At 39.4% G+C, this 72,089-nt stretch overlaps 2 protein-coding genes and 1 long non-coding RNA gene across 4 annotated transcripts in view; 1 reads left to right on the top strand and 2 right to left on the bottom strand.

The window, feature by feature from the left end:
- GPR15 (G protein-coupled receptor 15) overlaps positions 1 to 1,635 on the top strand; it is a 20,466-nt gene extending 18,831 nt beyond the window's left edge. Inside the window, exon 2 of one of the 2 annotated variants that reach the window (XM_027585538.2) lies at positions 1,327 to 1,635. In XM_027585538.2, the coding sequence (XP_027441339.2) occupies positions 1,327 to 1,521 (195 nt within the window). In that variant the 3' untranslated portion in view covers positions 1,522 to 1,635. Of the gene's footprint in view, positions 1 to 543; positions 597 to 1,326 lie in introns of those variants that run through there. The other variant, XM_027585539.1, reaches the window with a different exon arrangement.
- A 24,185-nt stretch (positions 1,636 to 25,820) lies between these two features.
- On the bottom strand, positions 25,821 to 40,977 carry CPOX (coproporphyrinogen oxidase). The gene is made up of 7 exons (XM_027585033.2): positions 39,330 to 40,977; positions 37,137 to 37,280; positions 36,768 to 36,878; positions 35,486 to 35,627; positions 33,265 to 33,483; positions 30,012 to 30,116; positions 25,821 to 27,862 (listed from the first exon to the last, which is right to left on the bottom strand). The coding sequence occupies exons 1-7, from the start codon at positions 39,856 to 39,858 to the stop codon at positions 27,775 to 27,777; spliced, it is 1,338 nt and encodes a 445-aa protein (XP_027440834.1). The 5' UTR covers positions 39,859 to 40,977; the 3' UTR covers positions 25,821 to 27,774.
- Positions 40,978 to 48,426: 7,449 nt separating this feature from the next.
- On the bottom strand, positions 48,427 to 60,254 carry LOC113917311. Its single transcript, XR_003518199.2, has 3 exons — positions 60,208 to 60,254; positions 53,420 to 53,489; positions 48,427 to 49,898 (listed from the first exon to the last, which is right to left on the bottom strand). It is a non-coding gene; the product is annotated as an uncharacterized LOC113917311 (long non-coding RNA).
- Between the last annotated feature and the right edge of the window lie 11,835 nt (positions 60,255 to 72,089).

Below are 72,089 nucleotides of genomic sequence, written 5' to 3'. Positions count from 1 at the left end.
CCCCCATGCAGCAGCAAGCTCCTAGACTGACCACCAAAATGCTCATGAGCCAACTTTTGCATCTACATTTCCGAGGAGGGAATCAACTTCAGTCTGCAGTGTCCCTGACATATGGGAACACACATTAATCTCCTTAACTAGGCCCCATGAAGCCACTGGGCTCGGTGTAGGAGGCAGCAACTTTCCCAAGGGTTAAAGGTGGGGGCCCCATAGCACAGCAACCAGTCGTTCCTAAGAAAATCTCACAGAAACCTCTCTGCTCTCTAAAAGGAGCCAAAAATTGTGGACTAGGTCCCCAGACATTATGCTTGTAGAGTCTGCACATGGTGACTTAGCAACTCACTTGGGAATTTAGCATTTATTTTATTTTGATGCCTAGTTGAAATTTCAATTTTACATTCTGTTATATAGGTTTCTTTTCTGGGAAAATTCTCACAACTTTCAATATAGCCTACATTATGAGTCTACACGAAGGGGTGGTAGTTTGCAGTAGTTCCAAATGTGTTTAATTACATAAACTTTTTTTTTTTTTTCTTTTTTCAGGAGATTTGAATAAAATTGGTCTTCCATGGCACAGACTTTGGAATGTATTGCCCTAGAATATTTTTTGTTTGGCAATTAAGAGCAAGATTAAGAGGTCTGTGTCCAGATTTGAATTCCGGCTCTGCCACTTAGTGTGTAACTTTAGGCTCTGTGCCTCAGTTTCTTTAATTAGAGAATGGTATCTACCACACTGAGTTGATGTGGAAGTAAAATTAGTCAAAACATGGCCAAGCACTTGGAACAGTGCCTGGCACAGAACATGTGCTCAATAAACATCAGCTGCTATTAGTAGTAATAGTGTCGGTGGCAGTCAAAGTAGGAGTAGTGGGGCTGCTTAGGTGATCGTTATGAAATGGCAGAGTCTTAAATGCTTTGAGACGCTGTGTCAGTTTGCAAATCCACCTGTTTCTACTTTTACAGATCTGAAAAAGCAAATATTTCCATGCATTGGAATATGGCTAAGTGAATCAAAATGCCCCAAGAGTCCTTTAAATAATACTGTTAATTTTTTAATCCTCTCGTGTGTAAAAATACAAAACTTCTTTGAAATGTTGGACCTCATTTTCACAGAGCTAGAAGATTATATAATTAGGAATTACCCTTACTGTTATCATTAGGTAATTTTTAGAGAAAGAGAGAGAACTTCATCTCAAAGAAAAAAAAAAACATCCTTAGCCACTTTGGGTAAGAATAATAACTGCAAAACACAGAGTGGTCTAGTTCATAACCAAATTTCTAAAAACGTGCAACCATTCCTGCCATGTGATTTTTCATCGCTTGCAGCTCTGCCTGAAGCCCCCATGCCCTGACCGAGAGGACCAGCCAAGCACACCGCTGTCCTTGCTTTTCGAGCAGTGTCTCCCTCACATGCGAAACTCAGCAAGGGCAGAGGGAAAACACCAGAAACACCAAGCCCAGCCAGCACACGCCCCAAGACCACTCGCTGGAGAGACACGGTTGTGTCCTAACTTGCGGTAAACAACACACGCCAAGCTGGAGATGCCGGTGAGAAGTCGCTATCAGGCCGTCAGGTTCTGAGTAGCACAGAAAGCTTGAGTAGCTATGTAGCTATTTCATTCCCAGTTTTGACAGACTGGACTGTTTTGGGATGAAGTGCCAAATAAAACAAGGGTGTGTTGAAGTCCTAACTGCTAGCCCCTTAGAATGTGACCTTATTTGAAGACAGGGATTTCCCAGAGGTAATCAAGTTAAAATGAGGTCTTTAGAGTGGGGTCTCTCCCAATAGGACTGATGTTCTTATCCAATGGGGACATTTGGACACAGGTTGCCACTTTTAAAAAGAAAACATTAGTGTTAGAGGCCAGCCAAGTTACACTAAGAATACAGGCATGCCCCAGAAATACTGCCGGTTTGGTTCCAAACCACTGAAATAAGAGCATGGATCGCAATAGAGTCAAATGTATTTCTGGTTTCCCAGTGCATATACAAGTCATGTTTACATTCTACTGTAGTTTATTAAGTGTGCCACAGCATTATGTCTAAAAAAAAAACAATGTACATACCAGAATTAGAAAATACTTCATTACTAAAAAATGCGAACCAACATCTAAGCTCTCAGCGAGTCATAATCACCAATCACAACTCATAATAACCAATACAATAGTAATGAAAAACTTTGACATGTTGCAAAAATTACCAAGATGTGACACAAAGACACGAAGTGAACAAATGCTGTTGGAAAAAAGGCGCTAGGAGACTTGCTCGCCACAGAGTTGTCACAAACCTCCAATTTGTAAAAAGGACATGTGGAGCACAATACCATGGCACATGATGAAATGAAGTGTGCCTGTAAATTTTTAATCTTAATGGATAAACCCTGGGATCCAACCAGTGATAGAAAAGCTGCAGCATTTACTGGCTCTACTCCATTCCCCGTAACTAGCAGGTGGAAGCTTGAGCCCAGCTCAGCCCTGTGCCAACCAGCCTCTGAGCCACCCCGGCGCCCTCGTTTACCAGGCACGACTGAAACAAAACAGGGGGAGGAAGTGGGCTGCTTTCATGGGCTACCTGCCTCATGCATGCCCTGTCCCCTATTTGCTGAAAATGTCCTCTCTCTAAAAAAAAAAAAAAAAAAAAAAAAAAATGACAGAAATTTTTGGTGGCTGGATCACCGTAAGATTCCTGGTAAAGCACGTTCCTCAAAAGCATACCTTGGAAAACTCTCACAGGAGTTAAAAATACTTTCCCTTTTTTCTTTTGTTCTCTTCTCTTCATCCTTCCTGCAAAGCACCCTATGGAGGCCTTTACTCCTCAGGCCTCTAATCTGAGTAGTGGCACATGTCAAGTCCAAAGTCTCTGGACAGAAAGATTAGACCAAAGAAAATAGGGCTATAAATTTCATGGGATCGGACACTCCCAATAAACACTAGCTATGGGGCTTGGCATGAGGACCTTCACCATCTGGTTATAGAGACCTCAGTTTCCTCTGTATGAAGGGAGAAAATTGTCCTACATAGTTTCAAACGACCCTGGCAACATGAAAATCCCATGACTTTGATTCTCTATTCACAAGAGAGGAGGGTATGGATCCTGTAATGATCTCACATTTTAGGTTAATTTTAGAAAGAACCAAAAGAAGAAGCCTCACTGAAAAGATGGAGACATTCCCAAAGGAGAGTAGAGGGGTTTTGTGGTAGATTCCTATGGCAAATGTTACAGTGTTAAATGAGCCTATGTGGAAATAGAGAAGTAAGACTTGCAACTGCAAGAGACCAAGCTTTTCCCAGGCAGTGGGTCCCACCGCGCAAGCTGAGACCTTGGTGTCTCTCTCCCTCTCTGGCCCCCTTTCTGCACTTCACAAATCCACCAGTTCTGAGTCCAAAGCCCTATTACAATTAGTGGAAGATCTCTGTCTCTCTCTTTGTCTCTCTCTCACTCTCAGATTATACAAACTCTTACTTCACATGGAAGATACCTCTTATATTCTCTCATTATATTAGGCGATGTGCCAGGCTCCCAGGAGGAAAAAGATGGCTTGCCAAAATTACAATAATTCAAGGCGGCTTAATAAAGACAGATAATAAAGAATAGCGATGTAGCCTGAGATTGGTAACAACAGAGCTTAAATCTATGTTCAAAAGGAAGCAGACAGGGAGAAAGCAATTGCCACACCTGAAAGAAGAGTCGTGCACCCTCCCCAAACATCACTGGAGGAGGCCGCCAGCCTGAAGCAACCCCATAGACAGGGAGCCAAGGGAATGAATACCCTTGAAGCCAATACAAGGCATATGGAAAACATTTCAATCCTTGCTAGTTGAAGTACTTCCTGAAATAATTCTCACAATGTCCCCAATTTGGTAAAAGTGCATGCTTACTGAGGAAAAAGCCAGAGGTAGAAAATTTTTGTGCCAATGCACTCTCTTAAGCAATGCAGAATTTTTGGTGTGGGATAGATGTAAGTATGCAAATCTAAAATGATTCCTTACTCCCAGAATAAGCTCCTCTACCTGAAAGAAAAAGGTTGTCAAAAAAAAAAAAAGTTCTAAAATTTTGCTACTTGTTATTCTTTGTAATTAAATACCGGAGAGACTGGGTTTTCCTTGCATACACTCAATGTGAATGCAGGGAACCAAATGACCACACTCCTAGATTTAACACAGGGGGAAGTCACTCTCAAGCCCTACCTTAAATGCACAGCATTTGTTTCAGGCTATCAGGATCACACTTCTACAGTCTTAACCATAGAGCTATTTAAATCTGAGAATCTTATACTGTGTCCTGCTTTATCCCGTGTCCCCCCAAGTTGGATCTATTTTAATTACATTCCAACGCCCCAAACCATAAACCAAATTCTCTGCAATGCCTCATCTAGGGTAGCCCATATATTGCAAAGGATTTCCACTTTTCGCTCCCATGCTCACAAGAGATGTGACTAATCAACCGTTTCTCGTTCCTGGAAATTGTGAAATATGGTAGTGTCTCTGTCAACAAATTCTCTGTTAACCAAAGGAATTAGCTTCTGCATCCCTCCTCTTTTAGTCCCTCCAGGCCTTTTAAAATGGTGTTAATATATACTCCGAAAGCCTTGTTAGAGACTATTGAGGTAAGTCATTACCACATAATAATGGCTCACTCCCCTGCAATTAACCTTCTGCTGGCGTTGCTTATAAATCATGCTCCTCTTTCTTATCTGCTCCTGTTGATCTTCTAACATCCCTGGTGTTAAGGTGTAATCATAACTAATTAACATTTGCCCTTCACAGAGGCCATGCTATAAATAATCTGGTCAACAGTTTGTTTTCTTATGAGTTGTCATTTACAACCTAAACCGGAATGCTTCCACTTCTGAATGAAACCGGAATTAACTGAGTCAGGGAGAACATCAATTAGGGGGATATAGCATTCCCTCTCTGTCTTACGCTTTAAGATAAATCAAATGAAATCCTGGAATACCAAAGTTGGGAGGGAAAAAAAAACGTTCTTGATGCTGAAGACAGGCAATTTTTAAGATAAATGCAAGACACTTAAAGAACTTGTCATATCCATTAAGTAATATAAACGAAGATTAGCTTCAAGGGAATGTAGATAATTATAGGATAGTTTACTTTATGGTTCATTCATTTGTTCAACAGATATTAAGCATTACCAAGCCAAACATTTGCCAGTTGTTGGCAACTGGCATTGTTCACAGGCTCTTCCCAAACTTTAGAAGTTGCCTGGAGGGCAGCTACCAGGTCATTCCACCTACTACCCCCTGGGTCAGTCTGAAACAGGTGGGATTAAGGTGGATGGATCATAGATCTGGCCCAATTTGCCCTTTCCTACAATCTTTCAGCATTTTTATTGTAAATATTGATTTACAAAACTGCATAAGAATAATACTACCTAATCCAAACCCTTTGATCTGAGTGATTATAAAGAACATGTATAAATAGACAAAAATAAACATTCCAACTGAAGTCCTATCTGTTCATCTGATTAAAATCCTGTATTTTTAAAAAGACAGATGTTTTGGTCAAATAGTTGACTTTTTCTATCCTGTGTATGGGGCTAAATCAGCTTCTCTAATACCAAAGTTTCCATTCACACCAACTTTATTCACTGTCCTGTTGCCCAGAGTCCTTGTGTCTAATGATACCAGTCTGATAATACACTAAAATCTTGCCAACAAGAAAGAATGCTCATGGAATACAATGATTAGTGACTAAACCATTTTAAAATGCTATTGGTTTGGGGCGCCTGAGTGGCTCCGTCGTTAGGCATCTGCCTTCAGCTCAGGTCATGATCCCAGGGTGCTGGAATCAAGCCCCGCATCGGGCTCCCTGCTTGGCAGGAAGCCTGCTTCTCCCTCTCCCACTCCCCCTGCTTGTGTTCCCTCTCTCGCTGTGTCTCTCTCTGCCGAATAAATAAATGAAATCTTTTTTTTAAAAAAATGCTATTGGTTTGCTTTCTTTTCTAGAGGATATACACACAGGAACAATAATAAAAGTTCAAAGAAGCCAAAATCTTTCTTGCCCCTTTCACCGCATAAATTACCTCCTCCTTTATAAACAAGTGGTTATTTACAAAGCTGGTTAAAAAGTGGTTTAAATTTAGGATTCATTTAGAATTTCTCGGCCCTATATTTTTGTTTTTTCCCTTATTATTTAAGAATTATTTTATTGCATGTATCATTCCAAGTACTTAAACATTGTTGTGATTTTTTAAAATGTAGTTAGAAACACAAGATACTGTTTGAAAACGGTCATTGAAACCAAATTTTCTCAGGAAGAGAAGGAAACCAAGGATGCAGCTTAAGCAAAAAGATTGTCTAGTACTGTACTTGTTGACTCAGAGGTGACTGATCATTAGGAGAATCAACACACCCACCCTTTTCTACTATTCAAAATACTTTCTTTACACAGAAGCAGGCAGAATCTTACCTTAAAGGGGACGATCACAGGCTACTCTATCACTGCTCTTTTATTCCAACTAAAAAATCATACCTTGGTGTTTTTAAAAAATTAAATGAAATCCGGAAAGCCAAATAAGAGACAAATAGAGAAAAAAGAAGGAAACCAGATGTGTGCCTGTATTTCAGGAGGAAGTGTTTCTGAAGGCTTTTTTTGAGACCTCTTTGGTCCAGCTAAGTTTGAGGTTACCCTAAGCATCGCGTGCCATTCTTGAAGGGCCCTGGGGCTGACTCATTTGCCTTATCATTTCTTGTGAAAATGAGAGGTGGGAGCTATCACTGGAGAGCAGAGGGTGACTTGGTGACTGATCTCTTTACTAAAATGAGGAAAGCAATCACACGCAATGTTCAGTCTCCCCGCTCCCAGAGAAACCAGCAGCTTTATAGAAAGGAAGTTATTTCTATCTAAGAAGACAGGTGGCAACTGAAAATACAAATGAAGAAAAGAAGAATCAACATCTTTTTCAGATATGTATCAGCAGTTACAAATAATGAGTATTACTCCAGTTCTCTCCTTAACTGCATTTTGCAAGTTAAAATAGAATCGATCACTGTGTTTGTAAAGTTCTGTCTTTTTAAAGTTGTCTGCCTTTCTAAACGTATCACTTCACTTCTAACCGTCCAAAGAACCCTTTAAAGTTTACTTCCTCTAAAACAGGTGCAATTTTAATAGAACGGTGGGGGCAAAAGCCACACACCCACCCAAAGTGTTGAGGGAGGAGCATGGGAGCTGTGCGCAGAGACGGATAGGAAGTGATAAATGCCTTAAGAGAAGTCATAGGAAGGTCAGACAGCGTTCTGTCCTGGGGCAGGGGTGTTGAACTCAATTGAGCTGAGCTTCCGGGACAGACACTAATGTCTTTCCCTGTGGAATCTGGGAAGGAAACAGCAACAGCAACAACCCTTGTCGAGCACTTAACTTGAGTGGGAGGAGGGAGAGACAGATACTTTTCTAATACTTTACAACATATCTATTTTAATCCTTCAAACAATCTGGAGAAGTAAATATTGTTATCCCAATTTTAGAAATGAGGAAGTTGAGACACCGAGTTTAAGGAGAGTAAAACTGATGAAATCAAGGCAGACTGACCCATTTGCCATTTTGGAGTCTAGATGTTTCTAAAGCAGATCTGCGTTCTATGAGACTAAGCAACATTTTGTATTACTTCAACTACTGAAGCACATTTCTCTTAAATTATCTCAATTTATCTTCATGAAAGCACTGACGAGGTGCATGGTGGCCCAGTTGGTTAAGTGACCGACGACTCTTGCTTTCAGCTCAGGTTGTGAACTCAGGGCTGTGAAATCCAGCCCCGCTTTGGGCTCCGCACTCAGCAGGGAGTCTGCTTAAGACACTCTCTCTCTCTCTCTCTCTCTCCCTCTGCCCCTCCCCCCACACACACACACCACGCTTACTCTCTCTAAAATAAATAAATAAGTCTTAAAAAAAAAAAAAAGCAGTGATAGGATGCTTTTGTTAAGCTTGTTGGTCAGGTGAGGAAAATGAGTCTTGGGATCACTCATCCAGGAAATGATAAAGCCTCAACCAGAACACAAATCCTGTGCATTCAATTCTTCTGCTCTTTCAGTTTTGCCTCCTGCCTTTCATCTCTGCTCCCCTCCTTTCCTTATGATTCATGGGAAGGCTGTGATGTCTGTAAATTCTCACAACCACCTGCAGCCAGAACTGAAGTGGTAGTCCATCAGCTTTACAGCTTTGTTCCCTGTTAAAAACACAGAAGCCCTTAGGAGAAGGGGCACTTCGATCTTTCATTTGCACTTCAGTATCACAAAGGGTCTGAGATCAGGTTTTCTTAAATAAACTTGACTTTTTAGAGCAGTTTTGGGTTAATCAAAAAATTGAAGGGAAGGTACAGAGATTTCCCACACACCCCTGCCCCCACACATGCATAGCCTCCCCATCATCAACATCCCCTGCTAGAGCCATACATTCATTACAACTGATGAATGTACAGTAATGCATCATTATCACCCAAAATTCATAGTTTACATTAGGAATCACTCTTGGTGTTGCATATTTTTGGGGCTTGGATGAATGCATAATGACATGTGTCCACTATTACTTTATCACACAGAGTAGTTTCACTGCCCTAAAACTCCTTTATGTTCTGCCTATTCATCCCTCCCTCTACCGTAACTCCTGGCAACCATTGATCTTTTGATTTATGTTTCTAAAATCAGTTTTTGATGAGAGTAGATGAACATTAGAACAACAAACAAACAAAAAACATAGAAGATGAGGGCATTTAGTTCCTAAGATATACGGGGTGATGTGGGTTGGGGAATTGAATATCTGAAGATAAGCTCTAGCAACTTTACAAGTGAGTTAAGAGATGCACCTCTCTGCCCCACCCATCTCCACAGCTTGCTGAAGGCTCAGCTTGTGGATTTCAAACATTTTTTAACAGTGAAAACCTATGTTGAAATACAAGCTTACAGGGACGCCTGGATGGCTCAGTCAGTTAAGCTTCTGCCTTCAGCTCAAGTCATGATCCCGGGATCCTGGGATGGAGCCCCGCATTGGGCTCCCTGCTTAGTGGGGAGCCTGCTTCTCCCTCTCCCCCTGCTCGTGGTCTCTCTCTCTGACAAATAAATAAACAAAATCTTTTTTTATAAAAAAAGAAATAAAAGCTTACATTTATATACAGAATATACTAACTAAAATTGTAATTGTTAAAAATTTATGTTAGAATGAAAGTTTAGTTATTTTAATGAAAGTTATAGTCTTATACATACCTCAGCATTTACTTCTGTGGGCAGCCTCCAATCTATTCTCTCAAAATTTTTATTTAGTTGTATGGCATTGAAAAAAATCTAATTCATAATAATAAATATCTGCAAACAGTTCTTCAAAAGAACTCACCTTGTAGTCTTGGACTATTTCCATTAAACTGATTCAGAACTTCTGAAGGGCACTACTTTCTTTCATTCTCTAGTATAAATATAAAAGTCTGACACATATCTAAAAATTAAAGTTAGCATTAACACTATCTATATAAAAATATCAAAATATGACCAAGTTATGTTCAAAACTGCTTTTATCTGAGTGTTGATGCATGACAAAAACATTCACCAAAAGGTATCCCTGGGTCTTGCCTAGAACACGATCACGTAAGCATTATCACGGTATACTTTTAGTGGTGTACATTTATAGGCTTAAATTTTGCAAGAGTCAAGCTATAAACCTTTCTAAGTCAATCACATATCTGTAAGAGCAATTTATGAACAGAGCCAGGGTAAACTCCAGAAGAGACTATTGAAGAGGACTAGCCTTGCCAGATACTCTAAGATATTATAAAACTCCAGTAATTAAACTATTTGTGTGTTGGAATAGATAATCAATGAAAGAGAACAGGGTACAGAAATAGACCCTTATATATATAAGACATATGAATATGATAAAGTTGAGCACTTCAGTATAAAAAAAGTGAATTTACCATTTTTGGGGGGGGAAAAAGCCATATGGAAAACAACAAAAAAAGAACCTGGATCTCTCTCATCCCTTATGTCAAAATACATTTCTGGTGCAGTGATGTGCTAGACCTGCCATATACCAGCTAGTAGGAGCCAATTGTGTGCATCTTTTCCTAGCTGACTCTGTGTTCAGTTCACACTGATAGCTTATAACTGGGCACAGGTGGGACTGTTTACACTTCAGTAATTGGCGAATACTACAAATCAGGGTTCTTGTTTTTTGAGACCCAATTTTCCAGTCGCCACTGCTGGTAGAAAAAAACATACAAGATATGAACCAGAAGGTGGTATGATGATTTTTCTTTTAGTAATTTTAGGGGTGGTAGAGAAGTTTTTATAAAAATCCAAAATATTTTTTAAAGATACCCTACAAAAAGTAAAAATCTTCTACTCTGAAAAGACTCTATAAGTAATGTTAAAATTAAAATGTCAAAATGGGGGAAAATATGTACACATATAAAAAAGGGCTAATTTTCTTATACAAAGAGCTCTAACAAATTAATGAGAAGAAGCTGAGCAATTTAATATAAAGGTGAGTAAAAGACAGCAATTGACAGTTACAGAAATATAAATATAACAGGCTAATAAATCTATGAAAAACACACTCAACCTCATGCATAACTAAGAAATCCAAATTGGAAAAAAAAGAAATCTATAAAATGGCAAAAACCTAGTGTAGGCTGTGATGTTGGGGTAGATGTCAGGAAATCCATTCATTCATTGCCATTGTAGGACAATGTTAAATTTAACATTATTAAGTGAAATTTACAACTCACATACTTCCCACCTCAGTAATTTTACATCTAGGAATTTGTTTTATAAGCTTTCATAGTCTCACAAAAAGGAGCAGACAAGGATGATTGTTACGGCACTGTTTGTGTTGTAGTTATCTATGACTGTGTAAGAAATTACCCCATGACTTAAAAGCTTAAAGTCATAATAAACATTATTATCTTATACGGTTTGTGTGTCTCGGGAGAGGAGCTTAGGCAAGACTGTAGGCGAGGTGTGGGTGGAGGCACCTGAAGTGCTGACTGGGGCTGGGAGATCAGGTTCCAATGTGACTCACTCATATGGCTGACAAGCTGAAGGAGGCCTCAGTTCCTCACCCCACAGACTTCTCAGTTAGCAGAAGGCGGGAGTGTCCCCATGGCATGGTAACTGGCTTCCACCAGACTGAGGGACCCAAGAGGGAGCAAGGCAGGAGTCCCACTGCTTTTTACGACCTAGTTCTGGAAGTTATACGTCACCATATCCATAATATCTTCTTGTCACACAGGTCAGCCCCATTCAGTGAGGGGTGGGGATACACAAGGGCATGAATGCCAGCAGATGAGGCTCACTGGAGGCCATCTTTTGAGGCTCGTTACCACAGTCTAAAGTAACAACAACAACAAAAGGAATCTCAGTATCCATTAATGAGGTGCTGGTTAAATAAATTTCTTAAATGAAATGCTGTAGAGCCTTTGCAAAGAAGGAAGCAGGAGCGTCCTGTATGTGCTGCTACAGAAAAAAAATGCCCCAAATTGGGAGCATACATTTATATGTTTACAGTAAGAATCCCTGAGTATTCTCATAAAAGCAGGTGTATATGCTTAATTGCCTAATGAAATACAGAAGAGTATACAATTTCTGCAACAATTTATAAGGAGTTTTATTAGTGGGTGAAATTAGAGGTGATAGTGGTTGGAAATATGTAACTTTCTGTTTTATGCTGTATACTTATACTGGTAATGTTTGGAAAAAAATGTTACCATGCACATATATTACATTTATAATTTTTAAAACTAGTTTAAAAATATGCTTCACAGATATTTACAGGACAGATAAAGAAAGGGGGATATCATTTTCGCCAAGCTCAGGCAGACTTCCTCCTTACTCTAGCTCCTGTTCAGAGTTGCTAAGGGGGAAGCAGGAGAAACACAAGAGGATTTTCTGAATTGGAGGACTGAGTGCTATGAAGTCTCCCTAATCTCCAGGTCTCCAGACTCTGCAAACCTGGATTAATATGAGACGGGAATTATCCCAAAGTAAAAAGCCGCTGCGGTGGATTTCTCCCTCTTCTGAGGCCATGGAGTCCTGTGGAGGGTCTGGCAGCTGAGACTGAGTAGGAATGGCAGGATTCACATTGGGTAGTGTTTACACAGGGTCACTCAACCACGGAAAGCCTCTCAACACCTCAGTGTGGGTGAAACTCAGCTCCCCTGGATTTCCAAAGCATCCACTACCAGGAAAACAGGGAATGTGAACATCGGTCCTGGAAGATCCTCAGGGACTGCAAGAGTCATCACCTATGATGGATTATCGGGATGGGGATGTGGACCCAGCTTAGTTTATTACAAGGGCAAGTTTGTATGACAAACTTGTAGTACAAGGTCAAGAAGACCTCCACTGGGTTGAAGAAAAGGACAGTTGAGGACTGTCTGCAGCAAGCACGAGCAAGGTGAGTTACAGGTTTTGAAGGAACCCTCCTAAGAGTTCATATCAAAATGCAAAAAATACAATGATAATAATTATAAAGATGCAGCTGACATTTATTGAATGCTTATTATTCATTTACTAATTATGCCCATTTTACAGATTAATATGGGGAGAATAGGAGAAGCTAAGCAATCTTCCCAGGGATATTCCATAACTTTTTTTTTTTGGAATTTCAGTTTTAACAAATAATTCAAAAATGTATTTAAAAAAAATAAAATTTGAATCAAACATTTTAAAAACTCCCAAAGCACTTCTGCCCAAGAAATCAGAAAACCACTGCTTGGCTGATTCAACATTTGAACTGGTGAGTAGAATTTACAGAAAGATAAATTTCTGTTCAGTATAAAGTATAAACATACTCATAATTAAACTGACAATCATGGAAGGACATTGTCTGACATAGTAAGCTTCCCATCACTGGAAATGTTCAGGCAGAATTGCAACTGCCACCTGTTAGGTATATGCTAAAGAAGTGTGAGCAGCGTACCCTTGGGTTCCTTTCATATCTAATCTCTGATGTTTCTATGAGAATAGAGGCTTCTCTTTTGTTATCCTTCAGGTTGAACTGAGTTGAAGCGGCTGATGGCAGAAGGCGTGATTACGTATATGTCCTAAGATTGTGGGGTTTTAGTAGTAATAGTAAACAGATATAAAGTACTTAATTATGTGCCTTGCACTGCTTTAAGTGCGTTACATATATTAACATAAGTAATCCTTTTTACCACCCTAATGAGGCATGTATTAGTTACACAGAATTATCTAAGATCCAAACCTCAATAGCTCGCTACCAAATCAATCCATGCTCTTCCACACTGTGATATTGTAGTGAGATAGTTGTAATTATATGACCCTACCCAAGGAGAAGAGTTTAGCTAAAACACTGCAGATAAATGAATAAACAGACACAGGAAGTGGTTTGTTGCATAATAGGGAGTTTCTGTCCATGTTTCTAGTTATGTCTCCAAAGCACAGGTTGATACTTTGAAAAAATCAGTGCCAGAAAAACCTCCGTACCATTAACACTTCTTGTTTCTGAATTCAGTACAAGTCAGGTTAATCTAAAATTTTTAATTTAATGGAGAAAAAAAAAAGACAAGGAGAAAACCATAAAAATAGCATTAGTAGAGTATAAGTTCCCCAGCCTTTTTTTTTTTATTTTTTCCATAACAATTTGTTATGGATTTGTTTTCACAGAGGAATATCCACACACATTTACAGTCCCTTATTGAATGCAAATCATGGTGAAGTGCTGAGAAGTACCCAGCTGTGAGGCAAAGTCTTGACTCCAAAGGAGCTTTCCTAACTCGGACTACCTGTGGCTGGGAATACTTCACCCCCACCCCCACACCTCAGTTTTATTCATACATGCAATGGGGGATAATGGTACCTGTCTCATAGGAATATTTCTAATAGTGAATAAGTTAACTCATGTAATTTTAGACAGCGCCCACCACGTAGTAAATCCCCAATTAGGGTAGCTACTAATATTAGCCAGTGTGAGGAGAAATAGAACATCTAAGCGTAAATCTAAATTTACAAAGAGATAAATGATACTGCTAAGCAGTGCGTGAGAATAAGATGGGAGTTACAGATACCAAATACTCCTGGGTTCAACGTGGGGTGAGATGGATATGGTGGAAGGACCAGGGCCAACTGTCAGGGAGAGGAGGCTTTTGCAGAGCCAGGAAACAAATTCTTTTGGTCACCTTTGATGTGGCATACTTTCAAATGCTGTCCCCAGTCTGTGATGTACACTTGACCATAAAGGAAGAAAACAGAAAAACAAAAAAGGGAATTCAAAAGTTAAATAGTGGGTGGGAAACAGTGTTAAAAAAAAGAATTAAGATACACAGAGGTAACATGTTATTTCCTTCCCCCAATAAATATATATATTAAAATGTGTTTAATATTTGGATAGATGTGTAAATACCAATCACTGAATTGTTTTCTACTTTTCCAGCTAAGTTTCTCCATTGGATGACTCAAATTTCTTAGCTTTATTTTATTTTTTTAAGATTTATGTATTTGTTTGGGGGGGGCTCACAAGCCGGAGGAGCAGAAGGCAGAGGAAGAAGCAGGCTCCCCGTGGAGCAGGGCTGGATCCCAAACCCCAGGACCCTGGGATCACGACCTGCGCCGAAGGCAGACCCTTAACCGACTGAGCCAACCAGGCGTCCCTCAAATTTCTTAGCTTTTAAAGTAATGATTATTTTTGACATTGACCAGAAAAAGTGAAAAGCAGTTTAATTTCAATTTTTTAATTTAATTTAATTTTTTTTTTCACACCAAAAGGGTTTTTTATTTAAGACCCCATAGCACTGAAGCTCTGGAATTTGTAAGGTCACTTTTGATGGCCACTGCCACCAGACCGGGTGGAAAGCACCTGGCCGGTGGCATAGGTGTTTATGGGTAAGGCGAAAGGATCCAGCTTTCCCTGCACAGCAAAACACACGGTACATTTATAATTCCCACCTGGAGGGGAGCAAGCATAATGCAAATGACTCAACTTTTCTTCCTGACAAGTCTCATCTACTCTTTATTTTTAAAGCGACCACTACTCATTTGTCTCATTTTCTGATCGCTTGTTTTAATGTCTTCAGGATGGTTTTAACTGATTTACTAAATACCGAATGTTCAGACAACACTTACCAGGTTACAGAACTCTTTCCCACACATTATCTCACAGTAATTTTGAGAAGTGCACATTACTCATTCTAGTTTTCAGATGAGTTAACTTAAGAGTAGAGTCTGTGTGACTTTCCCTAGATCACAAAGGGATGACTGGTCTACCTGCAGCTGGATAGAATGGGAATATTATTAAAATGTGTCAGAAATAATCAGTATGCATTTAAGGGTCCCCTGGTGTCTGGTTGGAAAAGGAAAATTTGGGGGAGGGAAGGACAATACAATATTTGAGTCTCTGCCTTTATTTATCTTTTTGTGTGTGTGTTGCCACCTATTGGTCTTCGTTTCATTTCATTTTTGGTTTTGTTTTCCCTCTGAAAGAAAACTAAAGGGTTATTTTTCTTCACAAGCTTCAGAACCCTGCCAGGGAGAGCAACTAAATCCCACAACCTCCTGACTATGGCCTGGGGTTCCTATCCAGGGGAACAAGAGGTGGAATAATGGAACAAGAAGCCCCTCCGGCAGCAGAGACACATCGGACCACTGGGTCCCAGGAAGCTTTTCCCAGAACTGTCCCATTGCTTCATCCTCACTGGGGAGTAAAGTCAATTGTTAAAGCCACAACCCTGTGTACCGGCTTCATGAGCACCTAGAAAATGTGGCCTGAGTTAGCAAAGCTACTTCCTCCTGTGAAATGCTTTAACAGAAGTGGTAGCTTAAGACAGGCCTGGAACAACAGAAAGAGTTTTTACAAGAGCACCGGGAGGGGGGGGGGGGGGTCGGGGGGGGGGGTAGGGCCATTGGAGGAGAGGTTAGCAGGAGCCCAGGACACCCCAGAAGACTATTTATAAGCAATCCTTGGCCACCAAAAAAGGTGAGGAGCTTCACCCAATCCTGGAAATATGGACTTGTGGCCTGATGGCACCCTTGGAGTCTCTTTAGTGTAGGAGGGGAAGAATGAAAGGGGGGAATCGGAGGGGGAGACGAACCATGAGAGACAATGGACTCTGAGAAACAAACTGAGGGTGCTAGAGGGGAGGGGGTGGGGGATGGGTTAGCCTGGTGATGGGTATTAAAGAGGGCACGTTCAGCACGGAGCACTGGGTGTTATACGCAAATAATGAAACATGGGACCCTACATCAAAAAAAAAAAATTTAAAAAAAAGAAAAAAGGATTAAGAGAAGTTTCAAAGCCTAGGAAGAATGGAAAGGGGGCACGCACAGAGGAAAAGAAGGTAAGCGGAGGGTAAAGGCAAAGAGCAGGCTTTAGTGGTGTGAGGGCTCAAGTTTATAGGTTGACTTGGCTGTGCTACAGTGCCCAGACAGGTGGTCAAAAACTATTCTGGATGTTTCTGTGAGGGTGTTTTTCAATAAGATTAACACTGAAATCAGTGAACTTTGAGCAAAGCAGATTGCCTTCCATAATGTGGGTGGGCCTCCTCCAATCCTCTGAAGGCCTGAAGAGAACAAAAGACTCGCCTCCCCTGAGCAAGAGGAAATGCTGCAGTCGTTGGTCTTCATTTGGACTTGAACTGTAGCATCAGCTCTTTCCTGGGTCTCCAGTCTCTGGGATTAAGATTTCGGACTTGCCAGCCTCCATAACCGCATGAGGCTATTCCTTAAAATAGATCTCTTTATATACATATATACCTTGATGTGTGTATATATATATATATATATATATATATATATATATATATATATATGCCCATATATACATCCCCTTTACATCCTACTGGTTTGATTTCTCTGGAGAACCCTGACTAATACAAGTGAGTTGTAATCCTCAGACTACAAGAAGGAAGATTGAAGCTGGTGAACAGAAACCAGGGATACAGCGCTAAGAAACGAACTGTGGCTCTGTTTGGCAACATACGGGTATTGACTGCAGTCTTGGCTTCTTAATTTCTCAGCATTAGTTTCTCTTTGCTAACTTTTCTTATTTCTAATCCCATCCCATTTTATGTGTGATTATAAATCACCTTAATTCTTTTTTAGGATACGTTAGGAGTATACATAAGTAAATAGAGTTTCATCATTTGAAGCAATTATGTAAGGCTAGATTTAGATTTCCACATATAAGGAAGGGACACATGAATTATCCAAATCAAAGAAGAAATGATGAGGAGATATAGATGATAAATGACCAGAATTTAAAAAGATGTTCAGTAAAAGTCCAAGTGTGTGTGCAAGGGAAAATATTGTAGTAAGAGAAAAGAAAGTATTGAAATTAATCCAGAGGATAAAACACCAAGCCACAGAGATGTGATAAAGAACCAAAAACTCTACATTAAAAACATAAAAGATGAGTTACAAAAAAGAGAAAATGAGTTTGTGTTAGTATATCTACCTAAATTTTTACGAGATTTACATAATTAAAAAATATTTTATGATGGAAGAAAATTAAAGGGTTCAAGGAAAAGACATATGAGTAGAGAAAACATTGTGAAACAATGAAAACATGTTGCTCTGTTGTCTTTGTACATATGCATTTCAAATGTGTAAGGTATTTTTCTAAACTAATAACTCAGGTACAATTCATGCTATGCCAATAAGAGGAGTCTGAGGCATTTATGACTTTATGTAAGATGATAGCAAGGCACTGAAAAATTATGAGGGACAAACAGCAGTGAAAGAATGTCCCACTGCAGAAGTGTAATAAGAACGAGAGGACTCCACCCCACCTGCCCACATCAGAACCTGGCCAGGGTGCAAACCCAACCATGTAACGACACTGAAAGAGAGCCTAAAGATTTTAGGAAGAAGTGTTCTTCAGCTTGTAACTCATTTTTCCTCAACACAATGTATCTTTCAGTCTTATCTCTTTGCTCACCTGTGTTGTATCTCATACCAATCTGACCATGAAGTAATGGTGTTATGGTAGCTGCCCATAGATTGTGTGAAAGGAGGCCAGATATTTTTCTCTAAGACCTGGGTTGGCTTATTCCCTCCATACAGCTTCCTCTAATTTGGTGGGAATCAAAGGGGAGCATGAGGGGTTGTGGGTTTTTGTTCTTTAATTGGGGAACTTTCCTTTCATTTCCCCATTCTAGGGATTGCCAAGGAAACCATGTTGAGGTTTTTCAGCCATTGGTAGCAGGCCCTTCAAGTGTCTCTAAAATATAATTTGAAGAAAACAAAAAGTAACACTATAAAAACTGGAATTTTTTTGTTTGTTTTAGGTTTCTTTCTTTATAAACACAAATATGCTCAAGTTCCTCTACAACTCATGAGATGCCTTTGTGGTTGAGACAGAAGGCTGCTGCCCTTAGAAAACATAACCCAGAAACTGTGGTCAGCTTGTTAGATGGTCATTAATTTCAATGTAACTTCTAAACTCCCAAGCTAAAACCTTAAAGAGGTCACATATCTGGGGCATTGTCCAGCACCCACTCTCTGAAATACCCACCTTCCCCATATACCTAGATGTCTATGAAATCTGTGACTATACAGTTTGAATTTTATGAACACTAATTTTACTTATTAGCATATATAGAAAAGATACTTGAGTGCTGCACAGAAAGTTCTATGAATCCTGAAGAATTATTAGAACCTGTGAAATAATTCTTTTTTCTACCATATCTGATCTCTTAAAGTAGAACTATTTAGAACATAACATGCATTTAATTAATCTTAACAGTGAGGTTAAAAACAGGAAGAGCTCTTTAAAAACACTGATAAAGTAATGACAACTCATGATAAAAAATTAATGTAACAGAATGGAAAGTTCTTTCTGATAAGAAACACCTACATGATGGAAAAATATGCATAAAGAAAATGATGCTTTGAGACCCTAAAAAAATCCATGGCTTTTACTTTTTAATATTTGTATTAATCTAATAAATGAATGCCTACAGTTAAAAATCAAATATAAATAAAGTCTTATAATGAAAAGAGCCATTTTCTATCTCATTTCTATCCACCCCAGTCCTGCTCTCCAAGGCAATGACTTTAAATCTTCTAGGTCTATCTTCTGTTTACCTCCATATTTCTAAATAATAAATTTAATCTCTTACCTGTCTGAAGATATTAATACTACAGGTCTGTTTGTCTGTTGTCTCTGCTTATTTCTCTCTCTCTCTCTCTCTTTCTCATATTTGGAGATTTTCCCCAAAAATCTGATGATCCATTCCTCTAAAGAGGCACTAAAAACTGGATTGGGTGCCCTGGGCATGAAGAGATGGGTGTGCAGAGACGGGGTATGCATACAAAGGAAAGAGTTAATCATTTTGTGGTGAAAACACCAAAGCTCCCAGTGGTAAAGTATTATTTTTTTCCTTTAGAACTGTTCTAGAAAATAATTTTCTAGAAAACAGCCCTTGAATCTCCTGCCCAGCTGGAAGACAAATTCCCTTGGAGAAAGAGGGTGAGCAATGGTTTTGAGCCCCCAGTCAGTAGCACATTTTCAAAAAACCCATTTTCAGTCCCAGCCTGTCCTCTGCCTTTGAAAGTCTTAAATAACAGGGAGAAATGCTTAAGATATAAAGTTAAAGGGGAAACATCAGGATACAAAATTATATACACAGTATGATTTACCTATATTCAAGCATGCATGAAATAGCTAGAAAGAAATACACCAAAATATTGAGTAGTTTTGATTATTTCTGAGTACTGTATAAAATGTGATGGTTATTTGCTTCTCGATACTTTTGTTTATTTTCCAAAATTTCCACAAAGTATAAACATTAATTTAAATATTAGGGAAAAAAATACTTGTTTTTTAAAAAAACATGTATCAAGATGCCAACAAGAAAACCCACAGAGGTGTATGTTGATATCTGAGTAAAGTTTCTCAGCTCCTAGCTTTAAAGGTTTACAGCTAAATATTTAATATTTGTTTACATTTAGAAAATATGAGTAGTATGCTAAGAAATTTCCTATTGATATGTTGAAATATTGAAATGGCCACTTGAGAACTTGAAAGTGCTTTGCAAGTCCTGACTCAATCCTTCTCCCTACTCACCTGAATTTGTGTTGTCATTGGTTTTTCATTAGTTTTATCACCTAAAAACAGCCTATGTGAAAATTACAGCCTGGGGAGTATACTCAATAGTATCCTAATAATGTTATATGGTGACAGACGGTGACTACACTTTGTGGTGAGCATTGAATAATGTATAGAACTGTTGAAGCACTGTGTTGTACACTCGAAACTAATAAAAATTGTCAACTACACTTCAATAATAAGAAAAAAGTCTATGGTCTAGCTTTGTATCTTTTGAATTTTATACAAATGAAATCATACTGTATGTCTTATTCTACAGGGGTTTTTCTTCACTCCATATTATGTTTGTGAGTTTTGTGGATAATTCTGGCATTTATATTTCTATTCTAGTGAATACTTTTATTATCACACTTTTATTTATCATCTTAGTTTTTCATTTCTTCAGACAGTATCCATTAGTTCCCTCTAATATCAATGAGAAATTAGCAGATTTACATTTCCTCCCCTGTAATTCCAGCCAGAAGTCAAGCTGTATTGTTTGTATGTTTTCTTCCTTTGATTTATCAATATATTCTGCCTTCTGATTTCTCCACTTTCATTTTTAGTCCTTAAAAGTAAAAATGTACACCATTTATATGGACAAGCAAATTTTGAAATTTTTTGATCATGTGCTACTAATTTTGACCCCTAAAATATCCTTGCTTATTTGTAAATTAAATATATGCACTAATGTACTAATTTATTATGGACAAATGATTAATTACACACAAAAGTAGAATTTTTGAAAGGATAAAAATGTTTTCTTACCTTTCTTCACTGAATTACCATGCACATTCCCTAGAGTAGAGACACTCTCCTGATTTAGATGAAGAGTCCTCAGTCCTTTCAGGATTATGTATCCTTTTGAGAGTCAAATTAGCATTATGAACTCTAAGGAAAATGCACCCATTTCACATGATGTCGGGCAAATCACAACTCAGGAACTCCCTAGGAATTCAACATAATCGGATATTGAATGAAGAGAGAATGAAGAGAAAAATGAAACAATAGAGCCATTTGCCAAGATATAAACATGATAGTCAAACTAACCCTGCTTGATTAAATACGTAATAACGCGTTTAGATAATCTCTCCACTAGTACCATAGTTGAATGAAGGTGCGATCCCCAACAGTTCTCTTATCTTCTCTCCTGTCTCCCTCTCCTTTTCTGTCATGGTCTCCCTCTCTCATGTCCCTCCTCTCCCTGTCTCTCCCTCCCTGTTCACTTCTCTTCACTTTCTCTTCTGTCTCCTCCTGGCCCCCAGTAAGCCCCCAAAACCCAGGATTAGCTTTTCTTCAACGAATGTGCTCCACCTACTGGTACTTTAAAGAATTTCAAATTTAAATACACTTTGAGAAACTGCGATCAGATATGTTAATGGAAATTATTTTATTACCTAAATTTTAGTACCTCAGAAGATCTTGGTAATTTATGGACTAAGATCATTTCTAAAAATCTAAACTTAATACGTGATTTATCAAACATATTCACATGGAGCATGTATTATTTTACTATCCTCTCATATGGGACCCCTGGGTGGCTCAGTCGGTTAAACATCTGCCTTTGGCAGGGTCCTGGGATCGAGCCCTGCATCGGGCTCCCTGCTCAGCGGGGAGCCTGCTTCTCCCTCTCCCTCTGCTTCTCCCCCTGCTTGTGTTCCCTCTCACTCTCTCTCTGTCAAATAAATAAGTAAATAATCTTTAAAAAAAAATTCTCTCATATGTAGAAACACAGCTATTGTAATGTTTTAAAACTTATCACAATCATATCCAACTTGTCTCTTTTTTATAAAAGATTTGTTTATTTATTCAGATAGAGAATGCGAGCAGGGAGAGGGGCAAAAGAAAAGGGAAAGGGAGGGAATCTCAAGCAACCTCCCCACTGAGCATGGAGCTGGATGTGGGGTTCAATCCCAGGACCCTGAGATCTCGACCTGAGCTGAAATAGAGTCGGTTGCCAAACGGACTAGGGCACCCAGGCGCCCCCAACTTGTCCCTTTCTGATTTCCTTCTTCCCTATTCCTTTGGCTCAGGAACTTCTCATCCTCCTTCCCCGGACTCCTCTTCCCAAGTTCATTTTTCTGCCTCCAGTTCAGTCTCTGACTTTCCTCTCTTACTGCACTTCCTTGGGTGACTCACCTTCTTCCCCTTGTTCAATTATTGCCTTTACACAAATAATTGGTAAATATTTGTTTCTAGATTGAACTTCTGAGTCTTAGACGCACATCTCTAAATACTAGCTTGCAGGCACGTCAAGCTCATCCAAACTGCTGTCCTCTCTTCTGTTCATGACATCTAACCTTATCCACTGCTATTGAACAAGCCACCCCAAATTTAATGACATAAAACAGCAACCATTTTATTTTCACAGCTTCTTTGAGTCAAGAGTTATGACACAGCAGGGTTGGCTTGTCTCTGCTCCACATACCAGGGCGTCAGCTGAGAAGATTGTCCTGCTGTTACAAGATATCATATTTCCCTCACATTACCAAAACGGTGGAGAGGAAGGTAAAGATGAAAAGAAGGTCCTTGTTCTTTGTTTCCTAGAAATAGTCACATTATTTTTAAGTATCACACTCATGTTAAATAGCATATCAAGATCAAGTTCATAATAAAGAATAAAAACTACTTCCAGCAGAAGTTAATTTGTATTGATATAATTTAAAATGTTCTTCTGAGAACATTTAAATTTTTTAAGATTTTATTTATTTCTTTGTCAGAGAGAGAGAATATCTACTGCAATTTTTATTTTAATTTTTAAAAATGTTTTATTTATTTGACAGAGAGAGACACAGCGAGAGAGGGAACACAAGCAGGGGGAGTGGGAGAGGGAGAAGCAGGCTCCCCGCCGAGCAGGGAGCCCCATGCAGGGCTCGATCCCAGGACCCTGGGATCATGATCTGAACCAAAGGCAGACGCTTAATGACTGAGCCACCCAGGCACCCCTCTACTGAAGTTTTTAAAGAAACTACTTTAGCTACAAGCAATTGATAAGTTGGCTTGAAATTTTCTATATTAAACTTATTAGAAGGATGTCAAACAGCAGACATGGAACATTCTGAAAACCTCAGGCTGCCTCACCAAGTCAGAAAAGGAAAGCAACTTAACCAGTCTGCATTTTTAATTTATAGATGCATTATTCCCTTGCTGTTAAATAGAGGCATCCAACTGATGCAACTTTATTTATAAACTTTAATTTGATACTTCCCTCACCATTTCATAAGCAAATGTGTCTGTGACAGAGTCGATGTTGCAACTCTAAACTACGACAAAGCCAATCTGCTTTCCTAAATGACTGTATTTGTGTCAACTCCTTGAAACCATGATGGATTAAACTGTGTCAACTCTTATATTCAAGCATGTTTTGAAGTATGAATGGAATTAATAGGTGAAGCATTCTTTAAAATGCTGATTACTGATTCATGAGCTTAACTTCTAGAATCAAAACCAAGTACATTGATTGGAAGGTGAAATGAAGGTTAATTACCTTGCTCTGCTGGTCTGCTAGTGTGTATCTGGTATTAACTAACCTGTAGAAACAGGTCTGTGAGGTTTTATATTGTACGCCCTATGACTTGGTTTCAGGTAACAAAAAATATTAAACTTAGTCAACTATCTATAAACGTCTAAGCTTCACTAACTTAAAGGTGCTAATTTAGGTTTATTATGAAATGGGAATTTTACAAGTGTGTTTCTTTAGGAAGAGGGATCAATTTTTTAAAAATGTGGGATATCAAATGCACGGTACTTAAGTCAGGAATACTACAATACATCCCTGAAAACCATTTCTTTCTTTTTTTAAAAGATTTTATTTATTTGACAGAGAAAGAGAGAGTTCACAAGCAGGAGGAGAGGCAGAGGAAGAGGGAGAAGCAGGCTTCCCGCGGAGCAGGGAACCCGATGCAGGGCTCAATCCCAGGATGCTGGGATCATGACCTGAGCCGAAGGCAGCCGCTTAACGACTTAGCCACGCACGCGCCCCGTGAAAACCATTTCTAAATGGGTTTTAAAAGATGCGTACTTCTCTTAATGGGAACTTCTCTCCTCACAGACTAGGAATAAGACAGTTATATAGAAAGCCAAACGATACTAAGCTTAATTACACAATATATTGGTAAAACAGTGTTGGGAGACAAGGGTTAACAAGTCATTCACAAGGTAGCTGGCACTATAAATAAGGAAAGACCCACCCTAGGTATTTGCGAGTAATCGTAGTGTATGTTAAATGACTATGTGCATACAGACTGTGAGGAGAGCAATACTAAAGATGAGATGTGTGGAGGGGTAGAAGAGATTGACTCCATGGCAGGTTTCTTGGAAATCTGAACTGGGCATGGAAGGATGGATGGAAGCCTGAGAGATTCCAAGCAGGGGTGGCAGCAGCCTGACTACAGGCCAGATGGGAGAAGTTTAGGAAATGCTCAGCAGCATGAGTGGTGGGTATGAGGTCTGAGGCCAAAGTGTGGAGGAGGAATGTAGAAGAAAGGGCAGAAAAGAGAGGTCAAATGGTGGATTGCTTTGAATGTCGGGTTGAGTTTAGCATCTTTTCTGTAGAAGGGGGTGCAAAACGGTGGTTTTATTAAAGCCCAGGGACAGAATCCATGGGCAGAAAGAGCAACTGCCCCAGGGGTTTTGCGCCCGGCCTCATTATTAACTTGGGAGTTGGGGATAGGGAAAAAGGGAGGTTTTCCAAAAGAACTCTCACATGCTAAAGACGAACTACAAGATACTGGAAGCCTTTGCCATTGTCAAGTTAAGGTTGTTTTTCCCTTTAGTAGGACATTAACATTAAGAGAATGGAGGTCAGAGTGACCAGAGACAGGTAGGACATTGCCGAAGTTCAAGTAAGAGGGAATGTGGGACCAAGGTAGAGTGGTGGCAGTGGTCAAAAGATTGGGAAGTCAAGAAATATTTCAAAGGTATACTCAACAGGATTTGACTAGGGCAATGAAAGAGGGAAAGGGTCGGATTTACTTTGTGGTTTTGGGATCTAATTCTCTTCCCCTTGAATCTGGAGCTGGCCTTAGTGATTCACTGGTGACCAATGCAGTTTGGAGGAAGTGATACTATCTAACCTCTCAGACTAGATCAGAAGGCAACCACGCTGCCTCTGCCTTGTCTTGTTTGCTGGAATACGTGTTCTGAGCCACCTGAAGGCACCGTGGTCTACATACAGTCTTGAGTCTTGAGCTGAACCTAGCCTTCAAGTTGTCCTAGCCTAGGCTTAGAGGTGTCAGATGATTTCTGGCTTGATCAACTGTAACGGCAAAAGACACATGGAAGGATAAATCATAAAGGAACAGATTATTCGGCCTTCTAATATGGCACTCTTTAGCATAAAGAAGTTTTTTCTCTTATTAAACACTTGGTTGCATTAGGTGGGTAAGCTGAGTATAGTGATGGATATAAAGTAGTGGTTAGAAATTTGCTCCAAAGCATTTACATGCCATCCCCCAAATTTCCACCCCTTCTGACCACTAATATGCATGTTTAAGAGGCCAGCAGTTAGGTGTTCAGGCCATTTGGAGGTACACCGTGGGCCTCTAGCAGACTCAGAATAAACATCAATATGAATTTAAAAGAGAAGTTCATTTTGAATAAGAGTAGAATGATCTATTTTCCAACAGTTACTCAATTCTTTTTCCCCCCATAGTTCTCATCTGTAAGAGAAATACACGGTTATTGAGTATGAAAAACTGATACTCTGAAACTTTGAAATTTCATCTTAGTCCAATGCCCAGACCTGACAGTCCTAAACACAATTAAATAAACTAGCAGAACTATATGCCAAGAGATTTTTATTGTAAAAAGTCAACTGAGGTTTATTTGAACATTTGTTCCTATATGCCTGTATTTTTTCATTTAATCAGCTTTATTAAAGTATAAATCACATATACAATAAAATTCCATGATTTTAAGTGTCAAGGTCAATGAGTTTTGATACATGTAAACAGTCTGGTAACCACTACCACAATCAATATATAGAACATTTCCATCCCTTCAAAATATTCTTTTGTTCCCTTCCCAATCAATCCCCTAGTCCTTGCCCTAGCAACCACTGACGTGCTTTCTCTTGTTTGAATTTTGGATTTTCTAGGTTTTCACATAGCGTAGTCATACAGTGAGTTCTCTTTTGTGTCTGGCTTCTTTCACTTGGCGTAATGCCATTTTACTATTCACCCAAGTAGTTGTTCCTTTTCACTAATGAGTAGTATTTTCACATCCTGATACATCATCATCTGTTTATCCAGTCATCTGTTAATGGGCATTTCTGTTGTTTCTAAGTTTTGTCTATTGTGAATAAAGCTATGGAAATCTGAGTGCAAAACTTCTATTTTTCCTGGGTAAAGTACCTAGGAATGAGGAACCATGGTTTTAGTACTAAAAATATTTATAGTCCTTTTATCAATTATCCTTTAAAAAATAAAAAATACAAACATTTCTTAGCCATATTTCATAATAAAATTTATCAGCGGATCTGTTGTAAGATAGTTGAAGAGTTCATATATTTTCCAGGCCTAAAGAGTCACACACAATCACATACATTTAACATATTCCAAGGTAATGCTTAATAATATGTAGGAAGATCCTATTCCTTACAAACTTCAATATATTATGTAAAATAAAATACACTCAAAAAAAAAAAACATTCATACTATTATATGAACAAAGAAGCTACACTAAGAATTCTGTTGTGATTTTCTCTTAAGGGCAAAGAGCTGCAGAATCTCTAATTTAAAAAGACGACAATTTTAATTAGTCCACCTTCCAAAGAAATATATTTATAAAATGCCTACACGCTTCTCACACTAGTTATGTTGACTTTAATTAACAAAGAACAATATCTCTCATTTGCCAAATGAGAAACATTTCCTAACTCACAACATCCCCAGGACTGTTCTTAGTCTGAACTTCCACATAGAAAAATGTGGAATAGGAAATTTTAAATATCAGACTCCAAGGTTTTAAGCTCTCACATTCAAAAGTGCAGAGAATCCAACATTAAATTATAGTTCTTCAAAAATCAGAACCACATCTTAGATCTCCCTTATTTAAATAACAGTGATGTCACTTCAGAGTTAACTACAGGGAATCACTGAATTGAAACACACGGAGATTAAGTAAACTTCAAGTGTTCCTAAATATCATTATAAAAATGAACATTTTACAATATTATGATCTCTAGAGAAAGACATATAAAGATCATGATCAACGAAACTTCAGTCATGACAAAGTAAAAATTTTACCTTCCTTTCAAGCTGCTTTCTAAACGTTATTAAGTCTCAACCTCACTGAATTAATGAAAATAAAATTTATCCCACGACAGATTTTTAGGGCAGAAACAAAAACTTCAACAAATACATGAAACGAAAATAGCATGAGCAGTTTCCTGATACAAACCATATTTAGATACCCTTAGCGCAACACTTGGAAACTCAATTTCATATTTTGTAAACTAGTCATATGAAATGAGTCTAAAAGTATAAATGAGTTTTATATCAACCAATTGACGCTGAGAAGCTGCCATACCACCACCTGTCGCTGGCAGCTTCCAACGGAAACTTGCAGTACTTAAAACACACGTCAGCATCTGCCAAGGAAGCAGGCTGCAGAGTGAAGACTAGAGCTCGAAGACAGTGGTTATGAACTGCCACACAGTGGCAAGGCTGCCAGCCCGGGGAACGGGGCACACATTCAGTGTCCCCCAAGCCCCAGGAAGGCCGCTCTGTGTGCATCAATGCACCCAGTCTCTCGGATGGCGCAGAACTTCCAGAATTTCCGCTTCTTTGGAGTTCTCTGGGGTTGAATGCATGTACTCCCACCTATAAAGGTCCAAAACAAAAGCAAAACATGTACTACTAATAAAAATTACAATGAACAATACACACACCTCTTTACTTAAAATCGATGAAAAATAAAATTCTTTTTTTTTTTTTTTTTTTTTAAATATTTTATTTATTTATTCATGAGAGTCAGAGAGAGAGAGAGGCAGAGGCAGAGGGAGAAGCAGGCTCCCTGCCTAGCAGGGAGCCTGATGCGGGGCTCGATCCCAGGACCCCGGGATCATGACCTGAGCCGAAGGCAGACGCTTAACCATCTGAGCCACCCAGGTGCCCCGAAAAATAAAATTCTAAGAGTAAAAATGTCTTACACCTCCTTGTCTCCAATGTACCTAATATGCCTTTTACCCACTAGCCTTTTTTAAAATAGTTGCTGCTAAGGAAATAAAGTATTTTAATAATTCCTGAGCATTCTTTGCCTAATATTAATACCCCAGAGCCAAAATACACTTACAGTATAAACCAGGGTTTCATAAATTGTAGACCCTCCGATGATCCATGGGCAAACTTTGTTTTTTAGCTTAATACTTACGCATTTATTTTAATGTGTTACTTCCTATTTATGGCAATAATATCGGTTTGCGTTTTTAAATAAATTCTCTCTCAGAAAAAGTAAGAGTAGAAAATTTAAGTAAATAATACCTCAGATAATATACAAATATAGTCAAGATGGTTAAGCTCTAGTATGAAGTCTGGCAGATACTGGCTTAGACCAGGGGGTAGCAAACTTTTCCTGTAAAGTGTCACATAATAACTTTAATTTAGGCTTTGTGGGGCCACATACAGTCTTCTGCATATTCTTTTTTGTTTGTTTTTAATAATCCTTTAAAAATGTAAAATTCATTCTTAGCTCAAGGACTGCACAAAAACACATCACAAGTGGACCTGAATTCATCTTATAGCCTGAAGTTTGCACACCCTTGGTATAGACTGTAAGAAGCCAAAAGTGACCTGTCATGGTAACTATTCAAATGAACAAGGGACTGATGTATAATCCACCCATATCTGCCGCTTAGAATGTACCTTATAATTAGGGGACAGTAGTAATCAAGAAGACTACTGGAGGCCTTAAAAACTTATCTCTACTTTTTGTTCACATCTCGTCTCTGGGGTGGCAGGAACACCTAGCAGTGATGTGCATGAGAGCTTTCGGCTAAGGACATGAGACCCCAAGAGCAGCAATTATACAAGGACAGAGCCAATGCCATTTGGAAGGCAGGCACAACCATACAGGGTACTAATCTCACCAGGCTAGGTCTGGACAGCAGAGCGAGGCAGGGCATTCCTCCAGTGCCATACAGCAGTCCATTCTTACTTGGACATTTACACTCATAGAAAAAAGAAGATTCTAGCTCTTATAAAACAAGCAATGTAATTTTTCTTTTTTTCTGATCTTTTCTATTTCAATCTGGACACACATCATTCTGACTTTCATATAGCCAAAAAGTCAAGTTAATTGCACCAACATAAATATATCTGTCTTTAAAATTCCCCCCTGAGGGGTGCCTGGCTAGCTCAGTCAGTTAAGCATCTGATTCATGATCTCAGCTCAGGTCTTGATCTCAGGGTTGTGAGTTCAAGCCCTGTGTCAGGCTCCACAATGAGCACGGAGCCTACTAAAAAAATTCCCTCCATAGATTCAATTAACCTTTATGGAGGCTCACCACAGCAACATATAAAGCAAAAAGAGAATGCCAAGCACTGGCAACAATCCCTTATACTTTCGAACAAACCTGATACTTCATATTGGAGAGTAAGACTTTTCCTTCAAATAAATACAACAATTTCTAACAAAATTAAGCTGAAAAACCTAACATGCTCAAATAAATTTGCTTTGCCCATAACTCTTCCTAGAAAATTACCAAGTAGGCAAGGACACCACCATCCACCCTAACTTCTTACTCCCTCTGTCCTTTCCCAGCTGTCACCCACAAAGCCATGTCATTCATCCTGCCGTTCATTCTTTAAAAGAAAAAATTATTTTCCTTATTATTTGACTCTGATTTTATTATTAAAATCAGCAAAGTCAAAACCAATGAAGTCTTTAGGTTAGACATTTGCAGTGTTAACGTTCATGTTTTGTAGGGGTTAGTGGACTGAGAGTGGAGGAATAATTATGAGTAATTCTTACCGAGCAGTTAGAGGTAAAGACATCAAGATGCTTTCAATCCTGGATCCTGGAGTGAAGAGGCCAAACTTTGTACCCCGATCATACAACAGGTTAAATTCTACATACCTGACATAAAGACAACAAATAACATTAAAGGCCAGTTGAATAAAATCTTTCTTAAAACTAGCCCGTAACGAATACTCCAAAGGGGGTGGGAGGTTTCTTCCTTCCCATCACCCCTCCCCCTCTCAGTCAGCTGGAACGGGCACAGGGAACGCCAGTCTACTACAGCCAGCCAGCTGAGTCTTCTCCATCTGGACAGGCATAAATAAAAGGGTATTCTACCCAACAAACAATAGGATATAGATTTGGCCCCAACACAGAGCAGTTATCAAACAAGAAGGTTATGTTTTCCAATAAACAGAATGAACACAAAGCTGAGAACTTTAAGGCACAAAAACAATTAAGAGAAAGAAATGGCACCCTAGAACAGTTCGTTCTGGCCTTCCCCCGTGGTCTGAGAGGTTTCAGAAGACTTCATTTTACCACCTATAACTTCCACATACTAAGATCTAAAACTTTTGTAATTGAAAGGCCAAGTACAGCTAACGGCAATCTATTAATAATTACTAATATATCCTAGAGATTTCCTTTTCCCAAAGTAGTTAATAGCATTGATAAGCAGTCATATAATTCAGTCTCCTTGCAGATTAGCAGCAATCAATAAGCAGTGGTTGAGTTGCAGTGCTCAAATTTTATTTTGCTAAGAAAAATATCCTTAGCATCAACTAAAACTTGGTTCAATAAATTTACTTCCATTAACTGCCATGGGGTCAGATCTAAACTCTGTGTAGCTTAAAAATCTCTGACTGCCTTTAACATCATGGGATCTTTTATAAAAGGTTATTTAAACTTCAAAGATAATTTTTACTACTGATATGGATTTAGAATGACCCATAAAGCTGAAAATTCAATGAATAGTCCCCCTTTCAGATCATTTCTCAACTCATGCAGAAACTATTCTCTTGGTCTAAACTTCCCTCAGATAGTCTTGTTTACCCACTGATTCGTCTTTAATCACACCTGGAGGAAGATAACCTCTAGAATCCCAAAATACTTGAATTCTTAGAAAACACACTTCTGTGTGCAAACATGCCAAAAGCCCTGAGAACATTTAAATAAATTATATCCATGGATCCCTTTCTAGGCCTCAGTATTGATTCATCAGAGACTGAATTTTGTGCATTAATAACTAATACCTTCTTATACCTGTTTCAAAAGATAATATAAAGCAAAACTTCTTACTTTCTTCCTAAGACCATGGAAAAGAATTTCAGCCTTCAGTCACCTTTTTTCACCCCCGATGCTGCCTTTCTGAGACATGGTATTTAAGGGATGGCCGTGATTCTCTAATTTGTATGGATGTCTCTTTCAAAGGCCCTCGTAGGGAACTCCCTAAATGAATTTTCTGTAAGGATCCCTGTACTGCTTTCCTTTTTTGAGTGAAGAATGCCTCTCTGACTCCTACCAGGTTTCACTTAGATCTAATCTTTCTCTTCCTTCTCGTGTATTTATCCTGAGGTGCCTGCAACCATGAACCTTTCGATTTAACAGATGCCTAAATTTTATCCTGTTTCCCTTTCCTAAAACACAGCAAAGAGACAATAAGTTAAAGATCTTTAGTTTCTGGAGTGCCTGACTGGCTTAGTCGGTAGAGCATGCGACTCCCGATCTGGTGGTTATGAGTTTGAGCCCGACGCTAGGTGTAGAGAGTACTAACGTACATACGTACGCACACACATACAATACATAAATACAAACATACAATCAATCAGTCAATCAGGGAAGCTCCTATTTGGGGCAGAAGGAAGTGGAGTAAGTGTAACCTGTGAAGGATACAGATGGGGTGAGGAGCGTCGTGTGTAAGAAGGTGACAATGCTGACAACCGTAGGGAAGAGCTGTGGTTTATCTGAAGCCCCAGAGTTTAGTGCCATGTTAAGGCCCAGAGATAAGGGTGGAAGAAGGAGGTTCTCTGTGAGAAAGTCACAAAAACCAAAACCAACACAAAAAAACACCAAAAAGAACACAAAACATGGTTCCTATGTCTCAGAAGTTTTAAGGTTTCACCTAATTCATATTCACAAAACTTGTCAGCTTTGCATATAAAATCCTATGCAAAACTAGAACATTGCCCTTTCCAAAGGTGGTTTTTTTTTATTAAACAAATTTTCATTGGCTATTTTATTGACATAACTGTTGTATTAGTTTCAGGTGTACAATATAGTGATTCAACAATTGTGTACATTACTCCTCGCTCATCACCAAAAGTGGACTCTTAATCCCCTTCACCTTATTTCACCGACCCCCCACACCTCCCTGTTGGTAACCACTAGTTTGTTCTCCGTGTTTGAGTCTAGTTTTGTTTTGTTTGTTTCTGGCTTAGTCGGTGGAGCACAAGACTCCTGATCTAGGGGTTGTGAATTTGAGCCCCACGTTGGGTGTAGAGAGTACTAACATACATACATACGTACATACAATAAATAAGGGAAGCTCCTATGTGGAGCAGAAGGAAGCGTCTAACATATTGGCTGGCACATAGTAAGGACTCCATAATTAGTTAATATTGTAATTAACTATAAATAATTTCTGAAATGATTATGTCCATCATAACGACCTCCATGAAATCTTACAGATGAACGGAAAAGTATGGGATTCCAAATTTATAAAGCAGCAAAAACATTAAATGATGCCCCTATCTTGGCATAAGGCTGGAAGGTATTGCTAGAAGACTAAAAGAAATCAGCTGAATTAAATTCAGCAAGTACCACTACATGGCTGCTATGAGTTGCCAATGTACAAATGAAATAAATTTTGTTTTTTTTAAAGTTTTTATCTCTTTGAGAGGCAGAGAGAGAGAGAGAGAGACCATGGTGGTGGGGGGGGGGAACGGGGAAGAAGCAGAGGGAGCCAGAGAAGCAGACTCCCCACTGAGGAAGGGAGCCCGATGCGGAGCTCGATTCCAGCACCCCGAGATCACAACCAGAGTCAAAGGCAGACGCTTACCCACCCAGGCGCCCCAACTTTGCTCTTTTTACAGTACTATTGCACACAATTTTTAATATTCATTTAATATTCATCTAGTTTTAAAAAAGCAGCTCTGGATAGTCTTAACACAACCCTAACAAGACAACAAGCACCCATGATGACTCCAAATGCTCCACCTTGCCGCGCCAATTACACAACAGGGCGACCCATCCTCCTGTCGCCACTCACCGTCCTCTCCGGAGCTGCTGCCACAGCTTCTCCCGGGGTGTGAATGAGTCATCACAGTGCTTTTTCACAAGAGGAATGTAAGAAGGAACGACGGCCTGGGCGCAGCTCTGCACAAAGTGAAACACTTCCTCCTTGGATGGAGAGTCAAGGTCATCAAAAAAGATGCCCCCGATGCCCCTCCTCTCCCCACGATGGACGATAAAGAAGTAATCATCACACCTGGGAAACACAGCGGGGCCATGGCAAGGATCAAAGTGGGGGAAAAAAAAAAGACATGAAAATCAGTGTGAGCATTTCAGCGTGGCGCTCTCTCTTTGACTCACGCCAACACGGTGTCCTTACTTTCTGTCCGGCTATGAAAACGAAACTAGGGCTTTCGACAGACTTCCTGTAGTCAGCACCCATGTAGAAAATGCTTACGCTTTCATCTGCGAAGCAAGGAAGGAATTTAACACATGTCTATCGAAAGCATATGGAACTCTAAAAACTTTAGTGAGGAAGAAACAAAGAGCCCAGTATTAATCGGGTATTTCTTAAAACAAGTGATGTGACTGCCCTCGGCAGCACTGTGGCTTTTGCAGGAGGCAAGACAAGAATCCTCTACTAGCAGCAACACTAACCAGGTCTGCGTCTGGGCGCCAACCCTTCAGCTCTTGAGTCAGTTCTTTCTTCACCGAGGGAAGGTACAATAGATAATCTCTAAGGTCTCTTTCAGCAATAAACCGTGGAGGCCCCAGAGCATGCAGGGCTGAGGGAGGGGCTGGTGGAAGGAGACGCTCAGAAAACACCTACAGACGTACAAAAGGTTCCCCCTGTGAGCCAGCACATCAAATGAGCCACCTGGTCTTGAGTCTTCCCCCTCTTTGTGCCGACTAGAGCAGGTTTCTTAAATGCTAAATTTGTAGACTACTTTACATGGTTGAAATGGCTTGTTAGATGATCTCTAGAAGAATAAGGGTCTGTAAATAGAAAAACCTGAACAAAAACTAAAAGCTATTTAAAAGGTTCTATTAAAAATAGCCTTAATAAAAAACCTTAATAGCTTAAAAAAAAGGGGTAGCAGCTGCAAATCCCTAGAGCTGATGCACTGGTCTAATTCACCTGGACTGTGCCTTGTTGGCTTTCCTTTACATGCACATTTTATTAACATAGTTGAAGTACATCCTGAGCAACGTTGTGAAGTCAGCTTTAACCAAATCACACTATTTCAAAAGCTCCATGAAGTTATGAAATTAAGAAATGTTCTAAATACACTAAAAACTTTTTAACTAGCCTGCATCCTACATATCTTAGTAACTAATGTCGCTCAGATGCGGTCATCTCAATAACAGCAGTAAAAGGAAACCAAAAAATGATGTCACCCATACCCGTCCTCCTCCTGGAAGGATGCTGATTTGTGAGAGAAAAAAAAACCACCCTCCCTCACACATCCAAGCTTCCACAGCTGTGCCGTTTTCAGGGGTAGTACCAATCAAAAGGAGAATATGTCTTTTCCGAGGATTTTAAAAAACTGAACTCCAAATCTTACATAAATATCAAGATTCCAGTTATTAGCTCTAAAAGCTAAGCAAAGCCACCCCCCCCCCCAAAAAAGACAAACAAACACCAAAACCTCTTCTGTTCTTCCTTTTTCAAGAATGCCAATTAGCTCTAAGTAGAATTGGGGGCTTTACTCTTATTCCAAACAATTTATGCCTAGACTCCATTTCACATTTACCAAATATCCTGGATCTCCTCACAACTCATTTCCCTTTCCTTTAACATTAGAGTTTCTTTAACAGAGTTTCCAATCCCACTCTTCTCTGTGTCCAAAGCATCTGGTATATTTGCATCTTTCCCTAATAGTTCTCCAACCCTTCCCATGTCCTAACATTCCTGTGGCAACAACAGTTCTCATCTAGGATGAGAAGTTAATATCCCACCCGAGGATTAAAAAGCTTCTAATTCTGAGGTATAGATCATGTTAAAATTTATATTCTAAATCATTTGGGATCAAAAAAGATGCTGCTACCCAATTTTTATTACAGATATTCATATATTTCTAAGTAAATATTTCTAAGTAAAACCACTTCAAACTGGTATCCCACTTCCAGTGGGCAGAGAAAATAGATGAACCCTCATAAGATGAAAAAGGTCTTTAGTGACACAGTAGTTGCCTTCAGGATCTACAGAAGGAAGGAATGAAATATATTTTAGGTGTCATGACAATACCTTTACTTACCATTTTTTAAATTTAGGGTAGAGATCGGGACCATGCCGGTCACAAGCCTCCTTTAGAGTTCTGTGAAAATGGACAGCATCGTCTTGGTTCAAGTATGTTGGAGTAAGGTCACACCCACCACCAAACCACCACTGCTTGTTACCTACAAAATCAACACACGAGATTCTCATGTAGGCTTTGGGCTCTGAGACGTAGCACTCTACTCACTGTATTTGCAAACCAAATTTATCAGCTTAGCTTTTTAATCATGAAATGTGTGACAATCAAAAAATATTTAACTAAAGTTAGTTCTGAATGGCCAGTAAAGCCTAGGCAGGAAAGAAAAGGTAAATGCAGAAAGAAAAAGAAGTAGGAAATTAAAAAAGCGAGAGAGTAGAACCAGGAGGAAAAGGACATGCACGGCCGTGAATGACGAAACATCACGTGGGGCTGGACTCTGGCCGCGTTATCAAATCACGGGAGGAGCGTAAAATGCCTCTGTTAGGTCACAAAAAACAAACAAAAGACAAGCAAATCTCTGGTCCAAGCATCTACAGTTTATAAAAACTCCTCAGGAGATTCTGAGGTTCCCTGTATTAAAAACCACTGCCCCACTCCCCTTACCCCAGAAGGGGTTAAAACGTTTGCAGAGGGACACAACTTACCATTTGAGACTATTTCATGTGCTTAGTCGGGTCTATAGTTGTTAGTACCAGTTACCAACTTCGAACATTAAAAGGCTGGACCAAACTAAATGTCTTCAAAATGCAAGTTAAATACATGAACTTTAAATACCATCACCTGCAGAGACACCCACAGCCCCGGAGGCACTGCACAGATGCTCCGCCGGTTGGGAACACTTGGCCCAGCTAACTGCAGACAGGGGCTGGAACCACATGTCCCTACGTGGCACCATCAATCCCATCTTAAACCTACTGACAATGTGCTGGTGACCAGTGAAGCAATGCATGTTCCATAAGCAAGTCCTCTATTTCAATGTAATCTTGTGCATAAGGTTTTCCTTTGAATTTCCTTTCCTGTGCAAAGAACCCTGCATGCACTTTGAGTTTGAGATTCATTAAATCAGTCCTTCTGTGTTGGAGGAAATATGGGGAAGTCAGAGCCCAGCCCATGCTATTTTCTTCTTTTCACCTCTAGCACATAATCCATTGCACCTGCCAAGGCTTCATCTGCCTCCTGAAAAACCTAGTTAAGGTTTATATATTTTCTCACCCTTAGATTATACCCTCTAGCTTGTTTTAAGATACACAGTTTGCACAATAATATTTCCAGGGATGCTCACCATCGGCCTCTTCTACCTCAAAGTATCTATAGTTGAAATGGACAGTAGGAGCATGAGGGTTCTTGGGGTGGATAACGGAGCTCACGCCCAGAGCAGAAAATGGCAATTTACCTGGAAAGTAAAACATACAGTGAGTGACACTCAATCAGCCAGCTTGATTAACGCCAACACAGTTTCTGGATCAGTTGTCCAAAGCTGCTTTTTGTCTCTTAAAAAACAATTTTTAAAAAGGAAATGTGAACATGCTTCTCTGGCATACGCGACCAAATGGATTCTTACAGAAGCACTACTTATTTTACACATAAAACTTGTGGGGGGGGGGAAGGTTTGCAGGGACTATTACAGGCTGTGGATACTGTCTTGATTTACCATCTTTAGTCTTCAGAATTTTTCCTCGGCTTCTCATTTGTTTGGCTGCTTCCTCAGAAAGATTCCCATGAACAACAGAAATGCTCACCCCAGCCTTTTCAAAAACATGCCCATCTTGAAGTACACAGCTGATGCCGCCACCTCCTGTTTACAGAAATAGAAAATGAAGAGACAGTATAAGGGTAGGAGCAAAATCCAAAACAACCCTTGCATGAAGGTGGTGGGATTAGGAGTTATTTTCCTCCTTTATTTTCCAAATCTTCTATAATATCAGTATATTTGAAATTTTTAAGTACAATAAAATTAGATAATCAGCTTAGCTTGATGACATTGCTACTGATAGTGGGCAAATATTGTGTCTCCCCCACATCACTAAACTGAGGATTTCTTCCACATCTGAAATAAATCACACCAATATTTTCTCTTCAACTACTGTTCAGAATGACATCCACTGGTTATGATATGTGAGAGAAGGCTGAGGTTAAAAACAGGTATGGGTATATTTGTGGAATGTTCTATTACCGAGTTTAAGAGCTCCATATTATTTCAATTGCTTCTTCGCAGTGTGTTGTTTACCATTTAATTTTGTTTACAGGCAATTAAAAAAACAGTAGATAGTCGAACTCTTCAGGGATTTGGAGGCTTAAACTAAGACACACATTAATATTTAGGTATCTGAGCTTTATTATTAATACTTTGTTTTTAAGACACTAGAGTTACTACCAAGGCAACTGTTTCACGGAAGTACCTATTTGTCTTGTTTTATTTTCTAAGAATTTTTAGAGCTGGTTGGGACGTAAGATGATCCAGTGCAACACCCCCCCAACCCCTGCACATTTCTAATGAGAAAATGAGGCCCAGAAAGACAAAACACCTTATCCATGATCACACAGCTGGCAAGTGGCCCAAACAATCTGTCTTTCTATGCATCAGACAATATTTTAAGCACTTCATTCTTCATCATATATTATTTCTAATCTCATTTCATAGATGAGGAAACAGAGGCACACAAAAAATTAAGTAAGTTCTGAAGGCCACACTAGCTAGTCTAGTACTTGAGGTAGTGGTTTGGTTCAATGGTCTTCACTTGAAAACATGACAAGATGGAAAAAACTTTGAAGACCAGATTTAACTTCATTTAATATAGATGTGGCAGTATCACAGCTCAAAATCTGCTGATAAGAGGCTACTGTAGTATTTATTCCTAGCTAAGAAGTCAGGAATTCTTCAAGTTTATGACCAAGATGGGGAGTTTCACTCCATAGGCAATAATATGGTCAGGAATACATGATTCTATAAAAACTGGGTTTTTCATTGTTGAAGTATTATTGACATATAACATATTAGTTTCAGGTGTACAATGCAATGATTCAATATTTGTATACATTGCAAAATAAGTCTAGTTACCATCATCACAGTTACAAAATTTTTCTTACAAGGAGAATTTCCAAGATCTATTCTCTTAGCAACCTTAAAACATGCAATATTTTTGACTATAGTCACCGTGCTGTACATGACATCCTATGACATATTTGTTATAACTGGGAGTTTGTACCTCTTGATCCCCTTCACTCATTTTGCCCACTCCCCTCACCCCCTCCTTCTGACAACCACCAATCTAAAGAACTGGGTTTTAATACTGAAGTCTTTTTGCCATTGGAAAGAAAGATTTTCCTAGCAGGAATTCTGATGCGTGCATTTGGAAGAATTACTGACAAGCCAAATATTTCTTGTGCAACTTAATAAAAGACATACTGACACAATTACACCCTCGGCTGGAGGAGTCTGGCCAGATACTTAGCAAAGAGGAGGAAAGTTCATCTTTCCATCTCTAAAGGAGGAGAGAGGGTAAATGCACCCAGAGAAACAGATGAAATGTGGGTAAGATCGATGCTCAGTTACAACTTTAGACATCCAAGCTTGTTGGCTAAAAATAACCGCAGGGCTTCTAGAAAAGGCCATCATAAAATCGCGTAGAATTTAGAATGTACACTTTTAGAGCGACCAAAGATATGCATCCATACGTCTGATGACCCTTTTAGTATCCATCTTTCTAAAGGTGTCCCTTCTAACCTAGCAGCCGCTCTTTCAGGTACCTCTTTCCTACTCTCATCCACTATTCTCGTTTTCCGCCAGCAACCTAAAGTCCGACCTCTAACTGCCATCTCCACCTCCCGCTAGGGGCCTCCTCACCTTCCTTCCTCTCCCACCGGTCCACGGAGAAGCGGGCGCCCCCGTCTACCTGTGCCAGCGCCTGGCACACCTGGGCCTGGGTCTCCAGGATCAGCAGCTCCATCTTGGTCTTCATGTCGCTCGGCCTCCGCCGCAGCTCGCGCAGGTCGGTCACAGGAGGGGCCATGAAGCAGCTGCAGCGGCGGGTCAGCTCATCGTCCTCCTCCGGCGTCCCGGACAAAGGGCTCCGTGCCCCCGAGCTCCTGGGCACCATCTCCGCCCGCTCTACGTGCCCGAAGGCGGCGGCGGCCAGCCCCGCCAGCCCGGCCAGCCCCGCCAGCGCCGCGGTCAGCCCGGTCCCCAGCCGGGGGCCTCCTCCCGCCGTAGGGATGTGCCCCAGCCCCCGGCACTGCTTGGTGCCAGCCGCGCCCGGGAACCGGCAGAGGCGTGCGGCCGTGCAGCGCCCGGGCCAAGCGCACAGCCCTCCGCGGCCGCCCCGCGCCGCTCGCCAGCAGGAGCCCGCGCTCAGCCTGCCCAGGTGCAAGGCCATGCTCCCGCGCTGTCACCCCTGGGAATGCCCACGTCCCGAAGACCTGCCCCTGAGCTCCCTGGGAGTCCCACGCTGGCGAGCCGCTCTGGGAGAGGGAACCTTTGGCGGAGAAGAGCTACTACCGGGTCAGTTCCCGGGCTGCCGGCGGGAGGCGGTGGATGCTGGGAGCTGTAGTCCGGCTCCTATCGCCGCCTGCAGGGGCGCGCCGGGGAGATAAAGACTCCACAGTCCCCAGAAGGGCGGGTCCCAAAACAAGGGAACTGGGTGCCAAGGAGGCGAGGGGCGGCTGAAGCGAAGGCAGAGATAAGAGGCTTTCTGGTCACGTACAACTTCTGGTCTGCTGTCCAATCAACCACAGGGAGAAGAAGGGGCTGAACGCTGAGGACTAACGGGGCAGAAATATGGCCCGAGACCCCTGCCCCAATTTACATTTTCAAACAGGGTTGCAAATCCTGGTTCTGAATCTATAGACAGACCCTTTGAGCCTGGTTCCAGTTCATGAGACCTTCTAGAGCTTGCAGGATTGGCTGGGGGCGGAGCCTGGTAGACTCCTTACTTACCAGCCCTTTCTAAGGGGAATCCGCAAGGGCAAGCTAGTAAAGGGCGCGTAAGAAAATCCTAGTAAAAGACTTTCTGGGATCAATTCATATCACAGTTCATCATTAAAATCTTCCCAGGTCTTGCTCCTGCACTGCCCACTTGATTATTTTAGAAATAGGAAAAGCAAAGTGATTGTTTTACTAAACCAGCATAAAACTAATGACCTGGTGTGTTTGGGTGACCAAGGAATAACAGATTTAAAAATAGTTAAAATTGGGGACACCTGGGTGGCTCAGTCAGTTAAGCGGCTGCCTCTGGCTCAGGTCATGACAGGGTCCTGGGGTCCAGTCCCGTGGGCTTCTTGCTCAGCAGGGAGCCTGCTTTTCCCTCTGCCTGCCGCTCCCCTTGCTTGTGCTTGGTCTCTGACAAATAAATAAAATCTTTTAAAGAACATAAAATACAAAATAAAAATACTTAAAATCCTACAGTTGTGGGGTGCTGGCAAGTATTTCTCACCTGTAGTACTTTCAACAACTCCTGTAAACTAGGTCCAGCAAACATTCACATTGCTTCCTCCCTGCTACCCTCAACACACACAGGCATGTGCGCACGTGCACACACACACACTCTCTCTCTCTCTCTTTCTCTCGCTCGCTCTTTTAAAAAGAGGAAAGAAACTAACATATATTTGACAGATTTTTGTTGTTTTTGTTCCTGTAAGCATACCACAGTTCTATGTTGTCTAGACATAAAAGTGTTAGAATGACTGTCATGGAATGATTTTAATTTCTAATGGTAGATGATAATTTAAGCCACTGGTGGTGGGCTCTACAAGTTTTTTCTTAGTGGCTAGATGCTGTGATGGAACTTCCATGGCTATGGGTCAGACCAGCTGTTCAAGCCAGTGTATCTTAACCATCTGCAACTGCGTCTGGCAACTCTCATACTGGGACACAATGTTAGGGCTAGCAGATTCAATGAAAGGTAAAGGCTTGGATTGAGAAGTGAATAAACTACCTGGGGGTGGGGGGGGGGAGAAAACCAATGGCTTTTAGCCATAGTGTAACATGCTGCCAGGCTGAGTTGCAGGAGGAAAGGGAAGATAAGAACTATCACTTCCGGGAGGGCTGTTTGCTTCTCCTAGATGCCTGTGATAGGGTTTGGCTGGACCTGTGTAATTGAACCTCATTAATGGAAAAAAAAAACTTCTCTAGCCCATCTTTCTATAAGAACCCCCTTTCATTATTGCTCTGATTCTGAGAATCATAAAGCTAGGAAAAGATAAGCAGGCACAGGCCATTTTGAACATATGCCCAGTCTAGTTTGTACTAGTTTGCATGTTTCCATACCTCCCTGTCCTTAGCCTCTCTGTGCGAAGGGCTCCTCTCCTTCCTGCTGATATCCAGAGCCCTCCGTACCCTACCTAATTATACTATGCTTAAGAAAGGCCTTTACGGCTATCAACCTTAAAAATAAAATAACCAGTTATTTAATCAACAAAGATGAGTTTATCTGGGAATAGCAGAGGTATTGCAACTCAGGACATGCAGACTACAGCACAAAGAGGCAAGAATAATAGAGAGGAACAAAGAACAGAGGAGAGGGACTTGCTTTTATAGAGGAAAGGAGGGAGCTGGAAGAGGTTGTTTTGGAGGAAAGTTCATAGGAGGAGAAGGAGAGTTCCATGTTGTGGTGGCTTCTAATTGGCTGTGTTGTTGCAGGGTGAGGAGAAAATCTTCCTTCTTCCTACAGGGTTATGTAAAGTAAGCTGTGACCAATACTGAGTGAGCACCATCCCTTCATTGCTCCCAACCCTATTTTGAATTGGGTTTCCTTTATTCATTTTCACACAGCCTGGTTAGTATGAGTTTAAATCATCTTCCTGGGATTCAAATTGTCTCCAAGGGATTTAAGCCTTATTTTTCAGGGTAGAATTAAAAAAAAAAAAAATCCCCTATTCAAACAATTTCAAGCATCAGAAAGCTAGTGGGAACAAATAATAAGTTTACAATAACTTATAAAACATAAGGGGTAAGGTAAGTGTTCTCATCCTTTTTTGAGCCCAGTTGCCTGTACCACTTTATGTTCTATATGACACTACCAAGCAAAAAGATTCTGAATAGCTTTATACAAACTCATGAATTTTTGTAACTCCACATGCTTCTCAGAACCCTTATGAATTTTTCCCCTCCTCTATTCCCTAAAGCCTTGAACATAACTGACTTTAGGCCTGCCCTTTTCTAGAGAGAGTCAGAAGGAACTCTGACTTCACCCCCCTGACAGCCTTTTACCCTTTTAACAACACACACACACACACACACACGCGCACACACACACACACATGCACACACACGCACACACACACACAGAGACTCATAAGTCCCACTAGCTTTACTAAATTGTACTATTTTCACCAATTCCCGAATTTTAAGATCTAAACTTAAGAAATGCATGATCGAAGTGACTCGGTTCTGCTACTCCCAGATAAATAATTAGACTCAGGCTAGTTATTAACAAAGTATTGCCAAACAGATGTGTTTACCTTGATGCACTTCTGCCAATTTATTAAAAATTCTAATGGGGATGTTGGTGGGGTGGTGGTAGTGAAATTCACAAAAAAATGAACTTTTTGATATTTTTATGCTTTTTTTTACAATTTATTTTTTTAAATGTTTATGTCTTTAGAGGCAAGTATTTACATACTTCATTAAAGCAATTGGTTCTTAAAGTTAAATGTAGGTTAAATATCCAATGCAATTTGGTGTTGCTGTCTTGCTTTTTCTTTAACTGAAATAATTTTAAAATTAGTTTTTCAGAGAGGTATAGATACCACCCAAATATTCCAGAAAAGTTTTATGAAAGAGAGGAGTCATGGTGCCTGCCCCTTAGCCTTTAGCCTTTAGCCCCTCCATATTTTTTCTCTACAGTAATATGCATATATCTGGAGTTGCAGCAACCATTTGTGATGAAGATTATAAAGGTCACATGAAAAAGTTTGCAGAGCAGTAAGATAGAAGTAGTCTGGGTCCTGATACATCCTTGAGCAGATGTCATAGCCCTGGGCTGGAGTTCTTGTTATATGAGAAAAAAAATAAATTAAGGTGCTGTTTGTCAGCTTAAGTCTTTCTAACGTCCTAATTATTCCATCTTGATTTGGATGTCCACCCTAGAACCAACCAATAATGGCCAGGGGTAAAGGATGGAATCATGTTAGAACATGGTGACCTCCCACTATAACTGGGGGGAATGGTAAGTGTGGGATATCATTTCTAGAAAAAAAGGAAATATGATAAGCAGACAATACCACTGATGCTCACTGTAGAAAGAAATTTAGGAAGATAATTCTGGGGCATTGAGCTTGTGAATCTAAGATGAACAAAAATATGGAATTAAGAAAGAAGTAGCAAGTTTAGGTGTATAGGAGGTAATAGGTTTAATCTTGACAATTATTAAAAGTTATTTCTACCGGAGCTGGGTGGCTTAGTTGGTTAGGCAGCCGACTCTTGATTTTGGCTCAGGTCATGATCTCAGGGTCCTGGGATTCAGCCCCACATCAGGCTCCATGCTCAGCCGGCAGTCTGCTTGGGGAGTCTCTCTCTCCCTCTCCCTCTCCCCTCCTTCTCTCAAATAATAAATCCTTAAAAAAAAAAAAGTTATTCCACCAGTTCAGCCAAAGTCTCCAGCTGTTCCATTTGCCTAGGTACAGAAGCTTCCTGATTACCTCACCCCTTCACTATACAGTGCTCTCAACAACAATTCTCAGAGGCTTAAGAATGCCATGGGCCCAGGCGCCTGGGTGGCTCAATCATTAAGCGTCTGCCTTCAGCTCAGGTCATGATCCCAGGGTCCTGGGATCAAGCTCCACATCGGGCTCCCTGCTCCACAGGAAGCCTGCTTCTCCCTCTCCCACTCCCCCTGCTTGTGTTCCCTCTATCACTGTGTCTCTCTCTCTCTGTCAAATAAATAAAATAAAAATCTTAAAAAAAAAAGAAAAGAAAAGAATGCCATGGGCCAACTGAAAGGAAGAGTTGTTTGGGAAGATGTTGGGACAGACTGTTGGGGCCTATGCAGATATCTCTTCTGTTTTGGCAATCAAGGAACAACGGGCATGGGGCAATAAGACATCAGACAGCAATAAGAAAACCATTTAACATTGCTCATGTGTATCTGCGTCCATGGTGATTTCATGGCACTTGCAAATGGTGGTATTTGCTCAAGATATACAAAGATGCTTTCACTCATGTCATGGTGAGTTCATCTCATCTGGTGAACTAGAATGCTCTCTTGGAAAATACACATCTAAGACTTTTTAACTTAAGCCCATATCAACATCTTTTTAAATTTAGGAGTCAAAAATCAGTTCCCTTAGTTCTCTGCATCTATCTACAGCAACATTTTCTTCTACGTCTAACTGTTCAGCTAGGACCAGGACCTCTTTCTAGAAGTGATGAGGTTGAATGAAAGCAGAGGGAGATGGATGCCTGGGTGGCTCAGTGAGTTAAACGTCTGCCTACAGCTCAGGTCACGATCCCACTCGATCCCATGATCGAGTCCCACATCAGGCTCCCTGCTCCCTGCTCCGTGGGGAGAGCCTGCTTCTCCCTCTGTCTCCTTCTCCCTCTGCTTGCCACTCCCCCCTGCTTGTGCTCTCTCTCTCTCTCTCTCTGATAAATAAACAAAATCTAAAAATAAATAAATGCATAAATAAGTAAAAATCTAAAAAAAAAAAAGAAAGCAGAGGGAGAAAAAGGCACATTTGAAACAGTCTCTTTTACTGCAAGACCTGGTGAGATGCTGGTGGGTTACAAGTGGAAATGTGGGTCCAGAGGAGGGAGGGCTGGAAGGGTAAAGATTTGTGAGATGCCCACAGCTCTGGAATGATGAAAATTTCATGGGAGAACTTTTAGGACAAAAGGATAAAGTGCCCCAAGTCAGAACACGGGAAACAGACACATTTAGGGATGAGGGAAACAAGAAGTCGTAGGGCCTTTGGTGCCATGTCTCCGCAGCATGAAGGGAAGAAGTCATCAAGGAAGAGAGTGTGGTCAGTGGGCAGAAAGCTACCCTCTCTGCTCAGAGAACACAAGTGCTGAGTACCAGATACCGGAAATTATAAAGTCACTGACTTCCTTTGAGACAGAGCTTCAGAAACCAGATGAGGTGGCTGCTAAATTGAAAGAATACATAGAACAATAGTAATTCAGGGTAAGCAGTTATAAGATTGATCTTTTGTTTGAGGTGGAAAATTAGAGCATGTTTTATGTTTGTTTTTGCCAAAAGGAATGTGGCAACAGAGAGAAACTAAAAATGCAAGAATATGAACCACTAGGAGACCCCATGGCCAAGACCAAAGTTTGTCTTCTCAGCTCCTTCTCCTAAATTGAACCATTCGGCCTCCATTCAGAGAGCACAGGGGAATGGGAAAGAGTACCGGGCCAAAGGATTAAACACGCTGGGTCCTCAGATATGTACCTTCAAGGGACCTGAACTTCTTGCTCCAAATATCTGCCCTCCCACTCTCACCCTAACCAACACCCAGGCAGCCTTAATGTTCTAGCCTCAACTATAATTGAAGGGTTATGAGAACTTTGTAGGGTAACTACTCTTGGTCGAACTAAGTCCTGGATCATTCATTTTTCTCTATAGACATTTATTTATCACTTTCATGTGCTATGTTCAAAAGCACCCCATAAGGTAGATGGAAACACTGTTACTGCCCTTATGTGATGGATCAGGAAACTGAAGCTTAGGTTTAGGCATAGACCAAGTGTGGATCTTGTTCCTTATGCCCTCTTAACGTTACTCCACTGTTCTTCATCTAACCCAGAATTGCTTTCCACTAAAACAATGAAACCAGTATTTTCTAAACATCTATACCTTACTAGGAATGTCAGGGTACACAAAGAAGTTACCACCCTTCTCCTATCCTTCCAGAAACAGAGATTCTATTTGAACCACCAGATAATCTCTTCCAATGAAATACTATACAGGCAGTCCCCACCTTGCATGGTACTTCGGGACCATAAAAATCACAGTGCAAGGGGCACGTTTGTGGCTCAGTCAGTCTAATGTCCCACTCTTGATTTTGGCTCAGGTCATGATCTCAGGGTTGTGAGATAGAGCCCCACCTCAGGCTCCGCACTGGGTGTGGAGCCTGCTTAAGATTCTCTCTCTTTCTCCTTCTGCCCCTCCTCCCACCTAAAAAAAAAAAAAAAATCACTGTGCAAGCAGAAGCCAAACAAGTCAATCTTAATAATCAATATGAAAAAAAATGATGATCGTTCTGTGGTCTTTAAAACTTTTTGTCAAGACATTAAAAACTCAGTTATTATAGGTTATAAATGAAAAAATATCAAAACTAATATTTAATGCACTACAATTTAAAGGGTTAGAAGCATTCAGAATTAAAGTGTCTTATTTCTCTGTACTTATCAAGAATAGTTTGAAAAGTGCTGGCCTTCCCTCTTTATTCTGTAACTTCTGACATGACATGAACATCAAGTTTAAATTAGCTTCCAACATTTTATTCTTTGTGCTTTCAATGTAGTAGAATATCCCAAGAGTTGCTCTAAGTTTTCTTTATTTAAGTGATTTCTACACCCAATATGGGGCTTGAACTCCTGACTTCGAGATCAAGAGTCCTCTGACTGAGTCAGTCAGGCTCCCAGCCCTGCCAAGAGCTCCTTTAATGTGAAGTTGTTGTTGTTTTATCAGCATCCCTTCTGGCTTGTCATAACCACTTTATTCATTTCTATTTTTTTTAAAGATTTTTTATTTATTCATTTGTCAGAGAGAGAGAGAGAGAGAGAGAGAGAGAGAGAGCACAAGCAGAGGGAGAAGCAGGCTCCCTGCTGAGCAAGGAGCCCGATGCGGGACTTGATCCCAGGATCCCGGGATCATGACCTGAGCCGAAGGCAGACGCTTAACCGACTGAGCCACCCAGGCGTCCCTATTCATTTCTATTAATAAGTTCCTGTGATGCCTAAATTTCTGTCTCAACTTGGTTGGGTCGTGGTGCCCACATATTTGGTCAAACCCTGAACTACAGCGTCAGCTTTCCTCTGGGTCTCCAGACTGTGGGCTCACTCTGCAGATCTTGAACCTGTCAGCCTCCACAATCACGTGAGCCAATTCCTTAAAACAAATCTCTCTACACACACACACACACACACACACACACACACACACACACACACACACACTATTGGCTCTGTTTCTCTGGAGAACTCTATTACAGTTCCTGTGGCTGAATATCTGTCTCAAAATGAGGCAGTAACAAAATTTCCACGGTCAGCTCTTTTGTCTATAATTTCAAGTATATTCAATTAGAATTTCATTTCCAGTGTTACCACATTTTGTTTCTTTACTACACTTTCATCTTTGTTGGCCAATTACCTCTTTCCCTTATCCATTTTTGTAAAATGTCATGTAGGCTGATCACTGAGACAAGGAAGCAACATAGCTCCATACTTTGCTTCTGTGCATTTTAAACTGAATAACATGCAGGCAGTGACGAATCACCGACGGACTTTGAGAGAAATAGTGTGATTGGTTGGTGAACCTTATGTGCACCTGTTATTTATGTTGTTATTTGTGGGCTGAAGAGCTAGCCCGAGGTTTGTACTTTGTGCAGTTACCCACAGTTATATAATGTGGTAACTGAAAATTGAACTGTGTTGTTGGGAGAACTGGTGATATTTAATGAAGCCATGGTAACTAACTGTAATTTGTGCATCCTGAAACCATGCACTGCAAGGACTGCCTGTATTTACTTTGAAACCAGTTGTCTAGATCTATAATTTAGAAGTTTCTAACATGAAGAACCATCAGGCAGGGCGCCTGGGTGGCTCAGTTGGTTAAGCGACTGCCTTCGGCTCAGATCATGATCCTGGAGTCCCGGGATCGAGTCCCGCATCGGGCTCCCCGCTCAGCGGGGAGTCTGCTTCTCCCTCTGACCCTCTCCCCTCTCGTTCGCTCTCTCAAATAAATAAATAAAATCTTAAAAAAAAAAAAGAACCATAAGGCAAAGCAAACAAGGTTCTCAGTTCACAGCATCTGTGTAAAAATGTTATCGTTTTATTAACTGGAATTCTTGGAATACCTGAGACTTATTTTCTTGACTATTTTCTGTAAGTAACTGGCTGCTTAGAAAATGACATAAGAAATATCCAAATAGAGGCAGTGGTTTGTAGTAGAGACAACTGCTGAGATTCCACGTTGCCTTTCTTCCTTTAATGATGGTACTACAGGTTTCGTGGGCCAGGTAGCTGCCTCACTAAGGACCATGTTCCCATACTCTCTTAGAGCTTATGACCAAATTCTGGTCAGTGGGTTGTGGGTAAAGCTGTTGTCTGCCACTTCGGGTTTTGTCCTTTAAAAGAATCGATGTGCTCTTCCCTGGCTTCTTCTCCACTGGCTGGGATACAGATGCAAGAGCAGGACGTGGAGCCGACATTTTGAACCCAGAAATGGAACTGTGTGTTGAGCATGGGTGTCAGAGCTTCGCTACATGGACTACTATCTCTGGATAGTTATTTCAGAGAGAATAAAAGTCAATCTTGTTTCGACCATTACATTTTGGGTCTTTTTGTTACAAACATAACTCTAACCTAAAAAATATATGGATGGCTTCCTGATGGGGAATAAGCAATAGCCTAACATAGTAAACAGGGGATTTTTACACATCATACTAAAGAGTGAATGGATTCTCCTCCCTTCCAACTTATTCTAAAGAGGACAAGAGAAAAGTAGAAGGGCCTGAGTCTAATCCTTTTCTGACATAATAAACTGAGTGGGACCTACTGAGGACAATTAATGATGCAGTGAAGCCACCACAAATAGGATGAGTAAAATCTGCCCCTTGAACACAGTGAATGTGGCGGTTCCCAATTACCACCTACTGTGCACTAAGGATATGAGCCTTCATTCCTAACAAACTTGTTGGATTGGAGCCTTCCATTATTTAAATTGAATTCCCAGGACCTGCTGAGGTCTGATGAGAGAGACAGTTATCTGGCAATATTTATAGAATCCTTTTGAGACAAAAATCAATTTAAGGTAGCATTCATAAGTTAAGACATTGACATGGAAATAATTTATCCTAATACAGCCCTTAAAATTTGTACATCTTGAAATTTGGCTATTTTGTACAAAATGATAAAAGATCTGATTCAACACCAACAAATGTGTAATGCTCAGGTATATACACCAGAGGGCACTCATCTACTATTTTCTGTTTGAACAAATCTACAGTAATGGTTTTCAAACCAGTGCATAGAAGAATCACCTTGGGATCTTGTTTAAAATGTATACCTTTGGGCTGTGGAGGGGCCTATGAATCTTTTTTAATGAGAGACTCTATGCGAGCTTGGTAAAGAGGATGGCTTGTGGAGCCTGACTGTCAGGATTTGAACCCTACCTTTGCAGCTTGTGAAAGTGAACAATTATTTAATCTGTGTGCTGTTTCTCATCCATCAGATGAAGTTAGAAATGGCACTTACCTAAAAAAAAAAAAAAAAAAAAAATGGAAGAAAGGAAGGAAGGAATAGCACTTACCTTTTAGGGTTGTTATAATGAATGATTAAACGAGTTAACTTAGAACATACAACCTAGTGCCTGGTAATAAATATTCACTCTATTATTACAAGCATTAGTTTTGTTTTGTTTTGTTGTTTACTTTTTTTTATTATGTTCAGTTAGCCAACATATAGTACATCATTAGTTTTTGATGTAGTGTTCAGCAATTCAATAGTTTTGTATAACACCCATTGCTCATCCCAACACGTGCCCTCCTTGATACCCATCCCCCGGTTACCCCATTCCCCTACCCCTCTCCCCTCTGAAACCCTCAGTTTGGTTCCCAGAGTCCAGAGTCTCTCATGGTTCGTCTCCCTCTCTGATTTCTTCCCCTTCAGTTTTCTCTCCCTTCCCCTTTGGTCCTCTGTGCTATTGCTTATGTTCCACATGTGAGTGAAACCATATGATAATTGTCCTTCTCTGCTTGACTTATTACACTTATAATCCCCTCCGGTTCCATCCATGCCGATGCCGGTGGTGGGTATCCACCCTTTCTGATGGCTGAGTAATAGTCCGTTGTATATATGAACCACATCTTTATCCATTTATCTGTTGAAGGACATCTTGGCTCCTTCCACAGTTTGGCTATTGTGGAAATTGCTGCCATGAACATTGGGGTGCATGTGCTCCTTTTTTCACTACGTCTGTATCTTTGGGGTAAATACCTAGTATGTGCAATTGCTGGGTCTTAAGGTAGTTCTATTTTTAACTTTTACAAACATTATTTTTTTTAAGATTTTATTTATTTGACAGAGAAAGAGACAGTGAGAGAGGGAACACAAGCAGGGGGAGGGGAGAGGGAGAAGCAAGCTTCCCACTGAGCAGGGAGCCTGATGCGGGGCTCAATCCCAGGACCCTGGGATCATGACCTAAGCTGAAGGCAGACACTTAATGACTGAGCCACCCAGGCCCCTACAAGCACTATTTTTAATAAAGACATTCACTGATTTTGTTGTGGGAAGATTTGAGGAACACATGACCACTCTTAAAAGAAAAATACATATTCTCCTGATACTCTGCAGCCAGGCTAAGACTTCAGGTCCTGACCCTCTGCTGAGTGGTAATGGAATGGCAAGAACCAAAGGTGCAGGATGAATGGAGCAAAATAAGGCTGGTCTTTGCATGTTCTCTAAAGAACTTGTACTTTATTCAGAAGTCAGTGGAAATCCTCTGAAGGCACTGAGGCTAAAGGTGGCAGCATTAGATTTACATTTGAGATAGATCCGCTCTGCAAGCAGAGTGGGGGATGGAATGTGAGGGGTGAGGCTGGAAGCAGATGGATAGAGGAGCTTGAGCAGTTAGTTTTAAGATTGTAACGCGGCTCCTTTTCATCCTAAGGAAGAGTCTCCAGAAAGCATTAGGATTATTCACATTAGTGACTCTAATAATAACAATTTGAACCTTACAAATCCTTTCTTCTTAGGAGCTCAAAATAGAGTCAGGTTTGTAATAAAACACTCTCTCTCCACTCCACCCTGTGATCCACATACACTTTATGGTGTATATAGTACCCAGTGGGCATGCTCCTTAGGTTTTGAGGCAGTAGGTCCTGCAAATAGGACTCATGTGAGCTATGCAGTCACCAAGGAAAAACTGGACTGCTCTCCATGGCACCAGAAGCTGAGAAGGGAGATAGTTCTGCATCTCCCTTGGTGATCCTGTAGGTGGTGGGGTAGATTTCCAGGAACCATGGCAACTCTGAAGTGACTGACATTAGAGAAACAAACTTCTGCTCTATCACCACCCAGCCAGAATGGGAGGGGCTGCCAGGGGGAGCCGGAGAGGGGAGGGAGGATGGGAGAGCTAAGGTCACAGTCTCCCGCTTTGACTCTGCCTGGAATTCACCAACACTGTCTAGCTACCGTCAAATTAGCAGAGTCAACAGTGCCAGCCCAGGTAAAATAGCTACCCGAGTCTTTTCTTTAATACCTGAGGAGTGGCTGGGTGATTTCATGAGAAAGGAATTTATCCCTGGGGGCGGCTCTGCAATATCAGTGCCTGCTTGTGCACTCAGCCAAGCTTTTTATCTAGTCTCTTAAGTCTCTCAGAAACATATCTGATTCTAAGTCTCTGAAAACATGCAAAATGTAAATAGATGGAACAGCTCTTCCCTCTGTTAGAGTTGTTAAGATGGAAGAATCATAGGGTATTACCTTAGACAGCTTGAGACAGAACCTAATCCAATGGTTTTCAAATTTGTTTTAGTATCAGATCCCTTGAAATGAAATCCTATGAAAAAGTTCAATTAATATGTGGACAGAAAGCAGAGCTGCTTCTATTGAAAGAGGTTTCTGCTTGGCAATGCCTCCCACATCCTATCATGTAATTTAATTATTTGAACCCCTAGGACCTAGAGAAGCAGAGATAATGATTAAACCAATTCTTCCATTTTATGGAGGACAAAAATGAGTCCCAGAGAGGTACTAATTATCTGAGTGGAGTGCAAAGGCAATGGGGGTATGCACAGAAAGAAAACTGAGGGTACTATACAAATTCATGGTAGAGAATGAAGTTTGGTTAATGGTTTCTTTGGAGTTAGATCAGTGAGTCAAGAAGAAGGACAAATTGGAATGTGTGAGGGGTGAGAAGAAGGATTAACTTAGATCCAGAGAAGGATTTCCAAGAAGGAGGGATACAAACTTTGGAACTTTGATGTCTCCTGCCTGGAATTTGTTTAATGTAGCAAAGCTGCTTCTCTGTCTAGAGAGAATCAAAGCAAGCTTTGAATGACAGTCCTGCATTGAAGTGGAGACCTTCAGTCCTCCCAAACATTGGTCATCATCATCATCCTTGGCATTATCAAACATCCATTAAAGGTCATTACCAGTTAAACACAGAGGCGCATTTCCCGCCGGATACTGTGAAGGTCAGTAGTTTAGACAGAAAACAACGTGGCAATGTCCTGATAATTCACAGGAGAAACATTACCCAATTCCAACCTGTAGAGGCTACTTTTAGGCAAGAGGCTTGAGCAATGGAAACCAGAGCAAGGCAAAAGGGCCCACAGTGACTACTGAGTGGAATACAAACAGGGCTCACTAAGCGACCCACCTCAAAATAGTCATAGATCCTCACCGACCAGTTACAACCAGGCACGGTTCTTAAGATTACAAAAAAAGGGGAAATTCCATACATCCCCATACTCCTTCACTCTGCCTTATAACTGTGACCTCTCCCCACCGTCTTGTGGCAAACAGTCTCCCCTTTGCTGTCCTGCCCGCCACTTCCTTGCAGTGGTATATTCAATAAACTTCTATCTCTTTTGTTTGGCCTTGATGAATTCTTCCACTGCCCGGGCCACCGGTCCCCGGCCCCCACCCAACAGGGATGCCCCACATTTGGTAGCTCAAACCCAACAGGAGCACTCCACACAATCTTTCTTACTGTCTTTTCTATGTTCAAAATCAAACTCAAAATTTACCTGGTCCAGAGAATGTGTACCCACCTGATTCAGTCCATTATTGGGCTTAGCAACTTCTATTCTTAATTTACCTCACTGAACCTCTGTTCTTCACCTGTAAAATACAGATAATAAGAAAGATTTCTCAGTGTTTTTATATCAATAAAAGGAAATAAGATATGTTAGCTATTTAGCACAGTGCCTGATAGCAATTATTTGAAAATGTTTAGTTTCTTCTTTGGCATGGATCTCTGATAGACCAAATTAATAAAAATTTGAAAGAGGTTAATTTTTTTCTTTAGTATCTTTCCATCTTTTCTTTTAGGATCCACTCTAATTCTGGGCTCTCTTATTTTTTATTTCTTCCCATCTCCTCTGCCTTTCTTTTTATTCTGGAATAACTATGATAAACTTTCATTAATGTGGAAGTTAATTGATTTGTTAAGAATCAAAGTGAAGAATGAATCAGACCCCAATATCCAGTACAGTAGTTTGCCTCTGATTACAAAATTTTTAGAATTCTTTCCCTTAGACATTCACAGCAGAGATGTTTGTTTCTCATGACTGTTTCACCTCTAGATGGTTAAAGAACATCTTTTATCTGTAGATAGTAAATTCAATAGCATTGACCAAGGGTAAATGTCTCAGCAGATCAGCATTTGGTCAATCCAGACGAGCTGAAATTAACCCATGATATTCAAGTGGAAATGCTAGAACTGGAAATTGCAATATCTGAAATGAAAAAATGCAGTGGATGGGCTTAACAACTGAAGATTTAAAAAAAATTATTAACTTGAAGACAAATCAATAGAAATTAGCTATTGATAATTTCAATTCAATAGAAACTGAACAATGGAGGAAAAAATGACTGAAATAAGGTTGAACAGAACTTCAGTGGGACTCAGTTTGTGAGACAATATCAAGAAGTTATATATCTTTGTAGTCAGAGGGAGAGAAGGGGGGAGGGAGAAGGGAGGAAATGGGCAGAAAAAATATTTGAGGAAATAATGGCCCAAATTTCCCAAATTTGGCCAAAAACGTCAGTTCACAAATATAAGAGGTTAACAAATATTAAGTAGGATAAATACAAAACAAACCACACTTTGGAACATTATAGTCAAACTAAAGAACACCAAATAAAGAGAAAATCTCCAAAGACAAAAGGCATATTTCATACAAAAAGAAAAATATATGAAAAATGTCTGACTTCTAATGGAGACCATAAGACAATAAAATTATATACTTAAGTTCCAAAAGAAAAAAATCTATCAACCCAGAAGTCTACATCCAATGAAAATCTTCCTCAAAAATGAGAGTAAAATAAAAACATTTTCAGATAAGTAAAAGCTGAAAGAATTAATCACTATTAGACTATCAAAGACTATTTTTATTTCTTAATATAAAAAAGAAACTAACTGCTTAAATGAAAAATAACATTGAACTATGGGTTTTTAACATATGTCTGTATAAAACATATGACAACAATAGCCCAAAGGATGAGGGAATAAGTATATGGGATCTGCTGTTGTGATGTTCTTAATTTTACATGAAGTATCACAATATTAACTCCAAGTAGATTGAGATGACTTAAGGATGAATAATGTAATCACTAGAACACCAGTTAAAAAAACAAAGAGGTAAGGCAACAATAGAGAAATTAAGACAGAATACTAAACATTTTTTATTAATTCAAGAGAAGGGAACAAAGGGGGAACAGAGAAACAAAAAGATGAGAAAAATAGAAAACAAACTGCAAGATGGATGTACCTGTTCATCTTGAGGAGAAATGCTCCTTTTTGTGAACACCCTAATCATTCTCACAGAATTTTTTCACATTATACCTTGCACCATAGTTACTTGTTTATAATTTTCTCCCTCTTACTAGACAACAAGGTCTTTGAGGATGAGAACCATGGCCAAATGGAAGAAGAGATGAGAACCACATGACCTTTAAGTTCACTAAAGTTTCAGTTTAAGTGTCTTCCATGTGACTAGCTTGCTTCCATGTGAATTAAAAAAAAAAAAAACGAGTAGCAAAGGGTAGGTTTGAGCAATCTTTACACATACTTATCATATTTCAAATAGACTTTTTGCCCCACTGGCCAATTGGCTTAATCATTTCTACATGGTGCCAATTGATCAAGAGGTCACAAAAACTACCTCTAAACCAGATGGTAAAGAGGTTTCTTGTTGATTAGGGCCAACTCCAACTAACTGGTGGTGTGGCCATATCACACTCAGCAGGGAGGAATGTCACAATTGCCTTAATGTCAGCCATGGGTACAGGTGGGCAAGGTAACAGCACACACGGTATCCAGCATGATCCTGATTTAGGGTGTCATAATATTCATGTTTACTGTGACCACAAGCCTGGATTTTCCAGAATGATCTCATACATACACTCTAAATTATCAGATAATGTGTTCAAATTTGAGGTTCGGTGTATATGATCGTCACATGACAATATTATTCACATGAATTAACGTGGAGTTTCCTAAAACACTCTCTAAAAGCTCATCAATTCTAATTCTTCCCACTGTCACTCGGCAAACGATGAGATAAACTTGCTAATTTTGGTCCAAGAGCAAATGAACTCACTTCATTCTTACTATTGTTCTTACAAAGGCTCTCAGAGCAGTAGTTTGCAAATAAACACATAAATAAATAAACATAAATAAAATGTTTTTATATGTAAGCCTTGATGATCTAGGTACAGGTATACTGAATGTACTTTCAGCTTTTATTAGTGAACATTCTTTTTTAGTCCCTTAATTTTCACATCATATATGAAAAGACAAAAGAAGTGAATTAGCCATTAACTACATACAATTTTTTGAAATGAATTGATTTTCCCTAAAGCTTACTAAAAGGAAAATCTAACCCTAAAGTCATAACCAAATGTTTTACAGTATGAGAAAATCAGAATACCCAGGAAATGAGCATTTATTCAAATACTCTTTTACGCAGTGTCTAGTCTCATTAAATATTTTTAAATTCTACCACAGAAGCAATCAGTAACTCTATCAGTGTTCATCAGCAGACTTCTGGTCAGAAGAGCATCAAGGAGTCATTTGGCTAACATTTCATAAGAAAAATTTACAGCAAATATCTTTCTTTGAAATTTAATTTTCTCTTGGGAGTGTATTCATGGGCATTTTCAAATGATACTTAAAGTCTTATAAACAAATGATTCAATGTTAAAATATGAAATATGAGTTCATCACCTTCCCTCCAAAAGTATAAAATGGATAGATAAAAATATGAAAAACAACTCATTTTTCACCAACAGAAGAGAGATTATTGAATGCAGTGTGGATTTTAGTTTTTTCTTTCTTTCTTGTTTAAATATTTATTTATTTTAGAGAGAGAAAGCAGGGAGGGGCAGAAAGGGAGAGAGAGAATCCTCAAGCAAGACTCCCCACTGAGCATCGAACTCCATCCCAGGACCCTGAGATCATGACCTGAACTGAAACCAAGAGTCAGATGCCTAACTGACTGAGCCACCCAGGCGCCCCGCTTTTTTTTTTTTCTTTTAACACCAACACCACAACTCTCATACTTTTTTTTTTCCTGTTTCTTACATACCTAATAGCATGAAATTAGTTTTAGACTTCTCTTATTTCCAATAAGACCTCACCTAGGTGACCCATACTGCATGTGACCAAGGAATTCTTCTTTAAAATTAGATTAACATTGATTAAATGTTCATTAAAACATCTAAGGATCTAACAGACTTGCTAGGAACTGATTTAAAAACTAGTAGCCTACAACAGGGACCACAGTCAGTTGAAAGACAGCTGCAGTGGGATATGTATCTTAAAATCCACAATGAATTTTCAACTTCTGGTAATGGCAGACAGAATAATTTTGACCAGTAGCCCCCAGAAAATCTCAACAAACTTTTTCAAAAAACCGGAATAATCAGAAAAATCTAGACAAACTTTTTTTCCAAAAAAATCTACTTGTAGGTATTGGAGAGCTAACAAGTCAGTGAAGATCATTAGGGTCAAGAGTGAGGAAAGGAGAGAAAAGAATAAGAGTGGAATAATACAGATGAGCCTACCAGTTTGGTCACTTTTGTCCTAAGGGTGTATACCAACTATGGAAGAGATGAATAAGAAGCTGAGCAGAGTTTGTTAATACCCTCATCTGGATGGAAGACAAAAACTGGATAATAGGGCTAATCAAGGAATGGGGGTGGGGATTGGGGGGGGGCTAGTAAATGTCCCAAAGACTAAGCTGTAAGAGTATAGAGATTGAGATTTAGCTTAGTCATAAAATATCTTAATCCTTGATACTATTATCAAAGTGAACTTGCATTGCTAGTAGTTCTAGACACTCCTCAGATAAGTATAAATCCACTTTAGAATTCAAAAGCCGTATGAGTCCTCTGCAGAATTAATGAAAAAAAAAATCTAGGTCTATCAAGGTAAACTGATGAAAATGAAAGAGAAAATCTTAAAAAAGAACAAGAATTATTGAGATTATCTTCAAAAGAGCAATAATTCAACTGGAAGCTGACTTAGTAAATAAATAATGGCATCCAAAACACACTGGAATGATTTACAGAGTTCTGAAAAATAAACATTGCCAATCTGAAATTCTTCATCCAACAAAATACCCTTCAAGTATGACGGAGCATGCATTAGTTTCAATTACTACATAACAACTTACCACAAATTTAATGGCTTAAAACAACACCATTTATTATATCCCAGTTTCTATAGGTCAGAAATCTGGGTATAGCTTAACGAAAAGAACATTAAATGGAACAATAATAATAATGAAATCAATCCAAAAGAAGGCAGGAAAGAGAGAAAAGAAACAGGTATGACATATAAAAACTGGACACTAATATAGTATATTTAAACTCAAATATATTGGTACTCACCTTAAATATAAATTCCCCAAAGAAAAAAATAATTTTCAGACAAGATTTTTTTTTAATTTTTTTTAAAGATTTTATTTATTTATTCATGACAGACAGGGAGAGAGAGAGAGGCAGAGGCAGAGGGAGAAGCAGGCTCCCCACTGAGCAGGGAACCCAATGCAGGACTCGATCCCAGGACCTCGGGATCATGACCTGAGCCAAAGGCAGATGCTTAACATCTGAGCCACCTGGGTGCCCTTTTTTTTTTTTTTAATTTTAAGTAAGCTCCACAATGAACATGGAACCTGAACTCATGACCCCAAGGTCAAGAGTCACATGCTCTACCAACTAAGCCAACCAGCTGCCCCTCAGACTGGATTTTAAAAATAAAACACAACAACTGTAGGCTTCCAATAGTAGGTAGATCTTAATTATAAACATATAGAAAAGTTAAAAGATGGGGGAACCTGGGTGATGCAGTCAGTTAAGTGTCTTCCTTCATGATCTCAGGGTCCTGGGATTGAGCCCTGAGTTGGGCGCTCTGCTCACTGTGGAATCTGCTTCTCCCTGTCCCTCCCCCTCTGTGCTTTATCTCTCTCAAATAAATAAATAAAATCTTTTTAAAAAGTTAAAAGATGGGCAAAATAACATACAAACACTTTTGTAGCTAAATTGATATTAGACAAAATGATTTTAAGGCAAAAAGTGTTACTAGAGTTAAAAAGGGATACTTCATAATGATGAAACCATCAATATGCCACAAAGATATAGCAGTATGCACTTTTAAAACCTTTCCACAAAATATTCCAGGCCCAGCAGACTTCAGCAGTGAATATTACCAAATAGTTAAGAAGAAGTAACACTGATATCACACAACTTCATTCATATATTTCAAAAAGTGGAAATATTTCCTAACTCATTCTGTGAGGCAGCATAACCCTGATACTAAAACTCTGCAAGGATGTCATGAGAAAGGAAAATTTCAAGACAACTACACTAATCAACACAGAGGCAAAAATTCTGGGCAAAACATTAACAAAGTCCAAAAATATAATAGAAAGGATAATCTATCCCTGGGAGCGCCTGTGTGGCTCAGTCAGTTAAGCGTCTGCCTTCCGCTCAGGTCGTGATCCCGGGGTCCTGAGATGGAGCCCTCCATTAGGCTCCCTGCTCAGCAGGGAGTCTGCTTTTCCCTTCTCTCTCTGCCCCTCCCCCCTGCCACTTGTGCTCTCTCTCTCTCAAATATATAAATAAAATCTTAAAAAAAAAAGAGGATAATCCATCCTGAACAAGTTATATTTAGCTGAGAATGTAAGATTCCTTTAAATTCAAAGATTAAGCACCATAATTCATCATAATAATAGAATAAAAGGGAAAAATCATAAGATCATCTAAACAGGTGAAGATAAAGGCATTTGATAAACTTTAGCATTTATTCCTGATTAAAAAAAAAAACCTTTTTAATACTGCTACACTGAGAAATAGTTTGGCAATTTCTTATAAAGCTAGACCTAGAGGCCCCAGATGATCCAGCAATTGCACTCATGGACATTTATCCCAGAGAAATGAAAACTTACATTCACACAAAAATCTATACATACATGTTCATAGCAGCTTTATTCATGATAATCAAAAACTGAAACAATCCAGAGGCCCTTCAATGTGTAAATGTTAAACAAAATGTGATGTATCTGTACTATGGAATACTACTCAGCAACAAAAAAGAATGAACTACAGTATTTATATATGAAACAACTTGGATGAATCTCCAAGGAATTTGGGGAAAAAAATCTACAAATTATCTCAAAATAAAAAATACAATTAAAAAATAACTCCTAACCAACTGGTAATAGATAAATTTCCAAATCTAATCAAAAGCTGTTCTAAAAAGACATACAACAAACATCATACTTCTTGGAGAAATATTGAAACTTTTCTTTAATATAAAGAACAAAATAAATACCTGCTCTCCTGGGGCCCCTGGGTGGCTCAGTTGGTTAAGCGATTGCCTTCGGCTCAGGTCATGATCCTGGAGTCCTGGGATCGAGCCCCACATCAGGCTCCCTGCTCAGCGGGGAGTCTGCTTCTCCCTCTGACCCAACCTCCTCTCATGTGCTCTCTCTCTCTCTCTCTCTCATTCTCTCTGTCTCAAATAAATAAATAAAATCTTTAAAAAAAAAATACCTGCTCTCCTCACTTTTATTCACCACTGTATTAGAGGTTCTAGCTTTGGAATAAAGCAAAACACAAAATAAAAGTTGTAAGGACAGGAAAAGAAAACTGTCATTATTTACAGATCATACGTTTGTATATGTAAATTCCAAAAGAATCTACAGATAAATTTTAATATTAATAAGTGTATTAGCAAAGATACTGGAATAATCAATATACCAAAACTGTATATATAGTATACAAAAATAAATTGTATACATTAGCAAAAAAAAAGAAAAAATTTAAAGTATATTGTTTGCAATAAAATAAGATTAAATGCTTAAGAATAAATCTAACAAAAGTTGTACAAGTCCTCTGCATAGAAAACTACAAGCATTATTAAAAAAAATTAAGGAAGATCAAATAAATGACAAAAATGCCATTAATGGGTTTTTCAAAATCAGTATTATGAAGACATCAACTTCCTGAATTGATCTATGGAACAAGTGCCATACCAATCAAAATCCCAGTAAGTTTTTGTTACTATTGCTGTCGAAATTGACAAGGTGATTATATAATTTATATTGAGATATAAAGAAGTAAGGAGAGCCAAGTCACTGTTAAAGAACACCATGGGAAACTTTGCCTTACTGAGAATTATTTAGAGGAATTATTAAATTATTTTTAAAATATTAAAAAGCTACATAGGTTAAAGGAGTGCAGTACTTGCACAAAAATGGACAAAAAGCCCGCTGGCACAAAATTAAAAATGGAGAAATAGATAATGCTTGGATGGACACACAATTATGACAAAAGTAGAGCTGCAGAACAGTGGGTAAAAGATGTCTTTTCCATAAATAGTGCTGGGTCCATACATTAGTGCTATAATAGCTGTCATAACAGATAACCACAGACTTATCTTAAAACAACACAACTTTATCTTATGGTTCTTTATATCAGCAATCCAACACGAGCCGCAATGAGATAAGTCAAAGTATTGGAAGGGCTGCGTTATTCTCTGGAGACTCTAAGAAAATCCATTCCCTTGCCATGCTCAGGTTCTAGAAGCTTCTAGTGTTCCCAACTCATTGTTCCACATTGACTCATGGCCCCCTTGCTTCATTTTCAAAGCCAGTGATGTTGCATCACAGGATTATGTATCAAATATTATATTTTGTTTACTATATTTTCATTTTCTTTAATGTAAGAGTCCATAAGTATAACTAAATGTGTTTGTTTGTCCTCTTGAAACTTGAGGGCATTCACGATCTCCCCCTGAAATGAAAAGAGTTTACATAAGGGGTCTCTGGTATGGAAACTAAAGGAGGAGAGAGCCGGATCATTTTTAGGAGATACAGTTAGTAAAAAGATGTCCACATCCCAAACCAAAGACCCTTGATGGTAATATGGTAAAAGGGAGTTAAGGAGAGTAGGGAATCAAGGTTAATAATCAGCTAACTTTACGATAGGGAGATTATCTTGCATTAGCGGGATGGGCCCTAAGTAATTACAAGCGTACTTAAACCTAGAGGATGGACAAAAATAAAATGTGTCAAAGTGATGTGATGTGGGATAGAGTCAACAGAACATTATTCCCCCCAAAAAATGTTGGGGGGAATGTGTTGATTCATTTTCCATTAGCGTCAAATTTATTGAGTTTATTTGTACAAATACCCATGATTTATTTTTATATGTGTACCACTATACTGGGTTCTGAATATGAAATGAAACAATTCAGAAAGTAAAGACATGCTTCCTAAAGAGTGAGCCCCAGGTGCTCTAGGAGCATAGATAATGTGCACCCTACAGAGGCATGATTATGGATGTGTTGGTGTTTGAAATATATGAATTACATGGTGACTAAGCTCATGCCAAGTCTGTAATAAGAATTTATATGAGATAGAGCTAATTGAGAATAATTAGCTAAAATTAAAATGATAATGGTAGTGTTAATCTTGATTTTTTTTCCTGAGATACAGAATGTATCCTCTTTTCCATTAAGATGGTCACTTCCCACTTATGTTACCATAGACAAAAAATGCCTTTTTTTCCAAGCTGGTATTGGACTCAGCCAACACTCTTCTACTTCTCTTCCACTCATTCTGGATCTCAGGCCTAAGGTCACTGACCTGACCACCTGCTAGTTGGCCCTCATCCATAGAGTGATGCTCTTCACAATACTGTTCTTAGTGTCTTCACCAAGAACTTTGGAGTCACTGAATTGTCAGAATGACTTCAAATGTAAGGTGTTTTTCGACATGAACAACATGTTAAGGGGCCTCTCCATCTGCAACACCTGCTTTTGTGCATCCTCCAGGCCATGGTCATTAGCCCCAGCATCTCCTGGTTGGAGAGGTTTAAACAGAAATCCACACATTACCTCTTCCATTCCTTCTCCTTATGGGTCCCCAGTTTGTCTTTCAGTAGTAGCCTCATGCGCTACACCATGGCTTCTAATGTGACCAAGACCAGTCTGCTAAATATCAATAAATACTTCTCACTTTCCTCCATAAACTACATCATCTGGAGTCCGTTTTTCATACCATCACACTTTAGAGATGCCTCCTCTGCAGGAATCATGCTTCTTGCAAGTGCATACATGGTGGTGATTCTCTTGTCCAGGTATCACAGGCAGCCCTAGCACCTTCACAATATCAGCCTCTTCTTACGAACCACCTCAGAAAAAAGGGCCACCCAGACCATCTTGCTGCAGGTGCATTTCTTCGTGGTCATGTGCTGGGTGGATTGCATCACCTCATCCTCTTCAGCCCTATTATGGGCATATGACCCAGTCATCCTGGGTGTCCAGACTTTTGTGGACAATTTCTTTTTAAAAATTTTTTTAAAGATTTTATTTATTTGAGAGGGAGAGAGACAGAGCATAAGTGGGGGGAGGGGCAGAAGGCAAGGGAGAGGGAGAAGCAGACTCCCCGTTCAGCAGGGACCCTGACTCAGGGTTTGATCCCAGGACCCCAGAATCAAGACCCAACCCAAAGGCAGACGCTTAACTGACTGAGCCACCCAGGTACCCTAAATATCTATGCTACTGTCAGTCCTCTGGTATTAATCAGAGGTAATATAAGGACAATAAAGATGATGAAAAATATGCAACAGAAGTATCATATATTTTTAATAAATTATTAAAGAAAATAATTCTCTTAAATACAGATTCATCTATCATCACTTAAATTATTTACACAGCAGAGAACTTGATCTTTGATTTAATTAAATTGTATGGAATTAAGGGTACCCAGGTGGCACAGTCAGTTAAGCATCTGACTCTTGGTTTAGGCTCAGGTCATGATCTCAGGGTCATGAGATCAACACAGCCTGGGGCTCCCTGCCCAGCTTGGAATGTGCTTAAGACTCTCTCCCCATCTGTCCTTCCTCTCATTTGCATGCTCTCTCTCTCTCTCTCAACTAAATAAATCTTTTGAAAAAACCTATGGAATTATGCTCTTATTATATCTAAATACTTTTTTTAAAATTTATTTATTTATTTGAAAGAGAGAGCATATTGGGGTGGGGAATGCAGAGAGAGAGAGAGAGAAGGAGAGAGAAAGCCAAGGCGGGGACAACACAGGGCTCTATCGCACAACCCTGAGATCATAACCTGAGCCAAAACCAAGAGTCAGATGTTTAACTGACTGTGCCACCCAGGTGCCCCTATACCTAAATACTTTGGAAAGCAATGTTACTGAGAACTTGCTAGATTCTTTAGATAATTCCATCATGATTTGGAAGTCCTATACATTTATGTTTCTTATCTTTCATTTTGATTCTCAGAACTTCATGTATGAAAACTTTTCTAACTTCTTGAGGTGTACTTTTAAGAAGTTTTTATTGGTAATGAAATGCCTTGGATACCTTGCTGCAAATCAACTGACCATATGTATATAGATTTATTTCTACACTCTCTGTTCTTTATCGATCTATATGTACACCTTTATGCCAACACCACACTGTTTTTGATTACTTGAGCTTTAAAGTAGGTCTTGAAATCAGGTTGCTTTCCTCTGCAGCATTGTTTTGACTATGCTAGGTCATTTGCCTTTCTATATAAATGTTTCATTTATTATTTATTTGTTTATTACCTTTGACCCCTTCATCCATTTCTCCCACCCCACCATCTCCTAACTCTGGCAACCACCAATCTGTTTTCTTTATCTATGAGCTTGATTTTTAAGATTCCACATATAAAAGAGATCACACAGTATTTGTCTTTTGCTGACATTTTTTCACTTAGCACAATGCCCTTGAGTTTCATTCATATCATCACAAATAACAAAATTTCCTTTTTTTATGACTGAACAATATTTCAATGTATGTATACACCACAATTTCTTTATTCATCATCCACTGATGGACTCTTATTTTGTTTCCATATATTGACTGTTACAAATAGTGCTGTAATAAACATAAAGGGTGCATGAATCTTTTCAAACTAGTGTTTTCATTTTCTTCGAGTAAATGCCCAGAAGTGGAATTGCTGAGAGCTCTATTTTTAAGTTTTTGAGGAACCTCTATGCTCTTCTCCATAGTGATTGCACCAATTTACATTAACATCAACAGTGCACAAGGGTTCCATTTTCTCCACATCCTTACCAACATTTGTTAACTTCCTGTGTCTTTGATAATTGCCATTCTAACAGGTGTAAGGTAATATCTCATTGTCATTTTGAGTTGCATTTCTCTGATGATTAGTGATGTTGAACATCTTTTCATGTATCTGTTACAATCTGTATGTCTTCTTTAGAAAACTATTCAGATCATCTGACAATTTTTTAATCAATTTTTCTTTTGCCGTTGAGTTGTATGTGTTCTTTATATATTTTGGATATTAACCCCTTATCAGATATATGATTTGCAAATATTTTCTCACATTTGGTAGGCTGCCTTTTTATTTTGCTGATGGTTTCCCTTGCTATGCAGAAGCTCTTTAGTTAATGTAGTTCTATTTGTCTTTTTTTGCTTTTGTTGCTGTTAATTTTGGTGTCAGATTTAAAAAATCATCACTGGGGCCTCTAAGTGACTCAGTTGGTTAAGGTCCAACTCTTGATTTCAGCTCAGGTCATGATCTCAGGGTTGTAAGATTGAGCCCCTTATTGGGTGCTGGGCATGGAGGCTGCTTAAGATTCTCTCTCTTCCTCTCCTTCTGCTCCTCCCCTGTTTCTCCCTCTCTTTAAAAAAAAAAAAATCATCACCAAGACTAGTGTCAAGGAGCTTACTGCCTATTTTCTTCTAGGTTTCAGGTCTGATGTTCAAGTCTCTAATCCATTTTGAGTTAATTTTTGTGTATGGTGTCAGATGGTGGTCCAGCCTTATTCTTTTTCACATGGCTGTCTAGTTTTCCCCACACTATTTATTGAACTGTCCTTTTCCCATTGTATATTCTTGGCTCCTCTGTTATAAATTAATTGACCATATACGTATTTCTGGGCTCTGGGTTTATAAGTCTTATTCTTACACTAATAAATCAGAAAAAGAAAGCATTTATTTTAATACAATGGGATGAATAGCACGTTAGAAAAAGCCTGGATTTTGGGGGGCTGCTTGGGTGGCTCAGTTGTTAAGTGTCTAACTTCAGCTCAGGTCATGATCCCAGGGTCCTGGGATCAAGCCCCACATCGGGCTCCCTCATCAGGGGGAAGCCTGCTTCTCCCTCTCCCACTTCCCTGGCTTGTGTTCCCTTTCTCCTGTCTCTCTCTCTGTCAAATAAATAAATAAAATCTTTAAAAAAAAAAAAAAAAGAAAGAAAAAGCCTGGATTTTGGGAGCCAGAGATGAGTTCAAACCCAGACTCTGCCCCTAATTAGCTGTGTGACTGTAGGCGGGTTACTTGTTCTCTCTTAGACTTTGTTTTTCACTTTCATAAGAAGGAATAAAACACCTTCTTTGTTGTGAAGAATTTTTATCCACCAATTTCATCAATATTTAAGCACTTATAAATCTCATTATAATATAATACAAATATTGAAATAAATAAAACATTAGACAAAAAGCTCCTCAAGTCCTTGATTATCTTTATTACCATGCAGCACTGACCAGCTAGCTACTTCTGGTAGGTGCTAAGTATGTGTTGGATGGGTGGACCCTGAGAACATGAGTCAGTACCTAATAACAGCAGGACTGCTTATCTTCTGTGATCTGGTTCCTAGAACCACTTGTTGAAGGGCTCACCTCCAGTATCCTTCACTGTGGCAAAAAGAAGGTCTGGCTGGAACCAGTGAGACAAACGAAATCGCCAATACCAACTCCTATCAGTGGATCTGAAAGCTAATCAAAGATGGGCTGATCATTCAGAAGCCTATGACTGTCCATTCCCACACCCAGTGTTGAAGAAACACCTTGCCCTGCTGTAAAGCCAGGTATAATGGGCACAAGTATGCAAAGGGTACTGTCAAATGCCTGAGAAGGTAACCTGGATAAGAATTCAGAGCTGGATCCTCAGAAGATATGGTGAATTTAAGAAGACTGACCACTGCATGTATCACAGCCTATACGTGAATATAAATGGGAATGCGTTTAAAAACAAGCTGATTCTTATGGAACACATCCATAAGCTGAAGGCTGACAGGGGCAGCAAGAAGGTGCGGGCTGACCTGGCTGAGACCAACAGGTCTAAGACCAAGGAAGCACATAAGTGCTGGGAGGGACAGCTCCAGGCCAAGAAAGAGAATAAGACTGAGACCAAGAACTAAAGCTCCCCCTCTTTTGTCTGTACATAGTGGCCTCGGGACTTGTATAGCTATCATTATTCAATAACATTAGCCTTTATCTGCCTGAGGGGGAAAAAGTGAATTGCATTTGTTTTTCTGCCAACTCTGTGGTCACGGTGAGCATTCAACCAATTAAAAATCTAAGTCTTTTTTCACATGAACTGCTGTTCAATAAGCTCTCCCTCTTCCTGTTTATGGATTATTGAATTACTGAACTGAAACACAGGATTTTTTTTTCATCTTTAATTACATTTTATCATATTAACTTTAGCCAATTTAATTTTAGCTGTTTGGTTCTGTTGGCCATTAATCTGTCATTATGCATGTTAATCATGCCTTCCAGACTTATGATGTGTAAATTTGATTAACGTGTAAAACTCTATTCATTCAACACAACAGGCCACTGCCCCAGAGGATCAGCAAGAGCATCCAGCTAAGACCAAGTTTACCAATCATAGAGAACTGCAAAACTCCAGCTCTAAGGGAAAATAGTATATAGAATACATGGTTTTTTCTGCATGATTCTTTAGTCTTTCAATTTTAATTTTTTCCCTTTCCTTTTCCAACCAATTTCTTATTTTATCAACTCATTTTTCAAATCATTTTTAATTTTCATTTTTACAGTTACATTCTATCTTTCATTGTATTTAATTTTATTTTTGAATATATGTATATATGTTTTTCTTTCTTTACAATTTTGGGATGCAGTTTCTTCTGACAAACCAATGAAAATACACTCAAGATATAGTGTTTTGCTCTGTTCTGTTCACCTGTCTGTTTATATTCCTTCTTTTTTGTTGTTGTTTTCTTTTTTTTCTCTTTTAGTCTTCATTTTTACAGTTACATTCTATCTTTTCATTGTATTTAATTTTATTTTTGTACATATATAAATTTTTCTTTCTTTACAGTTTTGGGATCTAGTTTTCTAACAAACAGAACAAAATACACACAGGATCCAGTGTATCGCTCTATTCTGTTCACCTGTTGGATTAGATTCTTTTTTCTTTAATTTTTATTATTTTTTTTTTTAGTTTCAGGTCTCTTCTGATTTGCTTAGAGTATATTTCTCTGGGGTCATTGTTGCCATTTTAGTATTTTGTTCTCTTGTTCATCTATTCTCTGGACAGAATAACAAGGTGGAAAAACTCACCTCAAAAAAGAGAACAACAGGCAGTACTGACTGCCAGGGACCTGATCAGTATGGGTATAAGTAAGATGTCAGAACTAGAGCTCAGAATAACAATTATAAAGATATTAGCTGGGCTTGAAAAAAAGCATAGACGACACTAGAGAATCTCTTTCTGGACAAATAAAGGAAATAAAATCTAACCCGGTTGAAATAAAAAAGGCTACTAATGAGATGCAATAAAAAATGGAGACTCTAACTGCTGGGATAAATGAGGCAGAAAAGAGAATTAGTGATATAGAAGATGAAGGATGGAGAATAAAGAAGCTGAGAAAAAGAGAGATAAACAATTACTGTATCACGAGGGGAGAATTCAAGAGATAAATGATATCATAAAGTGAAACAATATTAGAATAATTGGGATCCCAGAAGAAGAAGAAAGAGAGAGAGAGAGAGAGAGAGGAACAGAAGGTATATTGGAGCATATTATAGCAGAGAACTTCCCCAATCTGGGGAAGGAAACAAGCATTACAGTCCAGAAGGCACAGAGAACCCCCCTCAAAATCAATAAAAATGGTCAACACCAAGACATATAATAGTGACATTTGGCAAATCTCAGAGACAAAGAGAAAACCCTAAAAGCAGCTTGGGACAGGAGGTCCATACTCTACAAGGGTAGAAAGATTAGACTGGCAGCAGACATAACCACAGAGACTTGGCAAGAGAGAAAAGACTGGCATGATATAGTCAGGGTGCTAAATGAGAAAAATATGCAGCCAAGAATACTTTATCCAGCAAGGCTGTCATTCAAAACAGGAGAGATAAAAAGCTTCCAGGACAAACAAAAACTAAAAGAATTTGTGATTACTAAAGCAGTCCTACAAGAAATATTAAAGGGATCCTTTAAGCAAAGAGGGAACCCAAAAGTAACTCAGACCAGAAAGGAACAGAGACAATATACACAAACAGAGACTTTACAGGTAATGCAATGGCACTAAATTCATCTCTTCCAATAGTTACTCTGAATGTAAATGGGTTAAATGCCACAATCAAAAAACACAGGATATCAGATTGGATAAAAAAGCAGGACCCATTGATACACTGTCTGCAAGAGACTTATTTTAGACCCAAAGACACTTCCAGACTGAAAGTGAGGGGGTGAAATACCATTTATCATGCTAGTGGACATTAAAAGAAAGCTGGGGTGGCAAACCTTATATCACACAAATTAGATTTTTAAACCAAACACTGTAATAAGAGATGAGGAAGGACACTATATCATAATTAAAGGATCTACCCAACAATAAGATCTAGCAATTGTAAATATTTATGTCCCTAACATGGGAGCAGCCAATTATATAAGCCAATTAACAAATTTAAAGAAACACATCAATAATAATACAATAATATTAGAGGACTTTAACACCCCCTCACTGCAATGGACAAATCATCTATGCAGAAGATCAACAAGGAAACAAAGGCTTTGAATGGCACACTGGACCAGATGGATTTCACAGATATATTCAGAGCCTTCCATCCTAAAGCAATGGACTACACATTCTTCTCGAGTGCGCATGGAACATTCTCCAGAATAGATCACATCCTGGGTCACAAATCAGGTCTCAACCAGTACCATAAGACTGGGGTCATTCCCTGCATATTTTCAAACCACAATGATTTGAAACTGCAAGTCAATCACGAGAGGAAATTTGGTAAGAACTCAAATACATGGAGGCTAAAGAGCACCCTACTAAAGAATGAATGGGTCAACCAGGAAATTAAAGAAGAATTTAAAAATTCAGGGAAGCAGATTAAAATGAACATACAACTGTCCAAAACCTTTGGGATGCAGCAAAGGTAGTCCTAAGAGGGAAGTATATAGCAATACAAGCCTTTGCCAAGAAACAAGGTTTCAAATATATAACCTAACCTTATACCTACAGGAGCTGGAGAAAAAACAGCAAATAAAGTCTAAACTAAGCAGGAGAAGAAAATTAATAAAGATTAGAGCAGAAATCCATGAAATAGAAACCAAAAGAACAGTAGAACAAGTGAATGAAACTAGGAGCTGGTTCTCTGAAAGAATTAATAAGATCGACAAACCCCTGGCCAGCTTATCAAAGAAAAGAGAAAGGACCCAAATAAATAAAATCATGAATGAAAGAGGAGAGATCACAACCAACACCACAGAAATACAAACAATTATAAGAACCTATTATAAGCAACTATATGCTGACAAATTAGGCAATCTGGAAGAAATGGATGCATTCCCAAAGATGTATAAACTACCAAAACTGAAAGAGGAAGAAATAGAAAACCTGAACAGACCCATAACCAGCAAGGAAATTGAAGCGGTAATCAAAAATCACCCAACAAACAAGAGTCCAGAGCTGGATGGCTTCCCAGGGGAATTCTACCAAACATTTAAAGAAGAATTAATACCTATTCTTCTGAAGCAGTTTCAAAAAATAAAAATGGAAGGAAAACTTCCAAACTCTTTCTATGAGGCCAGCATTACTTTGATCCCAAAACCAGACAAAGACCCCACCAAAAAGGAGAATTACAGACCAAAATCCCTGATGAACATGAATGCCAAAATTCTCACCAAGATACTAGCCAATAGGATCCAACAATACATTAAAGGATTATTCACCATGACCCAGTGGGATTTACTCCTGGGCTTCAAGGGTGGTTTAACATCTGCAGATAAATCAGTGTGATACATTACATAATAAAAGAAAGGAAAAGAACCATCAGATCCTCTCAATAGATGCAGAAAAAGCATTTGACAAAGTACAGCATCCTTTCTTGATTAAAACTCTTCACAATGTAGGGACAGGGGAACATAGCTCAATATCATAAAAGCCATATATGAAAAGCCCACAGAGAATATCATTATCAATGTGGAAAAACTGAGAGCTTTCCCCCTAAGGTCAGGAACATGGCAGGGTGTCCACCATCACCACTGCTATTCAAAATAGTACTAGAAGTCCTAGTTTCAGCTATCAAACAAGAAATAGAAGGCATCCAAATTGGCAAAGAAGAAATCAAACTCTCACTCTTCGTAGATAACATGATACCCTATGTGGATAACCCAACAGACTCCACCCCAAAACTTCTAGAACTCATACAGGAATTCAGCAAAGTGGCAGGATATAAAATCAATGCACAGAAATCAGTTGCATTTCTACAACAATGAGACAGAAGAAAGAGAAATTGAGGAGTCGATCCCATGTACAATTGCACCAAAAACCATAAGATACCTAGGAATAAATCTAACCAAAGAGGTGAAGGATCTGTATTCTAGAAACTACAGAACACTTATGAAAGAAATTGAAGAAGACACAAAGAAATGGAAAAACATTCCCTGCTGATGGGTTGGAAGAACAAATATTGTTAAAATGTCTATGCTACCTAGAGCAATCTATACATTCAATGCAATCCCTATCAAAATACCATTGACTTTTTTCACAGAGCTGGAACAAATAATCCTAAACTTTGTATGGAACCAGAAAAGACCTCAAATAGCGAAAGGAATGTTGAAAAAGAAAACCAGAGCTGGTGGCATCACAATTCTGAACTTCAAGTTCTATTACAAAGCTGTAATCATTAAGACAGTACGGTACTGGCACAAAAACAGATATACAGATCAAGGGAACAGAAGAAAGAACCCAGAAATGAACCCTCAACTCCATGGCCAACTAATCTTCGACAAAGCAGGAAAGACTATCCAATGGAAAAAAGACAGTCTCTTCAACAAATGGTGTTGGGAAAATTAGACAGCCACAGCAAAAGAATGAAACTGGACCATTTCCTTACACCATATGAAAAATAGACTCAAAATGGATGA

This window comes from Zalophus californianus, chromosome 1 (assembly GCF_009762305.2).
Source record: "Zalophus californianus isolate mZalCal1 chromosome 1, mZalCal1.pri.v2, whole genome shotgun sequence".
NCBI classification, from domain to species: Eukaryota; Metazoa; Chordata; class Mammalia; order Carnivora; family Otariidae; genus Zalophus; species Zalophus californianus.
This window is presented reverse-complemented; position numbering and strand designations above follow the sequence as displayed.

Bases quoted from the DNA above. Each gene is read 5' to 3' on its own strand.
- CPOX (XM_027585033.2), bottom strand. From the start codon at position 39,858: ATGGCCTTGCACCTGGGCAGGCTGAGCGCGGGCTCCTGCTGGCGAGCG. The intron at 35,628-36,767 runs GTGAGCATCCCT...TTGATTTTGTAG, and splicing joins TGAGGTAGAAGAGGCCGATG to GTAACAAGCAGTGGTGGTTT. The intron at 33,484-35,485 runs GTAAGTAAAGGT...TGTGTTTCCCAG, and splicing joins TACCCTAAATTTAAAAAATG to GTGTGATGATTACTTCTTTA.